The following is a 72,089-nucleotide window of genomic DNA, read 5'->3' as shown; positions in this document are numbered from 1 at the left end:
CGGAGTTTCTAACTGTTGCATTTTTGAGCTTCACAAATGATTAGGGATTACTAGGCAAAGTGGAAGTGTGCACAAGCTAAACCTACAGATGAGGATGCTGCATTTATTAAAGAATGGTGGTTTGGATTAAAATAAGATAATTGAATAAACACAGATACCCACAAACTGTTGAAGGACTTTCTGATATATCCACAATAAAAGCATTGGTTTCAATTTGGACAATGACTCATTGCCTGTAAACTCTGGTTAGTTGAGGCTGATGTCCTTGGGTCTCACATCACTTTGCAGATGAGTCTGTGCAGCTTCAAAATACAAAGCCAGAGTTTGAGACACAGCAGACACTCTCCCCAGCTCCTCCTGTCTGCCCTGTTGTGAAGTTGAAAAGCTTCTGCTTTTTATGACATTATTCCTGTTCTCATTCAGTCCTTCAGTTTATTTCAGAGCAGTATTCAACTATTTCAATAGAAGTGTTTGTGTATTTTTGTTTTATTTCTTTTGCTTATCTCTGACTCCTCAACCAGTTAGAGAGATATTTATTTCCTGGAAGAGATTACAGAGTCCAAGTTCACTGACACTGCTTAGCAAAGACAAGCTGCCCTCAAGGAGATAATACCCTAACAATTGTAAAACAGAAGCTGTTTCTTTTGCCTGGTTATGCAACACTATCTTATGTTTCAAACAGAAGAACCTTGGATGCCCTTGATTAGTACATGATTAGTTAGTTTATCTTCAGTACTGTTAAAGCAGTTGCTTATTACCTGGGCAACAGAAACTGTAAAGACTTACTCCACGTATTTAATCTTATATCACAGCGCATGTCACCTCTTTGTCAGAGAGACTGAAAATGAAATGCTATGAGAAATTGTTATGGATTAACTTGTGTCCCCCTAAAATGCATAGATTGAAGTCCTAACTTCCAATGTAAGTATGTTTGGAGATAGGCCTTTTAAAGAGGTAGTTAAGATTAAATGAGCTCATCAGATGTTACTCTAATCCACTATGCCTGGTGTCCTGCTAGGAAGGAAAAAATAGAGGAAAGGCCATCTGAGAACCTAAGAGAGAGGCCACAGAAAAAAAACAAACATGGAGACACATTGATCTTGGACTTCTAGCCACTAGAACTGTGTGAAAATAAATTTCTGTTGTTTAAGCCACCCAATATGTGAGATTTTGGTATGGCAGTCTTAGCCAATTAATACAAAAACTTAATAATTTTAGAGCACGAGTTAAATAAAATGTACTGCTGTTATAGTCTTTGAGTATCCTTGATGTGCCTTTTAGGAAAAATGAAACTGACAGTTCCATACCATGCTGTGGTCTGCACACATGTGCACTGTTTTGATATTGCTCTTCCTCTACAAATGAATAAGAAGCCTACCTGAAATCATGCTGCTTTGTCTTTAATACTAGACTGGATTTTTGTGGAGATTCCCAATTACTTTTCTGATGTTGATAAGATTAAATGCCACAATGTTTATCTGTATATCCAGAGAGACTAAGAACTGAAGCTATGAGTGTAGCCAGTCAACAGTACATAATTATTGAAAGCCTAAGTCTTCTTAGCCTTATTCATGATCAGTGAAGCAAAGAAGGAGAAAGTGGATATTATTGGCCTAACTTTAGAATACGCTTCTGGTGGAGAAACAAAGACTCTTCTAACAAAAGAAGTACATATTGATGCAGGAAGTACAAAGCAGTTCAACCAAAAGGGTTTTTTTTTGGGGGGGGGACGGTGTTTATTTTTGGTACCTATCACCTTCTCTAGGGATTTCCACTGTGGCTCCATTTATCTTGCTGCTGTGTTCTAGCTTTATTGAGAGATTTCTTCACACCATTTCATTATACTCCAATGTCACTCATGACCTCAGATTGCTCAGCTTGAGATTTTCCTTTCCTTAATTCTCCTTGACACCTAGTAATATTGCTTAATGGTTTTGGAAGTCTCATCTTGCCCTATGGAGCAACCAGTTATGTCTGTCAGAACTGAAAGTACCCACATAGCATTTTGCCTGTTAGTTCATCCTACAGAGAAGTGAGACAGGAGTAATGGCCAACAAAAGAAGTGACATCTCAATATCATCTTAATGGACTTAAGGAGGATTGACTAAGCTTCAAATATTAGCTAAAGCCGCTTTTTATTGGACCTCTGATCCATGGAACCTATTTTATTGGCTGTTTCTTTGATACTTATTGAAACATCAGACAGATATTTTTGCTTTTAATTCTTATACTATTTTTGGCATAAAATACATTCAGAAATATCTGCATCTTCTGGAGAAATAGATTTAAGTGGTATGTGTTATTTGATGGATTATATGAATTTGTTTTAATACATAGCAATAAAATTATGTAAGTATTCAAACAATATTTTCTGATAAGCTATAATTAAGTATTCTAGAAATATAATTAAACTTAACGTTTGTAAGAATTGATTTGACAGCTATTTTTTTTCCTTCTGATCTATGTTCCATTCTTCACTCTCAATTTTGGGAGGATAATCATTGAGGAATCCATCAGCAGGCTCCTTTGACCATCAGTATTTAGTTGGATTACTCAATAGGGATTTCCAGTAAATCATAGGGAGTGCAGTGAACGAGGTTAAGATATTTATTCCCTTGGATTCCTCCTCAAAATGTCATCTTGAGCTACACTCAAAGAGGCCTCCTCAACATAACTCTTACCTTGCATTAACTGTTCCCATCTCTACACCTTTGGACCTAGAGGTAATAACAGTTTTAATGATTATAAGCCTGGGTAATTGTGCTTCTCCTAAACCAACTCAAACTTTTGTAAATGGTCCATTTACTAATAAACCCCCTGAAACTTGCAAAAGTTGAGATACCATCTTTCCCTATTTGAAACTTGACTAGTATAATTGGAAAGGCTATTCTACTTACATTTACTCTGACTTCTGACATATATTTGTTTTATTTCCACTAATATATCCTCTCATTTTCATTGACTATTTTTTGTCCTTCTTCTTTCTTGCCCTGTTGTTTTATAAGTTGAATTCTCATCCTTTTTCGCATTCTATTTATCCTTTTTAATTTTTTGAGGAAGTTAAATACTCTTAACTCAGTCTTCTCTTTATAACCCTAGCGATTTTAACATAAGTATTTAAACAAAAAATAATCAGCATTTTCTCTAGCTTTTTGGATAACAAATGTAACTGAACAATTTAATTCTGTCTCTCCTTCAAAACTTTTATGGCATTGTAGGTCAGCATTCTGTTCCATTATTGTCCCCCACCCATGGAAAACTTGGTATTATTATAATGGTTTCCTATTACCATTCCTTGGGTAGTTCTATCAATACAGTTGCCATTATCAATTTGTTCACTATTTCTATTCACATATAAGATCTCCCATGTAGAATCATTTTTCTTGTGCCCAAAGTATACAATTTTAGACTTTGCTTTAGCAGCATAAACTGTTTTGTTTATGATTGTAAATAGTTATTTCCTTTTTCATCCACAAAACATAGTTTAGCTGTTTACTGAAATTTAGATTGACAAATTCTTTTCCCTCAGTCTGCTAGAAATGTTCTTTTTCTTTATTCTGACCACCATTATTGCAGTTGAGAGATTATTCCCCAGACCTTTTTGTGAATAATCTGCATTTTCTTTATTGCAACTTTTAAAAATCTTTCTTATATTTCTGGTCTTCTGTAGTTCAGCTAAAATATGTATAGCTTTGTTTATTGGTTGGTTGGTTGGTTGATTGGTTGGCTGGATTTCCTATCCTACTTGCTATTTATTGGATTTCCGGGATCTGGCTCTTGGAAGAGAAGGACATTAGCAGAAAAACTTGTGAAATTTGAATAAGTTCTATGCTTTGTTTTGTTTTGTTTGAGATGGGATCTCACTCTGTTGACTAACTTGGAGTACAGTGGCGCGATCTCGGCTCACTGAAACCTCCGCCTCCGGAGTTCAAGTGAATCTTCTGCCTCAGCCTCCGGAGTAGCTGAGACTACAGGCACGTGCCACCATGAACGGCTAATTTTTGTATCATTATTATTATTATTATTATTTTTAGTAGAAACAGAGTTTTACCATATTGGCCAGGCTGGTCTCAAACTCCTGACCTCTTGATCCACCCCCCTCGGCCTCCCAAAGTGCTGGCATTACAGGAGTGAGCCACCGTGCTTGGCCAGTTCTATGCTTTTTAAAATAGTACCATCTCAAAGTTCATTAATTTTGGTAAATGTTCCATACTTTATAAGATGTTAACGTAAGAGAAAGCCAGGTGAAATATATAACTGTACTATTTACACTTCTGTAGAAAGAAAATTATCCCAAAATTAATATAAAAAATATTCTCTTGGAGTTGCCCAAATATAACATATAACAATTATATATCCTATCTATGAAACCATTTATAAACCAAAGTTGTGACAAATGATTAAAAGTGAAATGAATGACATTAATATATGACATAAATGAAACTAAGTAAATGAGAAATTACAATGCCAAAACACAAATATTCAATTTAAAAACAAAATAAATAAATAGGGAAAAATCATTGCATGTGATTATATAAGTAATTTAAGATGAAAAATATCATACATGAGCATAATACGCAAAATGAAATGCTATCATAGATTATTTTTAAATTACAATATATAGAAGGATCTGACAGAAACTACGCAGTAGTAGATGGGGGTAAACAGCATCTCTTTCTCAGTTCTGATAAGTTAGAAAAGATAAAAATTATATAAAGAGAAAATCTAAAACAATCTTCGTGATAATGTTGAATATCTATCTCTATTTGTATTTCATTTATGGTTCAGTCAAATAAAAACACTCCTTGCATTTCCAGTAGAAGAAATTAAAAGACGGAACTGATTGCATAAGTGATAAATGAATTTAGAAGCCAAGCAGTGATTATGACACAACTCAGATTAGAAATAAGAGGCAACTACCACCTGAAGGGTATAAAGGGTCTCAGAGAAAGGTAAAATTGTCTCATTGCTAGTGCTGTGGGATCTGGAGCCACAGAGAGAACGATTGTTTTGTTGAACACTGGAGCCCAGAAGAAGATGACCCATGTTTTGAAAGCTTCATCTAATAGAGAACACGAGAACAGAATAGACCTTAATCTCCTGTTGACTCTTCTAGTTTCTCACCAGTAGTGCTATTTGGGATATTCTGGTCAGAAGAAAGTTGAAAAAAAGAGTATAGCAAATCAATTTTGCAATTAAAAGGTGATAACTGGATTTGAAAGCAAACCTACAATAACACCCATGTTATGTCCACATAAGGGGAAGAAACATTTATGTACTGATATTCTACAGACCAGAAATAGCAGACGTTATGTTTTTAAACACTTATGTATTTTAAACAAAAATAGAGAACACAGGAGAATGAATATAATTGAATTTCTGCTCATATATAGGGAGACTCTTTTCTATTTACAAGGGCAAATGAAGAAAGTGTAAACGATATTTGATATTTTAGGTTTTTATTTTTGCAATTTCAACTTTTGTTTTAGATATGGGGATACATGTGTAGGTTTGTTACATGGGAATACTGCCTGATGCTGAGGTTTGTAGTATGGATCTTGACACCCTGGTACTAAGCATAGTACCCAATAAACAGTTTTTCAACGCATGCCCTCCTCCCTCCATCCCCCCTCTAGTAGTCAGTAGTGTCAGTTGTTCCCATGTTTATATCCATGTGTACTCAGTGTTTAGCTCTCACTTATAAGTGAAAACATGCAGTATTTTGATTTTCTGTTCTGGAACTAATTTGTTTAGGATTATGGCCTCCATGTTGTTGCAAAAGACATGATTTCATTTTTATATGGCTGTGTAGTATTCCATGGTGCATATGTAACAAGTTGTCTTTATTCGACCCACCACTGATGGGCGGCTTAGTTGATTATACGTCTTTGCTATTGTGAATAGCACAGTGATGGACATGACAGTGCATCTGTCTTTTTGGTAAAATAATTCATTTTCCTTTGGATATATACCCAGTAATGCAATTGCTGGGTTGAATGCTAACTCTGTTTTAAGTTCTTTGATAAATGTCCCGACTGTTTTCTACAGTGGCTGGACTAATTTACATTTCCACCATAGTGTACAAGGGTTCCTATTTTTGTGTAGCTTCACCAGTATCTGTTGATGTTTTTACTTTTTCATAATAGTCATTCTGACTAATGTGAGATGGTATCTCATCATGGTTTTGATTTGCATTTCTTTGATGATTAATGAAGCTAATCATTTTTTTCATATTGGGTAAAGGACTCCTATTCATTATGTGCTGCTATGATAACTGGCTGGCCAATATGGAAGACTGAAGCTGGATCCCTGCCTTTCAATATGTACAAGAATTAACTCAAAATGTATCAAAGATTTAAATGTAAGACCCCAAACTATACAAACCCTAGAAGACAACCTAGAAAATACTCTTCTTGACATCGGCCTTGGCAAAGAATTTTTGGCTAAGTTTCCAAAAGCAATTGCAACAACAGCAACAACAAAAATAGAAAATTGGGACCTAATTAAACTAAACAGCATCTACATAGCAAAATAAACTATCAAAAGAGTAAACAGGCAGCCTATGAAATGGGAGAAGATTGCAAACTGTGCATCTGACAAAGGCCTACTAGTTATTATTTATTTATTAAGTACTCTATAGAGAACTAAAATCCACAAGCAAAAACCAAATAATCCCATTAAAAGGAGAGAAAAACATAAGCAGTCAATTCTACAAAGAAGATTTTGGGTTTTCTAATCATGAATAATTGCTGTAGTTTGAAAGTGATAGAATTAAAAGACACACAAACGCTTTGCCTTTTTGAGGAATTTTATATAATTCTTTAAGGGGAACTAGCTAATCTAAAAGTGAACACTGTGGGTGTTCTGATCTCCATGATCATTTTTGGTATTATTGTGTACCCCCTCTGAATTTCTGAAATTTTTTCCTTTAAAGCTTATACTTTCTATTCTCCTTGCAGAGATGTCACAGCACTATGGGATCTGCTTAAATGATACAACTGGAGTTTATGTTCCCCTCTGCCTTCAAAGGCTTTTAGCCCATGATCAGTACGTTGGAGCATCAGAACTCCGTAGTCCTGCCCCAGGTTTCAACAAAGCTGAGGTGTAATTTACTCTTGAGCGTGTCCTTGAACATCAGAGCATAGCTTCCCTCCATTAGACTGTGTATGACTTTGCACATTTGCTTGCCTTCTTCCCCTTCATGTTTTACTCTTTCACCTCACTGGCATCTCCTGAAAGTACTACCTTTGTAAGTCACTTGCACATGAAATCTCGTGATATTTCTCCCTCACCCTTTCCTTTGGCCTCTATTCTCCACATCTGGTCGTCTCATGAATTCTTCAGACTTTGCATGTGGAGAATGCAATCTTAAGGAAGAGAGTATGGTTGGTTTGAAGGTAGAATTGGTGGGGAGGACAGAAACTTTATTATTAATAGGTAGATCTTGCTACCAGCCTTCCCTCAAATGTTTAAAGGGAGAGATAAGTGGAGAAGTTCACTGTTTTAGATATTGTTCAGAGGATGGTGAAAAGTATTGGAGAATCTAAGCAGAGTGGCTTAGCAGAATAGCTTTGGAGTAACAGTTTAGAACTTTTTCTTTTTCCTTTTTTTTCTTGTCAGAAAAGATGATCTAAGTATAACTTAGTGAATGCATGAATGGATGGAAAAAGATAAGGCTAGATTCAAGGATACCATGTATATTAGTCAGAGTTCTCTAGAGGGACAGGACTAATAGGATGGTTGTATATATGAAAGGGAGTTTATTAAGGAGTATTGACTCACAAGATTACAAGGTGAAGTCCCACAATAGGCCATCTGCAAGCTGCGGAGCAAGGAAGCCAGTCCGAGTCCCAAAACTTCAAAAACAGGGAAGCCAACAGTGCAGCCTTCAGTCTGTGGCCGAAGGCTCAAGATCCCTTGGAAAACTACTGGCGTAAGTCCAAGAGTACAAGAGCTGAAGACCTTGTTCAAGAGTCCAGTGTTTGAGGACAGGAAGCATCCAGCACAGGAGAAAGATGAAGGCCAGAAGACAGCCAGTCTCATGGGCCTGCTTTCTTCTAGCCACACTGGCCACTGATTATATGGTAACCATGCAGAGCAGATTGAGGATGGGTCTGCCTCTTCTAGGCCACTAACTCAAATGTTAATGTCCTTTGACAACACCCTCACAGATGCACCCCAAGAAAAACACTTTGCAACCTTCAATCCAATTAAGTTTATCCTCAGTATCAACCATCACACTATGTAAGAGGTTGTTGCTGATATTAAAATGAGAGAAGATAGCAAGCTAATAGGATTAGATATATGGTATATGTAAGAAGGGAACATTTTAAAAAACTGATCCTGAAGATTGTAGTTAGCCAGTTGGACCAATAATTTTATAGAGAGTTAGAAATAGACTCCTTCAGCCGGGCGCGGTGGCTCACGCCTGTAATCCCAGCACTTTGGGAGGCCGAGGCGGGCGGATCACGAGGTCAGGAGATCGAGACCATCCTGGCTAAGACGGTGAAACCCCGTCTCTACTAAAAATACAAAAAATTAGCCGGGCGTGGTAGCGGGCGCCTGTAGTCCCAACTACTCGGGAGGCTGAGGCAGGAGAATGGCGTGAACCCGGGAGGCGGAGCTTGCAGTGAACCGAGATCGCGCCACTGCACTCCAGCCTGGGCGACAGAGCGAGACTCCGTCTCAAAAAAAAAAGAAAAGAAAAAAAGAAATAGACTCCTTCAACAGTTTAAACATGATATTTCTCCCTCACCCTTTCCTTTGGCCTCTATTCTCCACGTCTGGTCATCCTTTTATAAAACCTGTCAAGCTAAAACCTGGAGATAAGCCGAAAGCAAGTTGATCTGATTAGTTACTAGGAAAATAAAATGATGTGTAAGTTAGAAAATTCTCCCTGATGCAAGAATCACACAATAACTATCATCCTATAAAATTTATAATATTGGTATTCAAGTAAACTTCTTATACAAGGAAAGAATATGCTGTTGACATTTTAGGGAATGTATATTAGTGTGTACCTGTAGATGATGGCAAATATTATGATTTAGCAAACTAACTTACATTTTACCGTTGGTAACGAAGACTAAAATGCTTGAAAATTTAGTCATAAAATTGAGGCTAACAGGGGAATGTCATTTTATCTACAGTAGTCTCCCTAACAAGTAATTGCTTTGTGTTGACCAAACAACATTTTTCTCACAGTGCTCCCGCTGTAGTGTCTGTCAAAATCCCATCATAATTCTCTATAATAAACTCTATTTCCTAGAAGCCTATGCATTGGTCAGACAAATAAACAGTGCATGACATTTTTCTTGCAGAATGTTGTCTTGTTCTGAAAGCAATTTTCCTTGTATAATTTCTATTTGAAAATCCATTCATTTGTGACAGCAGTGTAAAGAGAACATTAATTTTAGTACTCTGGGGATTGTTTTCCTTCGTGGCCAGTGCAACATTGCCAATGACAGTGGGGAAATTGTGAACTTGACAGCATACTGGCAGTCTCTCAGGAATAGGGCTATCAGGGAGCCTCAGAAATGGGCTTCATGGGCCGGGCCCAGTGGCTCACGCCTGTAATCCTACCACTTTGGGAGGCCAAGGCGGGAGGATCACCTGAGGTCAGGAGTTTGAGACCAGCCTGACCAACATGGTGAAAGCCTGTCTCTACTAAAAATACAAAAATTTGCTGGGCTTGGTGGTGCATGCTTGTAATCCCAGCTACCCAGGAGGCTGAGATAGGAGAATCGCTGGAACCCAGGAGGCAGTGGCTGCAGTGAGCTGAGATCACGCCACTGCACTCCAGACTGGGTGACAGAGTGAGACTCTGTATTTAAAAAAAAAAGAAAGAAAGAAAAGAAAGAAAGAAGGAAGGAACGAAGGAAAGAAGGAAGGGAAAGAAAGAAAGAAAAGAAAGAGAAAGAAAGAAAGTAAGAAAGAAAGAAAGGACAAGACAAGACAGAAAGGCTTCATGCAACTTTGATGTGCCTAGTTTGAGATCCCATGTATCAAAAACTAAGTGTGTTTTAGAAGGCATACTCCCCTTCAACAGTGAGGATGGCCACTTTTGTAAAGTGAAGTGCCGTCTCTCTGGAGTTATTATTATTTTTTTTTAATTAGAGAGGTGTCCAGTTGGAATTTGGGAACTTATAAAGACTTAAAATGGCAGACACATGTGGAAGTTGCAAATGTCCTAATACTATAAATTGCTCTTCAGCTAGAGGCAATCACTTGAGATATATTTCTGTAGACGTGCATTTTCTAGGAATAAATGATATTGTACTGTGTAATGCAAGATATCTCAAGCTGGCTATGAGTAATACTCACCAGATGTGATTTTAAAGTACTGACTGCTAGGTCCCAAATGGAAGTTTTCCTCTAAGGGATGAAGTTTTTTTTTTTTTTTTTTTTTTGAGACAGAGTCTCACTCTGTCCCCCAGGCTGGAGTGCAGTGACACGATGTCAGCTCACTGCAACCTCCGCCTCCTGGAATCAAGCAATTCTCCTGCCTCGGCTTCCCTAGTAGCTGGGATTACAGGCACCCGCCGCCACGCCAGGCTAATTTTTGCATTTTTAGTAAAGACGGCGTTTCAAGATGTTGGCCATGCTGACCTCAAACTCCTGACCTCAAATGATCCGCCCACCTTGGCCTCTCAAAGTGCTGGGATTAGAGGCATGGGCCACCACGCCCAGCCAAAATCTATTTTTAAATGGAATTTTTGTTACTTATAATAAGATGACTTAGGGGAAATACCAGGGTTGTGTTTAAAAATATGGATTTTGATAGAAACATTGATAGTTGTGACAATGAATGTCATTTCTGCACCTGACTTCTCAATGATATCAAGAAAATATTTAATCTTTCTTAATATTAATTTATTTGTTAAATACATAATTTTTTATTATATTATCATTTCAAGGATACTTGTTTTATGTAAGTTTTCAAAATACTTTATCCTCAAAAGTGAAGAATCAAAAAGATCCTTAGATCCTTAATTACTTGGAAACCTAGATAGTCCATAAAATGCACTTGAGAACTCTCCTGTGTACTGAAAATGAAGGAGTTGTGAAGGGAAAACTGAAGTCACAAACTTGCTCCCCTCTACTCACAGCAAAAAATGCCATGTCTTTATTTGTTTTTGTATAACAAATTACATCTAAATTGAAGCCAGAGCTGCCAAAGTTGTAAACAATTCATTTTTTTGAAGCATGTCCTACTTCCATGATCATTTTCCTAACCCAGGGATTAAGTGAACCAAGAGAAAATGGGATGCTCCCTGATACACCGTCCTTAGTGTAAAGAGTTTTTTTTGTTGCAGCATTTTCTCCAACACCATCTGCCCATTGTAATATGAGGATAGTCCCCCTGCTCTTAAAATATTGATGTTCTACTCCCTAGGACCTGTGAATATGCTCTGTTACATGTCGGTAGGAAATTCTGACCTTAAAGTACATTATCATGGATTTCCCAGGTGGGTACAATGTAAGAGTAAGAGCTTTCGAATGTTCAGTAAGGAGACAGAAAAGTTAGTATCACAATCAGAGAGAGAGCGGAAGATGCTATACTGCTGTCTTTAAAGATGGAGGAAGGAGCCAGAGGGGAAGGAGTGCAGGCAGTGTTGAGAAGTTGGACAATGCAGGGGAACAGATTCTCTGCTGGAGCCTCCAGGAGAAACAGGCCTGCAGACTGTTTTGTGCCCAGTGAGACATCGATTTCATACCTGGGAACTCCAGAACTGTAACATCATTAGCTTTTATTTTAAGCCATGGAATTTGTGATTATTCGTTACAGCAGCAATTGGAAAAGATCAGTGAGGCAATTTAGATGGATTTAACCCATCCACCATGAGCCAATTTCATTAGTAATTTTGTCCCCTCCATAGCGTCTGCTTACGTTTCTAAGTCTCTGGCATTTAGCACTCACGTATCAACACATAATCAATCTATGGCTTCCTCCCTCCTTCTAGTTTGTGGATGTTCTTCTTCCTCCAGGGTCAAAGAGGTTCTTTCTTCCATTCAAATTGCCAGCCTTCACTCATGCTGTACTGGAAAATCAGATTAATTACGTTGACAGGGCTCCAACTTTGAAGCTCAGAAGTCTTTTGGGCTAATCTCTACGGTAACAGATCCAGGTTATAAAGTGAGTTGTTCTAACAGAAATCCTTACCTCTCATGATGTCTAGAGGAGGCCCCAATGTTTAAAAACAATGTTTTCATCTCTGCTTGCTGAAGGGGTCATGAAGGGGCAATGGGAGAAAGATGGTAAACACATGGCAACAGAATAAGACAAGACAAGAAGTCCTCTTTTATTACTCGCCATTGTATTGTTAAAAGAAATGCTTTTTTTTTTTTTTTGCTTTGTTTTTTAAGACGGAGTCTCACTCTGTTACCCGAGGCTGGAGTGCAGTGTAATGATCTCGGCTCACTGCAGCCTCTGCCTCCTGGGTTCCAGTGATTCTCCTGCCTCAGCCTCCTAAGTAGCTGGGATTACAGGCCCACCACCATGCCCTTCTAACTTTTGTATTTTTAGTAGAGACGGGGTTTCAACATGTTGGCCAGGCTGGTCTCAAACTCCTGACCTCAAGCGATCCGCCCACCTGGGCCACTGAAAGTGCTGGGATTACAGGCATGAACCATCGCGCCAGGCCTGTGTTTTGTTTTGTTTTTTTAATTAAATGTTTTTTTGCTATATAATTTCTACCAGAGTCAGACTGTAGTTTGTAGAAGGAAACTAAAGTGAAAAAAGCAAAAAAAATTCAATTGATTAAATTAAACCTCAGAAATATTTGTTTAGCAATAGTACTGTTTTTAACATGAAATTGATTTTATGTTGTGGTTAAAATATTTTAAATTATATGTCACGAGCCCATATTTTAATTTCAGCCTAAATACAATAGATCAGTGAGCCACTGCTTATTAAAGGCGTGTTGTGTTTTATCACTAAGTGCTTCATGTGCGATGTTGCATTGTTTTATCTTCACAACCACCCAATGAGATAGGTTATATTTTTATTTTTAGATTACGAAATTAAGCTCCATAGAAATTAAATATACTGGTCACACACTTTCTCAATATAAAACTTTGACTAATGGTCAGCAGCTAGCTCACAGAGATTTGAATAGACTTAGACTCCCAAAGCAATCTGAAAGGTAGTATTAAGAAATTTTCCCCTCTATAACCTTGCTATCTACACTATAAAATAAGCTATTCCAGTGACCTCATAAAGTAGTGAGTATTGAAAAAGATCGAGATAAATTAAAAGTGTCTGGAACATAACAGTTACTACTGTTACTTAAAACTATTATTATTCCTTGTATTTGCTGCCATTGTAGCATAAAATACTTAAACCTATCAGAGATTAACTCAAGCTTACATGTTTTAAGAAAACATAGAAAGTGGATTCTGAAAATACTAAAGATACCTAAGGTTTATGTGTATGTAAAGCTCACACTTATTAATTAAACTTAACATCAAAATATTGGTACAGTGTTTGTCCTATTTGGCCCCAAGATTAGGAAAAGGAATGTATGCCATGTTATATAAACTGATTGCATAATTTGTCTTTCTATAAAACAATTAGCTCATACCAAATTGATATGTCAAGAACAGATGACATTATAATATTGAAGTTACATTGGTTCTTGGATGATGTCCTACAAGGTAAAGTTATAAGCAATTGAGTAACAACAAATGAGCACAAAGTAAAGTACAAAGCTGAACCCAGAAGATCTTGGAGAGTTATGAATACTATATATGTATATATAGTATTATATAAAATATGTAGAGTAGGATATGTATACATTATATATGTATATATTTACAGACACATATACACATATGCACACACATATATGGTATATATATGCCATATACATATACACATACGTATATACATATACAAACATATATACATATACACACACATACATATATGGTATAAATAATTCCTTCTTCTTGTTTAAGTGTGGTCCTGTAATATGTGTTAGAACTGTTTATGTTATACCTCTCCTTTTGTTAATAAGGTAAACACAGAACCATTTCTAACTTCATTATACTTTGTAAAAATCCTGCAATTGCTTCCCCACCAGCAGCTTCTGTTGATGACATCCTCCAACTTTCATTTCTCTAACCAAGTGCCTCAATTTTTTACTTTGTCTGCTTTTCCTCATACCCCGTTTAAACTACCTTCACAATTTAAAGGTCAATGCTTATGTTTATTGCCCTATTTATGTATTTGAGTTGAACATGTATTTTAAGCAATGTTTGTGTGTGGTTGTGCTATTTTTCACCCAGAAATACTGATGACATCACACATTTTTATTCTGGTAACACACAAGAAATAATGATATTGCAAAGACATTTTTTGTGATTATAAAGCTATTGCCGAATGCATCCGCCAGTTGCATCAGATCTGCTGGAACATTATTTCATCCATTTCCAATTGAGTGAGGCAACACTGAATAACAGGTACACTTTCATGTTATGAAGAGCCCGGGCTCAAGAGTTTGGAAGTATTTTATGATCTCCAGTAAACACTTCATGTGAAAGGCTGTAATTAAAATTGTTATAGATTTTTATAGACTGTATATAGACTCTTCGTTGCCTTAGCTATAAAGACATATATGCAAAAAAAATTCTTTATTTGTCTGCACTCCAGAGTGAGGACCATCTTTGATGTTTACATGAAGCCACTACCCTGCTTTATTCTTTATATTTGTGCTGAGAATATTGTTCAAAAACATGATGCTGCTGCTCATTGATCTGCCCTACCCAGAATCACTTGAAGGCCTCCACATTCGAAAGCGGTTCTCAAAGAACTATCTGTGCAGGTACATGGGTTCTGGTGAAGCGCCCCACAAGACATGATATGCAGAAATGAGGAAATACACATAGACTCAGACTTCTGCAGCAACCAGTATATGTATTTATACCTACATGTTTGAAAAGTCTCCTGTATTGAATTTCAATTATGAATGAAGAAAAGAAGAAAGCAACTGACTTAAGTCTTCAAATTAAAATTAGCCTTATGCTACATTACCCTCAAATTGGTCTGAAATTCATATTTAGGTGAATTTAGTTGAAATATTTATATGCTATAAAATGTTCAGATAACCCCCACTATATTTATGATAATGAAATTAGCTTGCATTTTCTTTTATTAATGTTTTTATAGATACTGTGTAGATACTGAAAATTTTCTTCAATTTTCTTCTTTCTAACCCAATTATCAAAAGGAAAATTACAACGAAATACACTGCCTTTTTATTTTTCCAGCTTTATTGAGTTATGGTTGACAAACAGAAATTGTATACAGTATATTTAAAATGTATAGGCTGATGTTTGCCTATGTATATACATTGTGAAGCAATTACCACAATTAAGCTAAATAACATAATGATCACCTCAATTGATCTGCCCTACCCAGAATCACTTGAAGGCCTCCACATTCGAAAGCGGTTCTCAAACAACTATCTGTGCAGGTACATGGGTTCTGGTGAAGCGCCCCACAAGACATGATATGCAGAAATGAGGAAATACACATAGACTCAGACTTCTGCAGCAACCAGTATATGTATTTATACCTACATGTTTGAAAAGTCTCCTGTATTGAATTTCAATGATCACCTCAATAGTTTCAATTTTCTGTGTGTGCTGAGACGCAAGCTCAACTCTTAGCAAATTTCAAGTATAAAACACAGTATTATTTAATTATAGACACTATGCTGTTATGTTAGATCTCCAGAACTTATTCATCTAATAACTGAATCTCTGTATTCTGACCAATATCCCTCTAATTTCCCAACCCTTAGCCCATGAGCCCTTAGGAACCATCATTCTACTCTTTCCTTGTGTTAAGTTTGACTTTTATAGAGTCCACATGTTAAGTGAGATCAGTCAGTATTTGTCTTTCTCTGTTTAGCTTATTTCACTTAGCATAATGTCCTACAGCTTCATCCATGTTATCCTAAATTACTGGAATTTTTTAGGGCTAAATAATGTTTATGTTTATATATTATATATAATAAATAAAATTCATATGTATGTATATTCATATATACATCACATTTTTACATTGTTTAAATCCAGTCATCCATTGATGAACACTTAAGTTCTTTCTGTGTCTTGGCTATTGTGAATAATGGTGCCATGAACATGGAAGTGCAGATATCTCGTTGGCATACTGACTTCACTTATTTTGAGTATACATGGAAAAGTGGGATCGTTGGATTATAGGGTAGTTCTATTTCTAACTTTTTCAGGAACCCCTATACTGTTTTCCACTTACAGCTGTAACAATGTACATTTCTAACAACACTATAGAAGGGTTCCCTTTCCTGGACATTCTCACCAACACTTATTCTTTTTGTCTTTTGGTAATAGCCATTCTACTAGGTATGAAGTGGTATCTCATTGTGGTTTAGACTTGCACTTCCCTGATGATTAGTGAAGTTAGTTACCCTTCCATAATCTGTTGGCTCCTCTCTTGTCTTCTCTGTAGAAATGTCTATTGAGTTTATTTCCATATTTTCATCATGCATTTGTATTTTTTGCTATTGAGCTGACTGAGTTCCTTATATATTTTGGAAATCAATGCCTTATCAGATATATGGTTTTCAAATATTTTTCTTATTTTATGGGTTGCCTTTTCAATTTGTTGATTGCTTCTTTTGTTGTGCACAATTATTTTTATTCTGAGGCAATTCTATTTGTCTATTTTTGCTTTTGTTTCCTGTGCCTTTAATATCATATCCAAAATATCACTGCCTGGAGCAAAGTCAAGAAGCTTTTCCCCTATGTTTCCTTTTAGGAGGTTTATGGTTTCAGATCATATTTTTAAAGTCTTTAATCCATTTGAGTTGATTTTTGTTTATTGTGTGAGATAAGGTTCCAATTTCATTCTTATGCATGTGGATATCCTCAATAGCCCACTCTTTATAATGGATAGATCATCCAGACAGAAAATCAATCAGAAAATAGCAGAACTTAACAACACTATAAGTGAAATAGACCTAACAGACATATACAAAACTTTTCTTTCAACAGCAGAAGAATATACATTCTTCTCAGGGGCACATGGGACATTCTCTATGATACACCACATTAGGCCATAAAACAACTTTCAACAAATTCAAGATGGCGCTACCTCTTTGGAAACCTAGAAGCCAAGTAGTCTGACATCTTATTGTTCTCCTGTTTTCTTCAAACTTTTCCAGTAATGTTTTTGGAGCATCTACTGAATTCTGTTCTATATTATATAATATATATGTATATATATTATATATGCATTATACATAATATATGTAATATATATAATATACATATGTATTATATACACATATATAATATGTATATATGTACTAAGTGCTCTTAGTAGTTAGCAATAATATACATTATATATTATATATACATATATGTGTGTATATAATATACATAATGTATATTATTTGTATATATAATATATAATGTATATTATTGCTAACTACTAAGAGCACTTTTCAACTGCCTGCAATCCCAATATGTATATTTTGAAGGCAAAAAACCTATCTGGAGTGAACTTTAGGCTTTGGAGGGAGATTGGCATCGTTCTGAAAGAGCCTCAGTCCTGGGATTAACAATGGGATGTTAGAGATTATCTGAATGGGTATACAGTGGAGGTACCCAGGCTAAAGATCAGCTATAATAACAAGTCAGTCACAATAAAAAATACTCTAGTAATAAGGCAATAGTACATTTAATACAACTGAAAAAAATCTTAATTATATTAGTAGTTATAGTAGCTTGATATTGATTACAGAGTTCTATAATTTTTCCCCTTGACTCTGAAAAGTGGGGCAAGGCCAGATTTTGCAAACAGAGTTCCAATGAGAGAAATGAAAAGTGGTCTGGTCATGACAGCATTCCTCTATGTATGGTTTTTTGTCAACTAGAAACATTCTTCTACCAAAGTAATTAGTAAATTTAGTATACTAATTTCAAATCATCAAGTCCACCATTAAAGAAAAACAACATGCAGCTAAGGAAGCCAGTGGAAAAAAAACATAGCTGAGAATGGCATACATTTTGGTCACTTCAGATGTGCTATCTTTACAGAAGAGGTTTTCTTTTCCTTCCCTCCCTCCCTCCCTCCCTTCCTTCCCCTCCTCTTTCCTTTTCTTCCTTTTTTTTTCCACATTACAAATCCAAAATGTATATACTACTTGCTGACTGCAAAGTACATGTAAGCAATACCTCAAAACTGGAAATACAACTACAATGGTGAGAATGTCCTAAAGGTTTCAAAACATTTGAGATCTGTTGCACACTTTTTGAACATGTTACCAATACCTGAGTGGGTATTTGTAGACATTTTCAACAGTTCTTACTTTTTTCAAGATGCCATGTAAAATGACAAAACAAGCTTCTTACCAATGAGGTCATTCACACTGAAGATATAACTTTAAAGAAAAAAGAGAAGTCAATTTAAGTGGGCAATGGGGGAGAATAATCACACGAAACTAAAGAGCTAGCTAGCTGATGATAAGCTGAAGAGAGGTGCTTGAAATTGCTGTAGACAAAAGTGACACTCAGAGAGCATGTAGAAGCCCAATTTCAAGCAAAGTATTAACTTTCTGAAAGGACTGCAGCCAACATGCCATCCCGATATAAAGCCTTCAGAAATGAGGATTCTATTTATCAACAATGTCATGTTGCAGCCCACAAGGTGAAGAAGTGAAGAATTGGAGCTGCCAACAGTGACAAGAGATAACATATCTAACTTTTAATCTAACTTATATACATGGATAGTTGCACTGTCAAGAAAGCGATTTTTCTCAGTGTCCTTCCCAGAAGGCTGAGATTTTTGTTTACCACTACATGGAGCCCACTTTCAATTGAAACAAATCAATGTTTTAGGATTAATCATTATTATCACCTGTCTTGGTCATTAAATTATAATACTACTGGCATCAAAAATACCTGAAGTGCCTGAAGTCAATAAATATCAAGAAAATGTTTGTGTATAACTATAATATAGAACTGTAAGACCAGTAACTCAACACTATTAATAGACAATTTATAACAAACATGAGATTTAAGAATATTGGAAAAGAACCTTTTTAAAGTTGTTAACAAGATCTTTAATATGACTGTAAAAAGACTCCCTTCTGGAAAAGGAGGGTATATACAATCTTTCTTACTTACCGGCTAAGACTTTTACTTGAATTTAATTAATTAGATGATAATAATAATAACAACAGCCCACATTTCTTGAGTATTTTACATGTATTAACTCTGTATATTAACTCATGCATTAATTTTATGTGTTAATGCACTTATTATTTATCTAGATAAAAGGAGGTTGCTATAGTTATTTATTCCCTTTATTTGCAAGTACACAAAGAGATTAAATAACTTTTCAAAGCCACACGAGTGACAAACGGCAGAAACTGCCTATAAATCCAGGAACTCTGATTTAAGTATTGGCAATGTAGCTAATCCATTACCCTAAATATACTCTATGTTGGACCAGTTGCAAAAATTCTTGGAAAACAAGCAAGTAATAAATGTAATACTTTATCTTTTCAGATACTTTTCTACAACTAATGAGCATTTGGAAATGGGTAGGCCATATGCACCCTATTTTATAATGCTTTGTTGGATGTTATTTTTAAAAACTGAGTTGAAATTACATCCAATAAAGCATTATAAAATAGAGTGCATATTTTTTAATTGACTTAAAATAACAAAAAAGAAAAATTTTAGGTGGATGCTATAATTTATAAAATCATTTAAGAATATCTCATTTTGACCACAGAAAATGAGGGATTGAGACAATTTTCAGGGAAGAGAAAAAAGTATGAAAAGTTACCAGAAACTCAGTTATTTTTCCTATGATGATCCATTTTATCCCCATTTCTAAGATGTTTTCTTGGCTTCTCAGACCACACAGTATGCAGAAAATTACTTGTCCAGAGCCCCTAAACTAGTATATCTTTTGCCCATTTCTCAATCCTGGGAGCAAAGATGTTGCTGTCCCCAAATGAATCTAGTCCTGTCCAGACAAATTGTCCAAAGAATGGTCACATAGAAAAGATAAACAATTCCGGGTTCATTTTCAGAGAACAGAAAACAGCTCATTTTCTCTCTATAACAAGATCAAAATATTTCTAAGATAAAGGTAGGCATGAGACAACATTTGTAGTAAGAAAGTAAAAAAATAATTTTAAGATGTCTATCTTAAGTAGACATTTTCTTATAGAATCAAATTTTATTCAATAATTATAATCTCAGAGCACCTTACAAAATCTCAACATATACAGAGATGGTAATATAATGAAGATGATGGTTGTCCATAGTGATGTGATACTACAGAATGATATTGCTAAACCTAAGAATTTTGTCTTTTTAAAAAATTCTCGTGATTTCTACTTTTTAATCTGGTAACATTGTTTCCTCTCTTAAATCAATACCCTGTGACTTTCATTTTGGTATGATGATGTTAATCCTTCTTTAGGAACCTGAAAATGATTTTCACCTCTTTATGCAGAGCCATAGATGGCATAAACTCACCTGATTCATTAGATAATGGGTAAAAGGAACAAAGCGGTTCAAAGAAGACAGGCACAGTAGTACTGTTTTATTAACCTGCTCAATTCTATTTGAACTTACTCTACATTATTTTTTTTGCCTCCTACCTACCCTCTCCATTTCTGTGGTTTGGGTGCTTACATAACATTTAAAGCATTTTGGTCTCAATTTGCTTTTCAAAAAACACATGGTTTTTAGGAATCATACCTGGATGCCTGACAATCCAGTTTGGAAAATAGAAGCTTTTCGGGAGTGACATGGATGAACTTCTTAAGCGGAAGCACATAGATTTAGAAGGAGCTTAATATTAATCTTTTTCTTTCTCAAGTCAAAGTCTCATTCCCAACAATCTTGTTTCTGTTCCCAATAATTGGGAGCAAGAAACTCTACTTAAGAGTGGGATGCTTTGGAGAAGAGAGCACACCAAGAATGAAGAAAGGTATTAGTTCAACTGTCAGAGTGAATCAGAGGGTGGGTTTGAGGGAAAAGGGATTCTCTTGGAAATGACACATGAAATATGTTATTGATACTCTTAAAGATTCTATTGTCATCCAGGTGTGGTGGCATATGCCTGTAATCACAGCAACTTAGGAAGTCGAGGAAGGACAATTTTTTCAGACCAGGAGTTCGAGACCAGCCCAGGCAACATAGTGAGCCCTAAGATCCCGTCTCTAGAGAAAAAAAAAAAAAAAATCTGGGCTTGGTGATGTGTGCTTATAGTCATAGCTACACAAATGGCTGAGGTGGGATGATTGCTTGAGCCCAGTTCGAGGCTGTACAGTGAGCTATGATTGCACCACTGTCCTGCAGCCTGGGTGAAAGAGTGAGATCCCATTTTTTTTAAAAAAGAAACAAATAACAAAAGTAGCTTTTTTAGTGAAAAAGCAAAGAATTTCAAGCTCTCTTTAAAAAAAAAAAAAGAAACTTTTTCATTTCTACAGGTTTTGGGGGAACAGGAAGTATTTGGCTACATGAGTAAGTTCTTTAGTGGTGATTTGTGAGATTTTGGTGTACGCATCACCCGAGCAGTATACACTGAAACCAATTTGTAGTCTTTTATCCCTCATCCCCCTCCCACCCTTTCCCCCGAGTCCCCAAAGTCCATTGTATCATTCTTATGCCTTTGTGTCTTCATAGTTTAGCTCCCACTCATGAGTGAGAACATATGATGTTTGGTTTTCCATTCCTGAGTTACTTCACTTAGAATAATAGCCTCCAGTTCCACCCAGGTTGCTGCAAATGCCATTAATTTATTTATTTTTCTGGCTAAGTAGTATTCCATCCCACAATTTATTTATCCACTTGTTGATTGGTGGGCATTTGAGGTGGTTCCTTGTTTTTGCAATTGTGAATTATGCTGCTATAAATATGAGTACACCAGCCCTAATTGTGGGGTAAAAGTTCAGGTTTCATGAAGTACTTGTGTGTCAAAGTGAACCAAGTTTAGTAGGAAGTGACTATCTGGGGAAAAAAATGAAAACAGAACTATAGATGTAAAGTGGTGCTTGTTTGATACTCTAATAACCAATAAATCAGAGATAAAGTTACTTCCTTAAGGAGAGAAATGAATTCAATCATGACTAATTGAATAAAATCCTAAATGAAGCAATGTATACTTTACAGCAAGGGGCTCTTAAAACCATCAGAGACTAGCTGATTGCTCTAATTTTCATCTTCTATTCTTTGCTTCAGGAATTTAAGTAAAAATATGAAGACCTAAATATCAGTTAACAAAATAAAACTGAATAGCAAATGAATTATGAAATTTTAGGTTACTCATATGTACAATACAAAGTTGAGGATATTGAAGAGTTATAGTAATTCAACAGACATAATTGACATAGTAAAAAAAATACATTGTGGCAGAAAGCTAGAAGCTATTTTTTTCAGTAAACTGGTGTGTGTATGTGTACATGCTCATTTATGTGTAAAAAATACACATTGTTCAATTAAATAAGAAGAAGGTGATAAATTAATGAATAGAGTTTTGAAAATAAGTTTTCACCCAAATCATAATTGCCAAAGCATCCCCAACTTCTTAGTTTAGTTCTTCAGGTCAGCTATCATGCATTGACTCTTGTCTGGTGAGAATGATAGTAGGTGGTAAATAGTTCCAATGACATAGGTGGTACAATAAAAAACATTATCATCTCTAACCTCAAAGAGTTTAAAAATCACTGTGCATGTAAGTGGTGCTGGTAAAGAGATGAGATATAGAAAAGCACAAGTATATGTAGGCCGAGCACAGCGGTGTCTCATGCCTGTAATCTCAACACTTGGGGAAGCCAATGTGGGAAGATGGCTTGAGTTCAGGAGTTCGAGGCCAGCCTGGGCAACTCAGTGAGACCTTGTCTCTTCAAAGAAAGAAAAAAGAGAGAATAAAATGTAATTAGCTAAAATAGAAGATAGGATTGCATAATAAAAATCCAAATAAAATTATTATTTAAATGGACAGAATTTTATAGTGGGAAGTATTATAGATAACTTCTGATTTCACCTTCGCCATTTCAATTCAGTTTTCAACAGGTTGATTTTATTACCAGCATGCAATTATTAATGTAATTCATTTCAGTTTATAAATCTTCTGAATGTAAGATGCATTAATAACTCAAAGGAAGGAAGATTATATCTCAAATTGGGAAACTTAGTGATGATCTCATAAAATAGGTAATATTAAACAATGACTTTGAAGTAAGGTTATTTCAGACATAACTTTAAAGCAACCTAAAAACAAACATTGAAAAGATAAAATTAATTTGCGAATAACTTAAATTAATGCCAGGAACAACAGAAACACTTTTAAACATACAAAAAAATTCAACACTCAGTAGTGTAAAACTGACGATGAAAAATAGGAAAATGTGATCCATAAGAAGCACAAATATGAGAAAATAGAAACAAACTCAGGTATGATAGAGATAAGGGGGTTACTAGACAATGCTATTGGAATAGCTAATACAAACATATGCCACAGGCCCAAGGAAAATATAAATAAAAATATAAACATTGTGAGAAGAGAAATTAGAATTATAAAAATCCCTACATGGTACTTCTAGAGATATAATAGTTGAAAAAGAAATGAGCTTTTAAAAATTAATAGATTAGGTGCTTCAAAAGAAAATATTAGAGAACTTTAAGATCTGTCAGTAAAACTTATAGAAAATTAATCATAGAAAAGAATGAATTGAAGAAAAAAATAAAAAAAATCAAAGGTTGATAAAAAAAATTTGAATGCCATTGGAGCCCAAAACAAGAGTAGGGGTAAGGGGAGACAAATAAATATGTAAGAAAATATGTTAGTCAAAAAATATTTCCAATTTGAAAAACAATATTTATATAAACTAACAGGTCAAAGAAGCCTTGACATACACAAAGCAAAAAGAGAAAGGGAGAGGAGGAAGAAGATGGGAAGGGAAAGAGGAAGAGCAGAAGAGAGGAAAAAGGGAGAAAAGGAGAAGATGACCATGACTATACAAGACTCAATGAACACAACTTGCGAAAAAGATATGATAGACAATAAAAGCTTTAGAGGAGACACAGTTCAAAATATATATTTAATAATGAAAAAAATTAAGATTGATAGCAGTGTTCTCATTTGAAACTATGCAAGTCTGAAGGCAATGGATTGAGATATTTATAGTACCAAAAGATAAAATCTGTCAACCATAATTTTTTTTTTTTGAGATGAAGTCTCGCTCTGTCACCAGGCTGGAGTGCAGTGGTGTGATCTTGGCTCACCACAGCCTCCACCTCCCAGGTTTAAGTGATTCTCCTGCCTCAGCCTCCCAAGTAGCTGGAACTACAGGTGTGTGCCACCACACTCAGCTAATTTTTGTATTTTTAGTAGAGATGGGGTTTCACCATGTTGGCCAGGATGGTCTCGATCTCTTGACCTAATGATCCTCCTGCCTCGGCCTCCCAAAGTGCTGGGATTACAGACATGAGCTACCGCACCTGGCCAACCATAAATTTTTATGCTCAAATGCAAACGCCTGTCAAAAATAAAGACAGAATAAAGTCTTTCTTAGACAATCAAAAGCTAACAGAATTTATAATCATAAGACATGCACTACAAAAATAAATGTAAAGGAATTTCTTCAGGCAAAAGGAAAGGGACATTATATGAATATCTTTACCTACACAAAATATATAATGTATGACAAAGAAATTTAATATGTAGATTATTATAAAAGGTATTTTTTCTTTTAAATTAATTAAAAAGTTAATTGTTGAATGTGTCAGAATTCTCCTGAGGAACAGAGCAATAGAATGTACAAATATAAATATATATATATATATATATAAAAAATTGTATTTTTCTGATAAATTATTTATTTTTAGGAATTGGCACATGTGATTGTGTATTCTGGCAAATCCAAAATGTGCATTGTTAACAGGCAGGCTGGAGACCCAGGAAAGAGCTGATGTTGCAATTTAGTCTGAAGATGCTTTGGAGGCAGAATTTCCCTCTTCTTTCAAGTACCTCATTCTGTTTTCTTTCAAGTCTATCAAGTGATTGGATGAGGCCCACCCACATTATGAAGAATAACTTTCTTTCCTTAAAGTCTGTTGATTTCAATGTTAATCTCATCTCAAAAATTATCTTCACAGAAACACTCAAGCTGGTGTTTGACCAATACATCTTGGTACTGTGGCCTAGCCAAGCTGACATATAAAATTAACCATCATAACTCTTTAAAAAATAATAATACACTCAGATATTTCTAACAAATATACTAGCAAAAGTATGATAATAGCAAATGAAGGCATGAGTTCAGAAACAGAATATCATTTGGTACTTACAATGTACATGAAGTGGTATACTGTTATTAGAACACAGACTTCGATGATTTACTGAAGTTTATTGTAGACCCAAAAGCAACCACCAAAAATATGAAAACATGAAGGTTTATCTAAAAATAACAAAATCTAGAAAAAAACAAATCACAAATAAGGGCAGGTAAAGATGAAATAAAGGAGCAGACAACCGACGGGAATAGTAGAAAACAAATAGCAATGTAGTATATTTTGAATCCAAACAGTATTGTTAATTGTATTAAACGTAGGTTACCTAAACAGAGTAATGACTAAACTACAGATTATAAAAGTGGATCAAAAATCAACACTATAATGTATGCAGTTTGCAAAACACACTTTAATTATAAAATACACTTTAATTAGAAAATACACTTTAATTAGAAAAAACACTTTAATTATTAAAATATTCAAAGACTAAAAGTTAAAGATATAAAAAAGGCTGTGAAAGCAATTTTCAAAAATGGGCTGGAATGGTTATATCAATATCAAGTAGACCTCAAAATATGGAATATAGCAACAAAAAATATGAGGCACTTCCTACCGATAAAAAGGGCATTTCTTAAAGAATATATAAAAATAATATACTTCACAGCTTTGAAAAATGTGAATAAAATACCCATGAAACTAGAAGTAAAATATATGCAAGTTTATAATTCTTGAGGATTTTAACTCTGCTCACTCAATAATTGATAGAACCAGTAGTTAGTAGAGACACAGAAGAGTTGAATAACACCATCAACCAACTAGACCTCATTTATATGTATGATATAGTTGAATGCACATTTTAAAAATGCAAATGGAATATTTACCAAGAAAAATTATAATCTGGATCATAAACCCAGTCTCATGTTTTAAAATATTGAAATTATATAAAGTTTGTTTTCTAACCACAGTGGAATTAAACGAGAGTTTAATAATAAAAAAAATTGAGAAAAGGTCCAAGTATTTGGAAATTAAAACTTTCTAAGTAAACCAAATATTAGATAAGAAATCAGAAGAAATATTAGAAATTGTTTTGAACAGAATGAAAAAATATCTATATATCAAAATTTGTAGGGTGCAGTGAAAGTGCTTGTAAGCTTGTATGTAATTTGAGATTACCTACTGGGCCACTGGAACAAAGAGGATTAGGCATGTTCTCACCTATTTGTAGGAGTTAAAAAATAAAACAACTGAACTCATGGAGATGGAGAGTAGAATGGTATTTGCCACTGGCTGGAAACCATAGTGGGGGGCTGGGGGGACAGGGGATGGTTCCTGAGTACAAAAAAAATAGAAACAATGAACAAGAGTCAGTATTTGATAGGACAACAGGGTGACTATAGTCAATAATAATTTATTCATACTTTTAAAAATAGCCAAAAGAGTATAACTGAATTGTTTGTAACACAAAGGATAAATGCTTGAGGTTATGGGTACTTCATTTACCATAATGTAATTATGACACATTGCACACCTGTATCAAAATATCCCATATATCCCATAAAAATATACACCTACTATGTACAGTACCCACAATAATTAAAAATTACAAACAAATAAACAGGCATACAACAAAGACCTCCAAAAAAACTATTAGGTTGGTGTGAAAGTAATTGTGGTTTTTGCCATTGAAAGTAATGACAACAACTGCACACAATCTGGATCTTGGCATTTTTAAGCCTATTCCCATTTCCTACTCTTCTCCACATTCTCCTCTACCATGCCATGCCCATTAGTAGTTGTATGAGTTCATTTTCATGCTGCTGATAAAGACATACCTGAAAGCAGGGACAAAAAGAGGTTTAATTGGACTTAAATAGTTCCACTTGGCTGAAGAGGCCTCAGATTCATGGCGTTAGGCAAAAGGCACTTCTTTTTTTTTTTTTAATTATTATTATACTTTAAGTTTTAGGGTACATGTGCACAATGTGCAGGTTAGTTACATATGTATACATGTGCCATGCTGGTGCACTGCACCCACTAACTCGTCATCTAGCCTTAGGTATATCTCCCAATGCTATCCCTCCCCCCTCCCCCCACCCCACAACAGGCCCCAGAGTGTGATGTTCCCCTTCCTGTGTCCATGTGTTCTCATTGTTCAATTCCCACCTATGAGTGAGAATATGCAGTGTTTGGTTTTTTGTTCTGGCGATAGTTTACAGTTAGAATGGCAATCATTAAAAAGTCAGGAAACAACAGGTGCTGGAGAGGCTGTGGAGAAATAGGAACACTTTTACACTGTTGGTGGGACTGTAAACTAGTTCAACCATTGTGGAAGTCAGTGTGGCGATTCCTCAGGGATCTAGAACTAGAAATACCATTTGACCCAGCCATCCCATTACTGGCTATATACCCAAAGGACTATAAATCATGCTGCTATAAAGACATATGCACACGTATGTTTATTGCGGCATTATTCACAATAGCAAAGACTTGGAACCAACCCAAATGTCCAACAATGATAGACTGGATTAAGAAAATGTGGCACATATACACCATGGAATACTATGCAGCCATAAAAAATGATGAGTTCATGTCCTTTGTAGGGACATGGAAAAGGCACTTCTTACACAGCGATGGCAAGAGAAAGTGAGGGAGAAGCAAAAGCGGAAACCCCTGATAAACCCATCAGATCTCGTGAGATTTATTCACTATCACGAGAATAGCATGGGAAAGACTAGCCTCCATGATTCTATTACCCCCTCCCTCCCACGCGCCTCCAGGTCCCTTCCACAACATGTGGGAATTCTGGGAGATATAGTTTGAGATTTGGATGGGAACACAGCCAAACTGTATCAGTAGTCATCTGGAAATTTTTGATGCCAAATGCCATTCAGTTCTGTCTTGCCAGAGCCCCTTGAGATTGGCTTTATAAGTATCTCAAATCTGAGAAAATGTCCGGTGGGAAAAGTTGAAATTCTTGCCAGGATCAATCTATTTGAAATGGAATGATATCTACTGAATGATGTGTGGTAATTTACACAGTATTAATTAGAACGAATTATTCTTCCGCAAAGAAGCAGACTTAAGGGTAATGGAGAAAAGAGCAAGATTGGAGGTAATAGTCACCAATCATGTGTTCAGCACTGGATTAGGAATTTCTACATTTATGTCTCCTTTAATTCTCACGTTAAGCATATGTGATAGAAGGCATTCGTGTGTAGATGACAGGAAGTTTGGATTTTGAGAGGACACTCCAGCAGTTTACATGATCAGCAAAATAGCTATGGCGGTCCATGACACCCTTGGCCAGCTGTGTAGTAAGGTAAAAAAGCTTCTGAATACACATGAGAGAGACCCTTATCCTTTCCAAATGAATCTCAGAGAAAACATACTGTTAAGAGAAACGGAAAACACATTTGTTGTGTGTAGTTACTTGAAAGCCACCTGAATGTTTCTTGATTACCAGATATAGCAGAATTTATGCTTAGCTTATTCTTCTGCAGAAGGAGACACGGAGGAAGATGAGTAGATCAGTATTTTAACATATATATATATATATATATTTTTTTTTTTTTAAAGAAGCTTCATGCCATGCAGAAGCAGAAAGTTACTAAATAAAATATCAGGCTCATGTTTCAGGGCTGGTGCCAACAAAAACGGTGGTATCAGAAAATCGACTTCACCTTTTCCACACCATCTCTTTGTGAACATTTTACTGAATAAAGTTTTTTTTTAGACCCTTTCCCTCAGTCTTCCTTTTTTTTTTTCTTTTTTTTTTTGAGACAGGGTCTCGCTCTGTCGCCAGGCTGGAGTGCAATGGCACCATCTTGGCTCACTGCAACCTCCGCCTCCCGGGTTCAAGCGATTCTCTTGCCTCAGCCTCTTGAGTAGTTGGGATTACAGGTGCGTGCCACCACACCCAGCTAGTTTTTGTATTTTTAGTAGAGACAAGGTTTCATCATGTTGGCCAGGGTGATCTTGATCTCTTGACCTTGTGATCGGCCTGCCTCAGGCTCCCAAAGTCCTGGGATTACAGGTGTGAGCCACCGAGCCCTTCTTCAGTTGTACTTTGTCAAGTACTTTTCCAAAGTAATTATTGCAGTAAAGTCACTAGTATTAGTCACTCATATTGGGTTTGTATTTTCACCAAAATATTTTATTACTTGATTTAAGATTAATATTAAGTAAAAGAATGAAAAGTTTTGCCTCACTTCAAGAAATATAAAATTAGAGCAAGCAAGTGAATGATATTTTTTTTCATAATGGCCCTAAAATATCTGCTTTTTGGTGTCAATGATGCTACTTTTGTGATGTCTATGCATAACTAAAATATTTTATGTTTCAATTCTCTACTTAACCCAATGTTCTGCATCACCCTTGAAGATTGAAAATCTCAGATGTTAAATAGAGCAATATATTCATTTATATATTTGTTTATTAACCACTACCCCCACTAATTGTTATTTAAAGTGAATTAACATAATATTAAGGTTAGCTTGGCTCTAAGATAATAAACATATATCCATATTTTTGCTCTTTATGTTGCTCACTTTGAACTCAGTAAGGAAAATAAAGTAGGAAAAATTCATTTTAAATAAAATAGCAAACCAAGTACATTGTTTTGTATCGATTATTTCATCTATCGTCACTCTCTCTAATAGCATACATAGATCAAAAAGCCAACAGTTTTCACACATAGAAAACAGCTTCTTACTCGACCAAAAAGACAGCTGAGCTACTTATTCCTACAACTGGCCATTGACCTTAAAGGGTTTCTCAAAGCTTGTCTTGAAAAACAACTATGTTATTTAAAAAGGACAAGATATCTGAATTTGAGCAACTTTTCTACTATGTATATTTGCTATAGAACATCATGAAATCTAAAAAAAAAAGAAATTGAGCAACTTTTCTACTATGTATATTTGCTATAGAACATCATGAAATCTAAAAAAAAAGAAATTGAGAGCTGGGCACGATGGCTCGTGTCTGTAATCCCAGCACTTTGGGAGGCTGAGGCGGGAGGATCACGAGGTTAGGGGATCGAGACCATCCTGGCTAACAAGGTGAAACCCCGTCTCTACAAAAGAAAAAAAAAATTGACTCACTACTTTATGCTAAATGTAGAGTTTTATAATCATATGATTTCCAAAATCAAATCACTCTAGCCATGTCAAGAAAATCTTCAAGGTACGTTTAAATCGAAGCTCCACCAAAATGTGGATGGAATTAAATAAAAATGAGAGGTAAACTAAAACTTTAGATCCTCCTTTTAAAGTACCATTGTATCTTTTAGCCATCAATCTTTCATGAATTCATGGTTACTGAAAACAGAGTGTGCATGAAGGAAGACCAAGAATTGTGCAAAATTCTCAAAGGCATTTGGCAGATTGTGAATGAATAGAAAGAGCTTCCCCACCTGTACTGTATTATTACTAGTTCTAATTTAATTTGTGAAATAATTGAGTTTACATAATCTCTAAAAATATATACCTAAGGATGGAGCAAAGTAATGTTCCATTATTATTGTAAATAATTTTTTTTCATATAATTAATGATTATTTTTATCATATTTCACGTTTTATTTTTAAATTATTATTTACAGTTAAAATATCCTACCATGAAATTACAAAAATTACATTAATTTAAAAATTACACATATGCAATTTATTTTTACTAATGAGAGTGCAGCAACAAAGGATATAAAATTTTATAGTAAGAAGTAAGGTGATATTTCAGGAAAGGACAATTATGACCAGAGAGACTCAAGGAATAAATCTGCTAATTTCAGCTAAATGGGAGTTAAGCTAATGACCTTGACAGAAGAAAATTATTTTATAGCTATTATAATACCTGTGGACCTAAAGCCTAATATATGGCTTAAAAGATAGCAGATAAGATACTCTACTAGAGCAATTCCATTTCAACCAGAGCAATCCTTATGTGATTCTGGACATGGCTGGAACATATTGTAAAATACTGGTTTGGCAAATAGCCACTTAAAGACATAATTACCCTTGAGGGAGCAGAGCACAGTGTTTTAGAATCAATGATATTATTTGAAAGAAAAGTTTGAGGAAATTGGGCTTATTCATTTTGATAAAAGGGCATTAACCTTTTTAGACCTTATTGAAGTTACAGAATTCTGAAAACAATAGATAAAATTGATTCTAATAAACTCTTCTCTCCAATCTAAAAGTCAATAAGAGGATAAAATGATCCCAAAATTGGGAAACGGGGGGGTTAGAAATGAAATTTAGGTATAGGCATTTTATTTACAGCATGAGACAAATTGTAACTGAGGCTGTGGGGGGTGTGTCTGTGTGTGCGTGCTGAAAAATGAAGAAGCAACAGAATTTTGGAGGAATAATATGTAATAACACATGGTGGACTGAACCTACATAAAACCACACCAATTAGTAGATACCATTTTAAATATGTATATGAACGTCTGGATTTGGTCAAACTAATAAAGCAAAAGGACTTTCATTGTTATAGTAACCTCCTGGGCACTCCCTAGAGCAAATTTTTTTCCCAAAAGTTTTCTCTGTACAATGATGCTGGATTCACCTTAAAACACCCCTTTAATCATTTCATTCCCTTTCGGTGTCACTTTACACTTATGTAATTAAATTCAAAAATTTTATCTTGTCATTCAAACATCGTAGAATTTTATCTCAAAAAGTCTTTCAGAATCACTTTTTTAGCTTCCCTTTAGTAATGTGTAGCAAAGCTTGTATATGAAAATGCTTGTCTCTTGAGAGACTCAAGGAAATAAAAAAGAATAAAAAACCAAATTTGGAAATTGCTGCAGAGTAAATCATCAAGATGAAAGTACTATGGGCCGGGCGCGGTGGCTCCTGCCTGTAATCCCAGCACTTTGGGAGGCCGAGGCAGGCGGATCAAGAGGTCAGGAGTTCGAGACCAGCCTGACCAACATAGTGAAACCCTGTCTCTACTAAAAATACAAAAATTAGCCGGGAGTGGTGGCGGGCGCCTATAGTCCCAGATACTCGGGAGGCTGAGGTAGGGAGGCGTGAACCCAGGAGGCGGAGGTCGCAGTGTGCCAAGTTGCGCCACTGCACTCCAGTCTGGGCGACAGAGCGAGACTCTGTCTCAAAAGAAAAAAAAAAAGAAAGTACTATGGATAGTGTCCCAAATTTATTTGACAAGACCTTTTTTTAAAATTTATTTTTTTCAGCAGACCTGAATAGGAACATATCCATAGACTAGTATTCTATAGAACACATTTTTGTAAATGATAAGTTTGGAAACAAGCCCAGATCAATGCTATGTTAATAACCTATTTCAGTGTCATAGAGCCAAAATTAAATTGTAGTGGGGAAAGAAAGCTCTAAACCTTTCCCCATTCTTCTAAATGCACTTCCCTTTTTACACAGTGTAGGTAAACTTGTAGACCCTCTAACAACTGTCAGCTTTAAAATTCTTATTTTTTATATTTTGAGCGCTTAAAAATAGAAAACACACACTACTGACTATGTGCTAATGCCACATTTTGATTTAAAATTGAATGTCAACTTTGAGCAAATAAAATGTAAGTTCTTTATAATTTAAATTTTTCAAGATAAGCACTGAATAATTGTTATTTTAATAAGAATTTCAATTGTATATGAAATATCAACAGAAAACATATTTTATATTATGATAAAAAATAAAATTGTACTTCTGAATCCTTTGGCAACTTCTACCCAAAGATTGCCAGAATGTTTCAATTGGAAGATTTTTAATTCAATGTGAATGCCTATAGTAGAATGTGTTACATTCTTACCAAATATTCTGCCAGTCTTCAAGTTGTATGTGTCTTAACTGCATTCTTTACTGAATTAATAATTACGTAAATATATAGATTCTCTAAAATCATACTTTTTATACCAAAGTAAATGTTGATTTTTGAAAACCAGGAGCCATTAACTTTCTTTTAAGAAAGAAGGATTTGACAGCTTGAGCTTTTATTGATTTAGAAATTGTTTCTTTTGGAATTCATCCTCTTGATAGTTTTTAGATATTGTTATTGCTCCAGAAATAATCAATGTTGGTAAGTCTGTTTGCTAAATCTGTTTACGACTTTCATCAATATTTCACTGACAGTAGATAAAAATCAAATTTACACATAGGTCTTCAGATGTCCTTAGTGTAATAAAAATATGGTGTTCGTCAATATAACTGAGAAGTATCTTGGGATATATAATTTCTTTTAATTCTTTATATATTTGTTCATTCCTATATAAGAACAGAATAAGTATCTTTTATAGTTTGTAGGTACTTTCCATTGTTTATGAACTATTTTAAAGCTTATGAATACTATATAAAATAAAAAATATGTAAACAGAGACACATATATATGCTTTTTGTTCATTCTACCAATATGATATATATATGATAATAGATTATATGTACATATCTATGCATGTAAATATATACACAAAAACATATTCGAAAAAATATACATTGGTATTAATATTACACAGTCCTATAAATATATTTGTGGGTATACACATATATATGCACACACACACTATATATAAAATGAAAGAACTTTTTTTGAAATTCTGTGATGATGAAACTAAAAAATCATACACTACCATGGAATATTTTACTTCCTAAAGCAAAATAAAACTGCAAATCTTTTCCCTATGGGTCACCGTAATCTGCATGGATGCTTTCCAATTTCATCATGAAAAAGTGGCACAGATCTTAATGCAGTTTATATAGGACAGTATAGAGTACCTGTAGGAATTAGGTTTCCTTTTGCCTCTGTGAGCCAGGATCCAAAAGCAGTAAAAACTTTCCTTGAATTGGGCAGTTACTTCAAGACAGCCCCATCTTCACTCTAGGTTTTTAAAGTTTGATAGGCAGAGAAAGCCATCTATTGCGCTATCATAATAGGGCATGGTAAGTGTAAAGTCCAAGCAGAAACATACTTAATATTTATTAGAAGCAATCAAGGCGGAAGTCTGGAGTCAACAGGCATAAGATCCACTGATTAGAGGCCACTGTCATATAAAGCAATCTTTTAAAAATAATTATCAGCTCAGCATGGTGGCTCACAACTATAATGCTAGCACTGTGGGGTGCCGAGGTGGTAGGATTGCTTGAGCCCAGGAGTTTGAGACCAGACTGGGCAACATAGTGAGACCTTGTCTCTAAAAAGGTAATTTAAAAATTAGCTGGCCATGGTGGTGCACACCTATAATCCCAGCTACCCAGAAGGCTTAAGTTGAGCCAGGGAGGGCAAGGCTGCAGTGATCCATGACCATGCGTCTGCACTCCAGTCTGGCAACAGAGCAATACCCTGTCTCAAACACAAAATAAAATAATAAAATAAAATAAAAATAATGAATCTCTAATGAGCTCACGAAGTAAATCTATCCACAAAATGATTTTTGGTCTCAACATATTACAGGAAGCTACCCTTCTTGTTTCCGTAGGACTTGGCAAGATTTCAGTATGCTATTAATTTTCTATATTCTTTCTCACCCTGTAGTTAGGAGAGCCAGTTTCTGTGTATTTCTGAATTTATCTGTCTTCCTATACTCATATCTTGACCAATTCAAACTTCACTGATTTTTACTTTGTCTTTTTAATAAAACAGAAACTTATTAAATATTTCATATTCTAATACCACATTTTATTAGCTTGAAATAATTTAAATTTAGGTGCAAAAAACAGCTATATTTTTATGGTAAAAAAGGTATTATGAGAGTGCAGAAGCTTCAGTTTTATCATCATAACATTTTTAAATATGTTATTAATTAATTTAATATTTTGATCTGATTCCCAAATGAAACTATAAGCTTCTTTATAATGGAACTGTCCTGTTTTGTTTTGTTTTGCTTTGTTTTGTTTTGTTACATGATGAATCCCTATGGCTGGATCAGTGCTTGGTACAATAACTATGAATATTAGGTCAAATAAATAGATTATTGGGAAATCCTTTGCTTAACCCATCTGGAGTCTGGAAAGTATTTCATATAAACTTAGGAATAAAAAAATTAACAGAACTTTCAGATGTAATCAATTTTTAAAGTCTACTTTGTAGACAATTTTATACATATAACTTCATTTTTATCTTCACAATGTGAATGGTACATAAAATAAGACCATTGTTGCAGAGGAGAAAACCAAGGCTTTAATTCTGCCCAATTTAAAAGTAGAATAATAATCAAAACATGTTTCAAATCTCACATTGTGTTAGTCTGTGTTACGTTGCTATAAAGGAATACCTGACGCTGGGTAATTTATAAAGAATAGAGGTTTATTTGGCTCATGGTTGTACACACTGTACAAAAAAACACAGCATTGGCACCTTCTTCTGGTGAGGCCTCAGAAAACTTATAATCATGGTGGAAGGTGAAGCAGGTGGGAGCAGGTGTGTCACATGGTGAGATAGGGAGCAAGAGAGAGAAGGGGAAGTTAACACACTCTTTTGAACAACTAGATCTCACATGAACTCATTGCCACAAATTACTGTGGGATGGACACCAAGCCTTTCATGAGGGATCTACTCTCATGATCCAACACCTCCCACTAGGTCTCACCTCCAACACTGAAGGTCACTTTTCAACATGAGATTTGAAGTGTACGCACTTCCAAACCATATCACATATACTTTTCACTTTATCATGGTGATCTATTGTAAATCCAGATGTGAAATCAAAATTATTTAACAATTTCTGGTACAGAATGGGCAACCATCAGACAGAATGGACACTGGCCTATGTAGTGGAGCTGAGGATGTCTGCTGCATAAGACATTCATCCTTCAATTGATAAATCATGGGAAACTCTACGAAAAGGCCAAAGCTATGGCAAAAAGACACTGTGGAGCTCTCAGGGTAGTGGCTATTTATAAATCTGCATGGGAGTATTCCAATATTTTATAAACTGGAAATTAATACAAAATGGTTGCATATCACTCATGTAAATGACTGCATACATGTCACAAATCACTATACTCTTTCTACTTAACATTTCTGTTGAATAAGATAGCACTATCATAAGAAAAAGGATTATCTTACATTTTATTTTGTTGAAATAATGACAATAATACTCATGGCATTTATTAAGTGCTTTGATTATACTAGGCATTTAAAAAGTATTTTATATATGCTAAATAATGTCTTGGTAACATCTTATTTTTAACATTTTCTAAAATTTTATTTTATACTAGATTTTTTTTTAAATTCTAAAAATAGAATATCTAAGCTCATAATTTATTCATTCCAGGGTGTGGAACTAACATATAACTGTTCAAGTTTTGTTCAGCTGGTTTTCATAAAAAATCTTTTCACATCGGCAAAGTAAGCTTTGGTATTTAAGGAAATAACCATACCATTTTACCAGGAAAATCTTTAAACTACTGGGGGATGCAACCTTCTCCACTTGTCTTTATGAGGGCAACTTACGTATTTGAATAGAGTAAAATCAGGTCAAGTGATATCTTTGTCATTGTTCTATCAATGAAACATCTTTAGCAGTTGAAAAATAAAAGAAAAAAATGCTTTCAAATCAGATTGGCATTCTGGGAAATTGGAAACATGAGAAGAAAATATCAGTTTTTTTTGGAAGATAATTTATTTATTAAAATATCAAATAAATATCAAACATACATCCAAAGTTGACCTTGTTTCATCAAACAAATAGTTTAATTTCAGCTACAATAATTATGCCACTAATTGGAACAAGTATGTTTGTAATACCTAATGAGGAAGAAAAAGGAAGAGTATTGATTGCTCCTACCTGTGATGTTTCTCTTATTTATTATGCAGACAATTTTGAATATCTACTTGCTGCAGACCACTTAAGAAGATACAGATCAGAGAACAGGCAGATCAAATTGTTCTCTCAAGAAATTAGAAGACTGTGTGTGTGTGTTTGCGTGTGTGTGTGTGTGCGCGCATGCGCGTATGTGGTCGTGGTGATTTCTATTCACCATTTCTTTGGTTCACCATGTATTTTCCCAGCTCAAATCCTGTATTTTTTTTTTCCTAGTTAAGGATGTATTTCCCTGCTCCTCTGGTGAACACTTATCTGTCTTTCAAAACCCACATAAAGGATCACCCCTGTGTGAAAGTTTCCTGGGAGCTTTTTGTTTGTGAAAATATCGGTTCTATGCCAAAACTGATTTAGTTTTAAAACTGTTTTTAATATCTAAACAGAAGGTGCAGTCACCTGTGTTTTTCTATATTGATTGTCCCCACACCTAAAAAGTAGCTTTAATGTGCAAAACTCTACTGATTTAATATATTTACAATATCTATGATAATTTTTATTTGCCAACAGCATATAAATTTGTGTTTTCTTTATTGTTTCATATAATACAAATCCATGACCCATAGTAATATGCCAGTTGAGATTTATAAACATCAAGTAGAAACAATTTTCTTCTGCCTCTTTTATAATTACAAAACACATTAATATTTAAATGGCAGGAAATAAGTTCAAAACAGCAAAAATAAAATTAAGTATTTTCAACTGTCTATTTTGAGCATTATTCATTGTCTTTCTTAACAACTTTCATAGAACATTATTTTCTTGTTTATATATCTTCTTGAACTAGTCTATACCTTACTGATGTGTCCCCACCCAAATCTCATCTTGAGTTGGAGCTCCCATAATTCCCATGTGTCATGGGAGGAACCTAGTGAGGGGTAATTGAATCCCCCACTGTTCTCATGATAGTGAATGAGTCTCACAAGATATGATGGTTTTATAAAGAGGTGTTCCTGGCTGGACACAGTGGCTCATGCCTGTAATCCCAGCACTTTCGGAGACCGAGGTGGGTGGATCACCTGAAGTTGGGAGTTGAAGATCAGCCTGACCAACATGGAGAAAAATGACTAAATTTTTCTCTACTAAAAATACAAAATTAGCCAGGCATGGTGGCATATGCCTGTAATCCCTGCTACTCAGGAGGTTGAGGCAGGAGAATCTCTTGAACCCCAGAGGTAGAGGTTGCAGTGAGCAGAGATCACCATTGCACTCCAGCCTGGGCAACAGGAGCAAAACTCCATCTAAAAAAAAAAAAAAAAAAAAAAAGACGAGTTCCCCTGCACACGCTCTCTTGTCTGTTGCCATGTAGGACGTGACTTTACCCTTCTTTCACCTTCCTCTCTGACTGTGAGGCCTGCCCAGCCACGTGGAACTGTGAGTCCATTAAACCTCTTTTTCTTTATAAATTACCCAGTCTCAGGTACGTCTTTATTAGCAGTGTGAGAACAGACTAATAAACTTACTGAATGAAAGGAATGTGATTTATTTACTTTCACTTCCTAGTAGCAAAAATATTAAGCACAAAAGTATTTTTTGAACTGAACCACTTTAATTAAATTTATAAGTAAAACCACTAGCTATAGACAATTCACCAAGGAAATAATTTAATTATCCCAAAAAAATAACATTGCACTGAGCCTCAACTCAGATAATTAAACAATGAATTCTCTTAAAATTTGGCATTATATTCCATTTATATTTAGTTATGAAATTATGAAATTAGTTATGAAATTATGAGATTAGCTTTTAAACTATGGAATACTTATTTACATTTAGTTATGGAATGATGGGACTTTAAAATTTGTGATATAATAAAGTAATAAAATAAAATTCAAGACTATTCTAATATAAACAAGGTCTGCAAAAATATGTTTTATTTATTATTCATTTGAATGCAGAGAAATTTTTTAAGTTTTACAGAGAACAAAAAATCATATTAGAGTGAGTATTGATAAATGCTAGATGCCCTCATCAATTATCTTGACACTCATCATGTGGCAGGGATAGTTTGCCCTCAAGTTCAAATCAATCTGTTTTTGTTGTAAGGTACAACACAAAGTAGTTAAGTGTTGCTTTCAAAACTCTAGAAACGTATTAGTTTACAATAATACACCTAGGTCTGCAATATAAAAACAGGCATTATTCCCTAGGAATAACATGTATCTACTAGATAACAGAAACTCAAGCACAAAAAGCTATGGAGGAAATATTGGTGGAATTACTCAGTAGGAACTTACAACTTTGATTTGATATATGAGTTTAGAAAGTACATTCAAGTAATGTCTAAAATAATAGCAGAAGGCACTGTGGAACATTTGTATTTATCAGTAGGCTGTTGACAGCCCCAAGTTTAATGTCAAACAATTTTATGCAAGTCAGTTCTCGTTTTTCACAAAGCAAAGTGATAGCAGCATGATTTGGGGGTATGGAGGAGAGGTTATAACATTTAGCATCCTTTTAAATAGCTTTCCATTGGTCTGCACAAGGCCAGTTTTTATTCTGACAGTACTTGTTACTGGCAAATGATATTTAATCAATTCATTTTGTCAATGAATAGATTCTTTGTTTCTACCTGGCCTGAATGGTATGTTCTCTTTTTAACAAATGATGTAGGAAAGAAAAAAGATTACTTTAAATTTTAAACTGAGTGATTCCTTTTTTTGTGCATTGCTATGAAGGAATAGTTCATTAATTTTAGCATGGGTTGGATCCCATTATTTCAAAGTATCAAAAAAAGATACATGGATTTGGGGCACTTTATTTTTTCTTTAATCCAGTTTCCCTCCAATAAAATCTTTAATATCCATAAGTTTAAGCATGCCAAAAATATGTGTGTAAGATTAGTATCTATTTTATAGTTTTCTATTTAATGCTTTAGTATTCTTAAACATTTAAAGGGTTTTAAAATAAATCAGCAAGAGAAAAAATGTACCAATAGAAAATTAAATTCAACTTAAAAACAAGTAATTGAGAGTAATATTTGAAATATTCAAAATCAAGCAGGGCATGAGGAATGCATGCCTGTAGTACCAATTGCTGGGGAGGCTGAGACAAGAGACTCACTTGAGCCCAGTAGTTAAAGGCATCCTGGGCAAGATCCTGCCTCTAAATACATATATATTTATATAATACAAATATGTATATTTATATATAACATAAATATAATAATATACCTTGGTTCTAAATATATATTATATATTATATACATAGCTCATTCTAATTAGCTCCCTAGATTATTTTAAATATACATATTTTATATATACATATATGTATATATAGTATACATATATTTACACATATATTATCCATTAATACATATTATATAGACCAGGCACAGTGGCTCACTCCTGTAATCCCAGCATTTTGGGAGGCTGAGGCAGGTGGATCATTTGAAGTCAGGAGTTCGAGACCAGTGTGACCAACATAGTGAAACCCCATCTCTACTAAAAATACAAAAATAAGCCGGGCATGGTGACAGGTGCCTGTAATCGCAGGTACATGGGAGACTGAGGCAGGAGAATTGCTTGAACCCAGGAGGTGGAGTTTGTAGTGAGCCGAGATTGTGCCACTGCACTCCAGCCTGGGCAACAAGAGCAAAACTCTGTCTCAAAATGTATATATATTATATATATACGCGTATATACATATAAATATACACATATACATATACATATATATACACACACACATATTTAGAGGCAAGGTATATTGTGTGTATATATATATATATGATACATGTATATTTAAAATCTTCCAAGAAGCTGTCTAGTTAGAATGAGCAACTGAGGAATGAAAACAGATCTAAGCCAAAGCACTTTACTAGAATAAAAAATACTAATTACACTAAGAAACCACATTACTCATGTGATCCATAAACAGGATTTGAAGCATAATGTCCTGAATTAGCATGTCTACAGGAAAACTGATAGTGATGCATCCCTACTGAAAATGCAAATATATTTAGTTTGTGTTGCAAACAAGTCCATATGTATGAAAATATTTTAAAAATATTTCACCAAGCTTTCTACCCTCATGAATTTATTCTAAAAAAACATCATTGTTGTAGTTATTGTATTTATTTTTTAGCTAATTATTGATTAAAAATTTAGAAAACCACCTAAATGTGCAATGATAGGGAATATTAAATACACTATTAATCAACCATGCAAAGGTATGTAGCTAGCTTAAACATGGCCAGCTAAAATGATAAGGTGAAACATCAATTTTTATGGTAAAAATTGAGAAAATGGACCATAATTATGACTTTTCAGGTTAAATGAATATATAAAACAATAAGATTCACAGAAAATAGCTAGAACTTATCAAATATATGAAGTAGTTCAATAAAGTTTCTAAATTTAGAATGAAAATAAAACTCATATAGTTTTATAAATGTTATACAAATTCTTTATTGAGGAATTTTAAAAATATTATAAAGACCAAAAATAAATAAGGAGATATATATTAAGTAAGTGCATAAATAGATTTCATTTGTTAAAATTCCAATTCTTTCCTAAGTAATTAAAAAACAAATTTGGAGAACTTGATTCTCTAATTTATATTGAAGACACAATACAATATAAAATAAACAAAAACATTCTGATAGGAAATAGCATGGGTAGACACAAGGGACTTCAACGGCATACTTGAATTTAATATTTTAGAGAAAAATAAGTAAAAAGGAAAAAAGAAAACAAGGAAGGAAAGAATCAAGAAAGAAAAGGAGAGAAAGAGGGAGAGAGAAAGAGGGAGGAGGAAGGATTGGAGGAAGGATGGAGGGAAGGAGGGAGGGAGGGAAGGAAGGAAGGAAGGAAGGAAGGAAGGGCAAGAAGGAGGGAGGGAGGGAGGGGGAGGAATATGTACATTTCTGAACTTTGGCGTTTCCTAGATACAGTGCTATGTAATTCCTTGATATTTTCTTTTTGTTATATGATTTCCATAAATATATTTCCTTCATGTTTTCCATGCAGTGCTGTAAATCTTCTGAAATTTTTATGGCAGAACATTTTGTAATTTCATACATAGAAAGATCTATTAAGTTACATAGTATGTGTTTTGAGATGACTCAGCTTCTGGAAATCTGATGGTAGTCCATGGTACTTTAAGGAGTTTTCTAACTATAAAAATTGTTTACTTCACCTTTAGATTTTTTTTTATTTTAAAATCTGCATTTCTGTCTCGTAAGTTGTCTGTAAATAGTAAATGATTTTTTTCAAAAGTGTTTGTAAATAAAAAGCAACAAGTAACATGTTATTTTTCCTGTCATTTTTGTATTTATATGCTATAAAGGATAGAGAAACAATTACATGTTCTTGTTTACTGTTCAAAAAGAGAGAAAAATATGCAATGGTCACTTTAAAGTAGATTTTTGTAGCTTTGTTAGAGTAAATTTTCTGAATGTACAGTAAAATGAACATGTTTAAGCTTTACGATTGGGTGAGGGTTGACATATGCATACACATACGTAACCAATGTCGCAGTCAAGTTTCTCTCTTAAACAAGTTATAACAGTCTCCATTTATTATTTTTTATGTGGGAAGCATTATACATACATTTCTAAAACACTCAAGTCCTCCACAAAATCGTTATTAGTTTCACCATTTTACATGACAAGAAATCTTGGCTGAGAAAAATAGATGGCTTACTCCTGGTTTTAAAATAATAATAATAAAGTAATACAATTTAAAAGAGAGAGAGAGTAAGAAGAAAAAAATATTTTAAAAACAAGCTTTCAGTGTTGGAGCTGTTTTGCCTACCTACTTCTGTTTTACCCTAAATCCCTTGCTCTACCAATTACATCAAAAATCTCACCCAAGTTAATATGCAGTTTGTCCAGATATACAAGTCATGATGCAAATCTATTATTTAAAAACATTAATTAACTGTTTTCTTATTTGCTTTCAGTTAAATTAAGGAAAGAGGTATTTTAATTAGATATTATGTAGTTCTTGTTTTCTGGGTCTAGCCTCTGATGTGGTAGCATTGTGTGACTGTTATGCACCATTTGCATTTTAAAATATTGTTGTTAGAAATTAAGTCCAAATGTAATTTAGTTCTTTTTTTAAAAAGACAAATTTATTTATAAATTGATAAGAATCAGCCATAATTGCTGTATGGTGCTTGTGGCTTTTTATCTATTTTGTTGTGGCTTTCTATAGACTCATTTACATAAAAGTTGTTAAATACAAAGGTTTAAAGTGAAACATAATTTTAAGGGTGCAATTATTGACATGTCCCAGCTTTATGTTGTAATCAATTGCACAATGAAATAAATAGTCACCATGAAGTGTCTAAGAACTTTGGTGTAGCTTTTTCTTTATCTCTCCGGGCTTCTAAGGATGTTCTATGAGTTCAGTCAATGCTGAAAGAGACAAGGCAATCTTGCTTCTCTCACTCCACTCCTAAGTTCTGCTCTTCTTTCCTAGTATTTTGACCTTTGAGTCAAGTACTCTCAAGTAACAAGTTAATGAAACTACAAGGCTAAGCAGCCTTCTTGACTTTTTGTTAGTCCTCTGTCTTTGGTACATCATTGTGTCTGCTAGGACAGCTGAGTGTTTTATAATGTTTTAAATAACAACACTCTGCATTGCTGACTCATAAGCAATTCATTGCTCACCGTGAGCATCACATAACAGATAAGTGAATCACAGCAGAGAGCTCTAAAGAGCTATGCTGGGAAAACAGTCTGCCAAAGCAGTGGCATGCAAAATGCATATTCCTCTAAGACACTCAACTCTTGGCTAATACCATATATACAATTAATTTCATTTTTTAAAAGTATTTTCAACATTCAGGACTTCTTTGTGTCCAATCATCCTACTAAAGGCTGGCAAGCATATTCATGTATAACTGTCCAGCTAGATACCGGAGAGACAGAGGAGGTTTCATTGACACAAACCAAATGACAAGCTGCCCAGGAATCTCTTAATTTAGGCTTACTTCTCAATTTAGTTTTTAATTATGCTTATATTGTACCAAAGCTTTCTTGAACTGAATTAGGGTATATAAGACTCTTTAGGTAAGTGTATTTTATATCCAAAACAAGATTAATAGAAACATAAAACAATAATACAAATGACAACTTATTTTAATTCTTTTAAGTGTAATATAAGTACACTATTATAGTACATGTATTTTTGTAGCATTTCTTATAATACCGTAATACAGAGAACTTATTATGTAATTAAATTTTATTATTTTTATAATGTTCAGTCATTGAGAACTTAATATTTACCACTAACTGTAGCAAATACTTTATCTCCACAAACGTATAAAATTGGTTCAGTTATTGATATTTTATAACTGGAAATTTTCATTTCAACAGGTAAAGTAACTTTTATTTAGTCAGGATTTAAGCTGAATCCTTCCTGAAAATAAAGACTATGATCTTACTGCTAAGCTAGTACATTTTTCAAATATGATAATATTTAAATTTAATTATTATGCTTTACTTCTCTTAAGATCTACTTTATTTGCTTTGCATTAATATGAAAATGAAATAATACAGTAATACTAAAAAACTGCATTAGATTATAATAAGAACTTTGTATTTCTACTCTGTATTTTATTTCCAGGATACTACCATATTAGCTGCAGTAATATCACATTTCAGTTTGACCAATTTTGACTTTTCTAATTAATTTTGGTTTTGAAGAATCTAGTATTGAACTGTATACATCTTTACAATAACAGTGTATTTAAAATGCCCAAATTCTTCCTTGGAAGTGTATAAGATATTTATTGACATAGCTTCATATGTCAATGTTATTATTAATCACAACATTAGCTATACCTAGGAGATATTTTGTAATTTATCTATAGATTACCTAACAAATTGATAATTTTATTTAATTATAAAGTTATTTAATTAACATCTGAGTTTCATATTGACAAACGGTCATTAACATTGTTATCACCTACGTTTTACAAATATTTCCTATTTTAGCTAGGCTAGTGTTATACCTGAAAAGTACCCATTTTAATTCACTCTAAGAAAGAAATTATTTTACAAAGCATACTAGACGTCAGAAATATCCTTCAAATTAAAAGAATGAGTAAATGTTTGTGATCAGCAAAAAAAAAGCTCAGTAAAACAACAATATATTTAATAAAAATAACTAGAATACATGACTTGAAATGATACCAACACATAGAAATGATAAATACTCAAGGTGATGGATACCCAAATACCCTGACTTGATCATTACACATTCTATGCATTCTGTTCTTTAGCAATTGTTGTCTCAGAGCTCCCTATTAGACTGGCCAAAGCTCACTCAGAGCTGCACTACTATCTGGGGATCGATTCTCCTTTCTCTCAGACCTGTATTGTCTGCACATGTTTCCCATCTACTCCTGCTCCTCTCCGTTTTATCTTTCATAGATATTGTGAACAAGATTTTCTTGTACCTTTAATTTTGTCTCGATGTCTGCTTCCAGGAGGATGCAAGTGACTCAAAGGGGTTCATAAGAGTAAGTGATAGAAGGGTCTAAGTGTGATCTTCTGACACTTTACAGAGCTAATTTTAATACCTTTCTTGTATAATGGACTCAGGAAAGTAATCCAAGGAGACCATCTATAAGCAGTAGAACTTACACTAAACATAAAAACAGCAAGCTAAGAGGGGATGCCGTCAGAGATAAAGCAGATGCCACTGGACCATCTCCTGTTTCTTTCTCATCATCTGCTTCCAATGGTGCTTCTTCAGGACCTAACCATTATCAGAACTACTGAAACTACTGTCACAAAAATCACAATCAGTTTGGAGGATGTTCCATACTAATTCCTGGGAGAAACAATGGTGTTCTGAGGGAGGAGGCTGTTTTTCTTTTCTTTTTTTTATTGTTTGATATTAGCATGCTTACTAGGATGTAAGCTCCACAGGACAATCATTTCTGTTTGTTTTTTTTTCATTCCTGTTTGTTTTTTTGTCATTCCTGTATTATATGTGCCTACAATAATGCGTCATGTATAGAAAGTGCTCAGTGGATATTAGTTAAATGAATAGCTTTTGGTATGTGATTCTAGGAAGTGCAATTGAATTTGATTACTTAATACTCTAAATGAGGTACATTTTGAGTCTTAATCCACACAGCTTTGTCCAGGAGACATGAGGGAATGGCACAATAAAATATACATTGGTAGACAAAGGGAAGAAATCTGGAACAGGTGAGGTTGAGACTAAGTTCTTTCCTTGGGTATGAGACTGATAAAGTGAGAGACAGCCAGAAATCAACATGAGGTTGTACATTAAAACACAGTGCATTTGTTTTTAATTTGATTTTGGAGCTGTTTTCAAGAAATTTCCTATACAAAAACTTGGAAAGATTTTTATCATGACATACACGATATTCCAGGATTTGATTCCTACCTTTCTATACGGTTATATCCCCCACCTTCTTCTTTGAACTTCACATTTAAATAATACAAACTATAATTATCTTCCCACAACTAGCTTATTTATGTCTATAGGCTTTTTAATTGCGCTTTTTGTTTTAAAGGCATTGTAAATATTATGTCAGTCCAGTTAATAGAAATAATGAAATAAATCCAACTTACATACACGCAAACTTATATACATAATCCAATTACTATTTTATGTTAGCTCTTTGGAAATTTTGATATATTTTCTCATATAAACTGTGTTATTTATGATTTAATTGTGTTAAATAGCAAAATTGTCAAGGTGTTAGTCTTCACATTCTCCAGCTTTACTCCATGTCAATTATATTCAGTTTGTATCAGTCCCAGAACCTATTCTATAAAATATGGGAGTATACAAACAAATCCTATGTCACAAATGGGGGATAAGAGATGTATGTATCAGAAAGTGGTGGGAAAATGGAAATCTAGTCCTTACATTAAGGGATAAAAGGAATGGAAGGCAAATGGGCTAAACATTAGGTATTCTTGGAATTACTAAACCTTTCTCCCATATTTTACCTTATTCTTCAGACTGTAAAATTAGTATTTTAATTCCATATTAGATTTAAACTCTCAGATCACTTTTCTAAAGATTCTACTTATCTGCATAATTATTGTCAGTCTTCTTCAGCTGTGGTCTTGATATTGCCTTTAATCACGTTTTAGTGATGCGTCAAAGTACATCTAGTGCCCTGAAGCCAAAATACACACATTGGGTATACTGTCCGTAGACAATAGGTTCTACGTCATACCACTTCAAATACAGGAAATTGAGGCCCTGCTATGTAATAGAATTCTGAAGTTCAATAAATCCTATCTGCACTTAAAGATCTTATAGAATAATTGGCGTAAAGATATAGATCGATTCAATCCTATTTATTCTCCAATTTTATATCCTTTATTTCAAATTTGTCTCCTTGTTAAGATTTATTCGCAATCCCCAAATCAATGGTCAAGGTGCGTTTATGGTAATTTGTAGGCAAGCACATAACTGAGGTTGAACAACCCTCTTAATACTGTAAACAGCAATCTCATATTGGAAACAACAGCTATTATACTGTCAACACAACTGTACTTTTTGCAGTCTATTTCATGACACTTTTATTTCATGTTTGTGCCTTTGATTGGTGATCTCATTATTTAAAATGACCTCAAATATAATGTTGAAGTGCTGTCTAGTATTCTTAGCACGAGAAGGTTGTGATATACCTTACAGAGAAAATATGTGTATTAAATACCCTTTGTTCAGGCATGAGTTACTGTGCCATTGCTGTGAACTCAATGTTAATGAGTCAATAATATGGTACATACAGAAAAAGGAAAAATTTGCCAATCCGTACATGAGGCTGCACCAGAAAGCCCTATGTAAAAGATGGGAAAGTGGCAAAATTTGTGGAATCATGAAATGAAAACTGATTTTAAAAAAAACAAAAAAGCATAGCGAACATTGTTGTGAGGCTGAAGACCAAAGTATATGGTCATTTTGCCCAGGGTCAAGAAAATGTTAAACCCCTCTTGGTTAGTGCTGACTGGCTCATATGTCTCAAAAGCCAATGCAGTGTGAAAAGTGTTGAGTTTGCAGGCAAGGTAGATTCTGTTATGCAGGAAATAGGAAAGGTGGAAGAGCAGGTTTTCAACATGGATGAGCCTGGCTTGTTTGACAATGCTATGTTTTTTTAAAAGAAACTATGTAATACAAATGGAGAGTTGGTTGATGAAATGTGTGACCACAGGCTTGCATGAATCTCACTGTATTTCTCCTTGGAGCAGTGGGTTCAGTACTTGTTTCAGTGTTCATGGCTATTTTATGAAACACAACTACTGTGAATAAAGTGAATTGGCTGTATACATTCCTTATACACACACACGTATATACCCACACATTTATATACATATAGTAAGTATAGAATATAGGAATAAGGCAAGTGGAAATACATAGAGGGGCGTATATATTATTTGGAGCAAATGAAAGGGAAATTTAGCTTCTTTTATTAATTATTTTCAAACAATTAAACTAGCACTTAGTATGACCTACTGGCCTCATACAATTTACTTGGTAATGTAGGGAGAAACACAATCATCTAATAAGCAAATAAAAACAAGGTGTTAACCAATAGCTATGTCTTTCAATGAAAGAACTAAAACAGTGTGATAATGACTAGAGCTGTGTTATATATAACAGATATTACCAAAGGACTCTTGTAGGAGGGCATATTCCAGCCAAGATATAAAAATTTAGAAGCCAGCCATGTGAAAACTTATCATAAAAAACAATTTTTCCTACATGAGATTTGCATTTAATTTTGTGTAAATGCATATTGCCAATTTGGAAATGAATGTTTGAAGATAGAGTCAGTACATATTGAAATATGAACTGGTTTCTAAATATTTCAGCAAATACCAATATAAAGACACATTTATCATATCAACTAAATTGTGTCAATAAGATTAATTAAACAATCACATGATACAGAAAAGGAAATATATTTATTAAAATGTCTTTCCTGATACTGAAAAACTAGATATTAATTCTTTTAGAAACTTGTACATTTTCGGTTTATAGTTGGGTAGAATCATTATAGAAACAGCTTTTCTAACACTGCTAGTGGTTCTGCTTCTAATTCAAGCCAGAAACAGGAAATAAAAAGGCGTACAAAGAGGAAAGTAATGAATAAAGTTAACCAAACTTCGAAGCTTTCACATTTGATTTAGGTCAGTCATGAATTTTAGATGAAAACTTGAATCACAATTCATCTAATTAGGTCATCCATCCCTGGTGACATATGTATTTCAGAAATCAGCATTGACTTTCAAGTAACTGAAAATATTTCTTTGAAACTTTGGAAGAGTTTCAAATAATTAAATATCTAAGTTTTATTTTAGATAAGAATTGGCCGGGCGCTGTGGCTCACCCCGGTAATCCCAGTACTTTGGGAGGCCGAGGCGGGCAGGTCACGAGGTCAGGAGATCCAGACCATCCTGGCTAACACAGTGAAACCCCCGTCTCTACTAAAATACAAAAAATTAGCCGGGCTTGGTGGTGTGCACCTGTAGTCCCAGCTACTCAGGAGGCTGAGGCAGGAGAATGGCGTGAACCCGGGAGGCGGAGCTTGCAGTGAGCAGAGATCGCACCACCTTACTCCAGCCTGGGCGACAGAGTGAGACTCCGTCTCAAAAAAAAAAAAAAAAAAAAAAAAAAATTAAAAAGGAAAAAAATTATAAAATTGTAATCTATAATTTAAAACAATCTGAATATATTCAGAAGTGTAATATCTTCATTGATTACAACATTAATTACTAGCATTCTAACATTTACTTTTATTACATATATCATATCATATCATCATATAATATCATAGTTATTAGTACCTTATTTTAGAGCAGGCTAAGGTATAAAGTAACCCAAAATTCTTCTTTGTCCATTCTTTAAACATGGTCAAACTATGCTGATAATACATTATAAAGACACTTAAACAAGTGTACTCGTTTGGTAATAATCATGTTTCTATCCATGAGAGCCCCTCCTAACTTTTCGCCCACCCTCACTAACTCTGGCCCAGGAGAGGAAAGATCATTTTCTTACTTGGTTAGATTTAGGAGATAAAACTGAGGCTAGCACCCCTTCCTTGCCTCACTGGTGAGGTCAAGTTCAGCTCTACACTATGAGCTAGGTTTAGTAATGAGGTGCTGTTCTGTGAAGAGGCCTACAGTTGTCCAGTTCTGTCTCTGATTGGGTGTGAGAGCCTCTCCACTTCAAAGATGAAGTACCAAGAAGCCTATTTTACTTTATAAATACAACGATATCTCCCAAAACTAACATCTTGATCTTCATTTTTCTACTTCCTATGCCTTATTTCTCAAATAGTTCTGAAATCAGGATGGAAAGAGCAGATATTATCTACTAACTTTTAAAATCCCCCAAAATATAAAATAATTTTAGAAAGAGAGAAATGTGATAGAGAGGAGAAGGCATAGCATTTGGAGTCAGAGAGCCTCGAATTCAAATCTCAGCTGTGCTACCTCTTGGGTAGCAATGCAGAAGTTACTTATCTTTTTAAAATCTCAGTTTTCCAAGTACAAAATGGAAATACTACTGGTTAACTTCAGAGGCTTTCGTAAGATTGAAAAATACTGAAGATACATTTTACAAGACAAGACAGGTTCTAAAGGAATGCTCATGATCAATATTAATATATTAATTTTATATTGATACTTTAAAAACACAGACTTAATTTAAAATGATGATATAGCTAAATATTTTTTAGTTGAGATGATTGTAATTGGTTTTCTCCACTGTTACAATCATAATTAATTAATTCTTATTAATGTCTAAAGAAAAGCATCACTATTACATTAAGAAACATATAAATTAATAAAGTCCACTTCAGTTTGTGAAATCGTTACAAAATCCAATTCATGTTAGATAGATTAAAATACTATGCATCAACTCAATCACTAAAAAACAAATAGTATCTTTCTAAATTTCTTGATACAAATTTTGACATTAAATTTTTTTTTACCTCTCATCCTTTCTTCCATCCCCTATTCTTCTACCAGCACAACCAAATTACTAATATGTACAGTTATTTCTAATGATACCATTAGAAATGAGACAAACTGACCATAGGTCTTGAACAACAAAAACAACAAAAGATGTAGGAGGCTACAAAATACCTTCTCAAAGTAAATTCAGGATTTCAGAATTATTTTTCCCAACGGTTTCCCACCTTGCTACAAAACCATGCATTTGACTACTCAGGAAGTAGTAAATAGTAAAAGAGGTTTTTCCTTCCTCTCTTGACTAGCAAATCAAAGCGTTTGAGATAAGGAGACTCAGGTGTTCATACCCAAACAAAATGAGATAGTACATTAAAAAAAAAAAAGGCTCAAAAATCATTGCTCTAATCTAAAACTATACCAATAAAACAGGTGGCTTAATAATGAAGTTTGTGGTGTGTGTGTCTGCAAACATCATAAAATCCTATGTTAGATTTATATTTCACGAGTGCCTCCCAAACATTTTAACACTTGTGGTATCATAAATTTAATTCAAAAGAGTGCTCATTCTCTGACTGGTCTTTAGCCTCTTTTAATATTTCCCCAAATGTCCTGCTACCCCCAGAGGTGATTGATTTATTTTAAGTAGTAACTGTCTTTAAAAAGAAAACAAACAAACAAAAAAAAAACCAAGAAAAACTGTCTCCAGCTGCTTTTAGAAGTTCCTCATTTTCTTATGTGCCAAGGTAGGAAAAGAACCACTTTACATTTCTGAGTTGTAAGGAAACTTGAATGGGCATGCGCAAATGACAAGCTTCATCCCTCATGCTTTTGGTTTTGCCTTTTCACTTAAGCACTCTTCTAGTTTTTATTTAGTTCTTTATCTCTCTAGGATCTTTCCTTAACACTTACAATCTAAATTTTTTCAAGCTTCCCTTTCGAATTCCAGGTAGTTTCTCTATTCTTACCTTTTAATAATAATCCTCAGACAATAAGCAACTGTAACATAAACCATCTACTTTAAAAATTGCAAGATCACTAGGTTTAAATGAAGATGAGATTGTGTGCATATTATTGTAATATCTTTTCCCTGACATCACATGTGTGGCTTTTTCCAATATGAAATGCATGTCCTTTTCCCAACAATTCTCCAACGCCAACTGGGTGTCCAACAATTCAATTCTGATGCTTTGTGAAGTTAGTCCAGGCCTCACAGTTTAAGGGTTCACCCATAAAGTCAGTCCCCACTTTACAGGCCAGCCAAAAATGGGATATGATGCTACCCACACTTCTGATTGGCTGACTCACATAACTCAGGAACATGTTTTGCTTACTCTTTCAGTTTATTATAAAGGATACAATGGAGAAACAGACAAATGGATGATACGCATAAGGCAAGGTATGTGGTAGGGCAGAGCTTCCTGGCCCTCTCCAGGTACACCACCGCCACTGTCCTTGCACCTTGATGTGTTCACAGACCCTGTCATTTAGGGTTTTATATATGGCCTCATTATATAGGCATACTTGATTCAATCATTGGCCACGGGTGATTTTAGTCAGTCTCCAGCCTCTGTCACCTCCTAAAAATCAAGAAGTGGGGCTGGGAGATCCATTCTCTAATTACATTGTAGGTTCCTCAGTGACCAGCCCCCATGCTAAAGCTATCTAGGGTTTGCCAAGAATCACTTTATTAGCATAAACTCAAGCTGTGGTTGAAATCATCTAATTAATAATAATGAATGATGCTCCTATCATTCTAATCTCTCAGGAAATCTTAAGGGTTTTAGGAGCTCTGTGTCAGGAACCAAACAGGGGAAAAGGACCAATTTGGTTAATATAATAATATACATAATAATAATAATAATAATAATAATAATATACATATTATACCACAATGATAAAGGCTAGCATTTATGCACTTTTTCCCTCCAAGTTCTCCTTCCTTAACTATTAGTGAGAACAATTTTAGCTGACACTCTAATATTGAAGACAGATTAGATAACTGAAGAGTTACTTAGCTCCCCATTATCTTCTTCTTTTTAAGTTGTGGTAATGATAGTTTGGCCTGTCTCCCAGATATTGAGAAAGAATAACGTTTTAAATTTGTTGACTTTGCTCTTTTCTTAGTAGCTGTCTATGTAAGGTCAATAAACAATTATAATTACAGTCAGCTTTCCATATATGTGGGCTCTGCATCCTTAAATGCAACCAACTGGGGATTGAAAATATTGGGAGAAAAAAACTGTATCTGTACTGAGGATGCACAAAGCTTTCTTTCTTGTTATTATTCCCTAAAAAATACAGCATAACAAATATTTACAGCATTTACAAAGCATTAGGTATTATAAATAATCTAAAGAAGATTTAACATATACAAGAGGATGTGCATAGGTTATATGCAAATACTATACCACTTTATTTCAGGAATTAGAGCATATATAGATTTTGGTATGGGGACAGCGGTCCCTGAAACCAGTCCCACAATGAATATCGAGAAACAAGTGGACTAGGAAAAATAAAGTTGGGAAATTATTTGTATATTACCTGTGTATCCAGTTTGACAAACTATATTAGATTACCATACTACTTCTGTTTTCTGAATGTATGAGCGCTTTTCTTTTTTTCTTTTTATTTTTTGCAACCATACTCAAAGCAATTTTAGCAAAAAGCTATCTTTGGCTTTTGTTATATTCCACAAAGCAGTAAAAATGGACTTTAATATAGTAAATGTTTCAAAAAATGTATATTGTATACATTTACTATCATCTACTTGCATGGCATTCCACATAATTTAGAAGGGAAGTTTTTGTGAATTTATACTTGAGTAATGAATTAACTAATAAAAATAGGAAAGAAAAAAGGGTATGTGAAGACACATAAGCACTTTTCTAGTGGTTATTTAAAAATAGATTATTTAAATACATTGATTCTTCTACGCAGAAAAGGTGGACTAGGGAGGAGGTTAAGAGCCACAATATAAAATTATGATTTTATTCCCAGTCTCACTAATATCTAGCTCTAAATCATATGGCAAGATGCATTTTGAGCTTCCTTATGAGGAAGAAATATGCGTGATAAAAGATTATTTTTTTCGGTGCAAATGATAAACCTTCACATGGATTTGCTACACATTATTAATCTCTCTCCTTAGGAAGCAAACAAATGAATAAACAATAGAAGATTAATATGTAATACCACTGCAAGTAATTTTGTGTGATTGTGATTATGTAATGATGAAAATAAATTATATGAACACAAAATTTTTCATAAAAAATTGTTGTTTTTGCTTAATAAAAACATTTATTTTCTTGATTTCTTACTGTGGTAGCCAGCCTCCAAGCTGGCCACTGATGATCTCTGTTTCTATGTATTGATGACTTTCAGTAATGACCTCCCATATTGTCTCAAACCTGACTGTGTGGTCAATATTTTGAAAGTGATGGCATGTGGCTTTCACAGAACAGTCATTAAAGGTATTGCAACTTTCACCCTGCTCTCTTAGATTGCTCATTCTGGAGGAAGCCCATAGCCATGCCATGAGAACACTTAGGTAGCCCCATAGAAACGCACGTACATGGAGAGCTGCAGAAGTTTCCCACCGGCACTCAGCAATAATTTGCTAGTGATGTGAGAGAGTCACCTTGAAAAAAGATATTCTGGTCTCCGGAAGGACATTGAATGACTGCAGCTCCAGCTTATCTCTCAATGCAACCTCATTAAGACCCTGAGTTAGAAGCACCAGACAACCTGCTCCTAAGTTTATAACCAACAGACACTGTAAAAACAATAAATAATAATTACTGTTTTAAGTCACTAAGACTTGAGGTAATGTCTTATGTAGCAATAAAAAGTAATACATTCATTAATTTAAAATTTTCTTATTTTGACAATAAAAATCTTAAGATAAATTTACTTTTGTTATTTTTTAAATCTTTACTTTCTATAAGAGTTTGACACCATAAAGATACCAAACTTAAAGATAATTCATTTCCATGATTCACATTTTCAAAGACAGTAAACATGATCACTACATAAATAAATACGACCTTTGTACATACATATTTGGACACATTCAACAGCACACAATACTACTATCTCTACTATGCATTCTATTCAACTGAATATTAAGACTCTCTATAATCACCAAATACCTCCATTTGCACCTGACTCTTTAAATTAGTATAAAAACTCACTTATAATCACCTGTTTCTCCTATGTCTAAAGTTGACTTGAAAAACATTTGGTTTGGCTTAATTAGAATAGTATGGTCATATAAACTGTCTGATATTTTTATTTAATTATGTAACAAAAATATAATTGCATATAAATTTTTATTTCTATTAATTATTCTCATAGTATTAATTATGTATGTACTAGTAAATATTTATTTATCTATCAACACTTTAACATTTATTGATTGATTGCTTTTTATGTAGTAGGACTATGATAAATACAGTCAATAAAATGTTGAGAAAAATACATTCTGTCCTTTTCTTAATAAAGCTTATATTTTACCAGAGTTATATAATGAAAAAACAATTACATAAATAAATACATAACCTCATAGAGACAAAAATATAATTCTCTTTTCAGCAAAGCAGAAGAATCAAAGGATTGCTTTCTACAGACGTTAACTAAGAATGAACGAGGCAAATGAGTAAAGGAAGCAGGTGAGTATTACAGTGTCCTTAGGACTAGAAGAGCAGGCAACAAGATACTAAAGGTAAAATGGTAGAGACTTGGTTATTAGTTTCAGATTGGTCTAATATTTAAAAGATATGAGTGATACTATCAATAATAAATTGACTAAATTAAGTACAATAAAGTATTTTATCAAAAACAATAAAACAGAATGGTGTCAGACAAGGCATAAAGAGACAAATTTTTCTTTCATTACCCAAATGTCCAACAATGATAGACTGGATTAAGAAAATGTGGCACATATACACCATGGAATACTATGCAGCCATAAAAAAGGATGAGTTCATGTCCTTTGTAGGGACATGGATGAAATTGGAAATCATCATTCTCAGTAAACTATCGCAAGAACAAAAAACCAAACACCGCATATTCTCACTCATAGGTGGGAATTGAACAATGAGATCACATGGACACAGGAAGGGGAATATCACACTCTGGGGACTGTTGTGGGGTGGGGGGAGGGGGGAGGGATAGCATTGGGAGATATACCTAATGCTAGATGACAAGTTAGTGGGTGCAGCGCACCAGCATGGCACATGTATACATATGTAACTAACCTGCACAATGTGCACATGTACCCTAAAACTTAAAGTATAATAAAAAAAAAAGAGGAAAAATAAAAGGAAAAAATATTACCAAAATATAATTAAAATAACTCTTGGAAAATTATAAAGTGGTAAAATATGATAAATTTGTATATTATTTAGAATTCTTAGTTGGAAACAAAAGAATCAATTTTCACTTGTTTAAGCAGAAGAAGAATTTTTAAGGGCTATTAGGTAGATTGTATAAACTCCAGGAAGGTCAAAGTTATTATACCAGACCAAGAACAATGTAACCAGAACCATAACCAAATCACCAATCAGTAAGCCAACACACAAATTCATCCCACCTCATCTAGGCACAGGCATCAAAGCTCATGTCATAGAACCCTGAGGGCTAGATTTCAGTGGTAAAACATTTTCCATTGATACCTCTGGGACATTGATAACTCTCAACCAGGCCTCACTTTGAGTACCAGAAACACAGTCCAAAAAATAGCTACTTCACATCAATGCTCTCTTTCTCATTAGGCTCATAAAGGTATCTCTGATTGTCAGAACCTAGGTCACATGCTTGTATTATAGGTACAAAGAGAGCTAAAACTTTGAATTTTATTTCCAACCATGTGGGATCCATATGGGAATGTCTTCAGATAAAAGGAGAGTATGTAAAATATGCTACAACATATTAAAAATGCCCACTACAAACAGGTTAGAGGCAGAAAACAGATTTATATGAAGAAGCAAATATTTAAATTGGTTCTTGAAAAATTGAGGATATTGAAATACATAGATACAGAAGGAGAAATAACTCTGGGTAGATACCAGTTTCACCACACATTATATATGAATTCAACTTTATTTTAGTTTGTCCTTTTATTTATTTATTTATTTATTTATTTATTTATTTATTTATGTCTTGATTCCTAACAGTACTCCAGACATTGTTGTAGGGGAAATAAATAAAACAGTAAACATCAACCATAAGGGAGCTGGGAATTATAAAATTAGCAAACAAATATGTGATAAAAACAGAAGATAAGTTCTATGAAAAAAATTGAGCTCTAAAATGGAAAGAGAGAGAGAAGTGGGAATGTCCACATTGTCATTAATGGTGGACAAAATTTTTGAAAGAACTCTCCTTTTGCAGAATAAATAGACCCTGGACAGCATTCACAGTTTGACATAACAGTCTCACAAGATGTAAGGAAAGTCGACATATAATTTCACACAATGAAAAAAAAGATTCATATGTTGGGATTGGAATAGTGGATCCTGGGAAATGGATATCTAAATGATCAATGATCATGTCCATATAGCAGTTGCCAGCAGCGGTATTACAATCCAGATCCTGAAACTTGGTCTGTTTTGTATGTACGCCATGTTCATTAAACCCAGGAGTCTCAATTGAGCCAGGATCCTCAAGGAGGACTAATGTGATTCCTACCTCCGTGGGGCCCTTAGCTACTGCAAGAAGTAGATGCAAATATTCTCTGGAAGAAGGTTTTCCCATTTAGGTCTGCAAGTCTCCCAAAGGAAGGATAAAGTGGTCAATCCACGTTCAAAGTACATTAAAAATCCTTTCACATTCAAAGTATATTTAAAGCAGATGAGAAAAACAAATTAATGTAAGGGACAATCATCAAGAAATTACCCCAACAAATTTAAACCTGAAAATATTAGAATAATTAGACAAGGGATATCAAATAACTATGAATGAAATATATGAAAAATATTTAGGACACATGGAAAAATGTTTAAGCTTCAAAAGACTATCATACATGAGCAGGTAAATTAAAAAAAACTTTTTAAAAATAAAAAATGTATTATGACTTTTAATTAATCAAAAGGAAATACAACATATTAGATACAACCAACAAAAGTAATTAAATGGAAGTTACTCCCAAATAATTAACCTATAATGAAGCACAGTAAAACATGAAGATGAAAATATAAGAATGTTATTGAAAGGTATTGAGGATAGATTGAATTAGATTGCCATCCAATTGGAGTTTCAGATGAAAAGACAATATTTTAAAAAGCAATAGCTACACATTTGGCAAAATTTATGACAAACGTGAATCTATAAAATAAAAAAGCAAAATGTGTCAAAAAGGATAGCAATAAATAAACACATGGCTGGATTAATTATAGCAAAACTGTAGAATACTAGAGACAAAGATAAGAGCTTAAAAGAAGCTAAAAAAGTTTTCTTTAAATGTCACATACAAAGAAATGGCTTTTAACTTGACAGCAGAGTTTTTGGTAGTAACAGTGGAAGACACATGCAGTGGAATAATATCCTCAAGGTTTGAGAGAAAATAATTCACAGCCCAGAGTTATGTATACAACAAATCACAAAAGAAGGTGAAGTAAACAAAAAATATATTGATGAAAAAATACTTTAGTGGTAATATAGCTTACCGCCAAGATAACTGGACTTAAAAAAATTATAAAATGTGAACCGAGAAAGAAAGACATTGAACACAAACAAATAGTATAAGGTACAAAAGGAATGGTAAGGAAAATAAAAAGTATTAATTAAATGCAAATGGCCACCGACAGCAGCAATAACAATTATTATTATCTAACTTATGAATTTAAAAAAAAAGAACTAAAAATATTGGAAAAAATAACACATATGTTGAAAAGAAAGAATCATAATCTAAGTGTTTTGGGAAACCTCACAGTGTTCATAGGAATAGTTAAAATGTTATTTGAATTGTTAATGTAAATGTATATGATGAACTTTTGAAAGTAACTTCCTGTAAAGATTGGCAAACATTTTCAGTAAATGTTTAGACTTTGACAGTCAGATCTCTTTCTTAGCTACTCAACTATGCCGTTGTTACTTGAAAGCAGACAGACACAATATATAAGCAAACAGATATGGTTATGCTTTAATAAAACTTGACTTACAAAAATATGTATTAAGCCACATTTGCCTCCCTAGGAAATAGATTTTATATCTCTCCTCTAGAAAATAAAATAGACAAACCAATAAAGAGAGAATAAACAAGAAAGCATGAAATAAGAAAATTAAAATTATAATAGTAATAAGAGCTCCATCAATGCAACAGAAGGCACGAGCATTAAAAAACACAAGCACAGAAATGTAAGACTAATGGACATTATAAAGTAAGTTGGTGAAAGTAAGCCAATGTATTAATAAATGAAATTAAAACTTCTTAGTTAAAATACAGATAACAAAAAATAGGACGCAGAAAAACAACTATTTCCAGGAAGCATTTCTAAAGGAACATACTAGGAAATGTTGAAATTAGATTAATGGCATGAGGTTTCAGGGATGGGGGTGATTAGCTTGGTGCTTGCTGTTTTATATAAGGTTTTGGGAATTTTGAGTTAATGCTGGAATGAGTTAAGACTTGTGAGATTCTTACAAAGGCATGATTGTACTTTGAAATGTGAGAAGGACATGAGATTTGGGTAGCCAGAAGCAGAATGATATAGTTTGGATGTTTTTCCTTTCCAAATCTCATGTTGAAATGTGATTCCCAATGTTGGAGGTGGGGCCTGGTGTGAGGTAATTTGATCATGGGGGTAGATCCTTCATGAATGCTTTAACACTATTCCCTTGGGAATAAATGAGTTCTCCTTCAGTTAGTTCATGCAAGATTTGGTTATTTAAAAGAGTCTGGGACTTCTCTCTTCTGTTTCTCTTGCTCCTGCTCTTACCTTGTGACCTGCTGGCTCCCTGTTGCCTTCTGCCATGACTGTAAGCTTCCTGAGGTCTCACCAGAAGTAGCTGCCAGAGTCATGCTTTCTGTAAAGCCTGTAGAACCATGAGCCAATTAAATCTTTTTCTTTCTCTCTCTCTCTTTTTTTTTTTTTTTATAAATTGCTCAGCTTCGGATATTTCTTTATAGCAATGCAAGAATGGCCTAATACACTAAGGCTGAGTAGGCACCACTTCATAGGCTTGTAGCTGGTCACTCTTTCCTTGGAGTCTGCCCAGAAGCACCAGCAACACCACCACTACCTTTGAGGAGCATCTTAATGATGCCCAGATCTAAGGTGTCCTTCATTGACATCTTGCCATCATCAAGCTGCTTAACTTATGCCATGGTGAGTCCCTTGGTGTCAAGAAGCTTAATGCTTGGGATTGACATACAGAGGATACTGAAAGAGAGTTTCTCCTGCCACTTGGTCACCATCTCCTTAATGATAATGGTGAGGATCTTGATAATCTTCTCCATGGGGGCTTGCTCACCTGTGACTTCCAGGACAGTCCCTAATTGTACTTCTCCATGAAGTACAAACTGTTGTTATGCTCCAACACCATGACTCTAATACCCTGGAAGCTGCCAATGGGCACCTCATCTGTGGCTTTGGAAGGACTCATATGGTTAGATGTTGATGTAGAGATCCTTCTTTTGGGCCCAGATATTCTTCTCTGAGAGTGGCAGCAGGCTCAGCCCTGCCAGCTTTTCAGCTTGTCAGCTTACAATGTCAGTATCACTGCTGAAGCCAGCTGTGCATGACCTGCTCCTGTGTAGGAGTCATAGCACACATTGGCATTGTCCCTGGATACCAATTAACAGGTCTTGTTTTTTCATCCAAGTACCCCTTGGCACAAGTGATGTCCAGCGGCAAGGGATGGCTCTTTTTGGAGATACATGATGCCACCTGTGAATAGTTGTGTAGCCAGCAGTTTCAAGGCCTGGAGATGAGGCCCTTCTTGAGAGCCTGGAATGGCAAGACTTTCTGTCCAGAGTAGGGAACTCTGTAACCTATCACAGACTCCTCTGCTGAGAGTAGGTCTCATATATCTATGAATCTCTCAATCTGTTCTTCACTGCCTCATCTATGGTTATCCAAAAAATCATGGTTGTTATGTCTGGTGCCACCTGCACCTCCAGTGAATCCATGGATACCTCCAGCAGGTTTTTCTTTGGTCATGACAGATGCTAATTTATTGCCCTGTTGCCATCAGTCACACATTTTTGACCACAGCATGATGCATAACTGCATGAGCTATTCCTCACATAGAGGGCTAGTCCCACTATAGCTGCAGTAGATATCATCTTCATTGACCCTGGCAATGATTTCAAGCAGCTCAGTCACTGGCACAAAGGCATGCAGGCTCCCAAAACCAATTATGCTCACGCTCTTTGATTGTAATGATGACATACATAATAGCTTTCAAACCAAGGGCCTATCTCACATCATGTTTCCATTGTGGTTGGCAATTTAGTAGTTGTAAAAAGGGAGAAGTAAAATAAATGGCAAAACGAAACAAACAAATATATTATTTTCCTCTTCTAGAAAGAGGCAAATACATATATTCTTTTAATCTCTTAGTCTGTAATGGTTAATTTTTATATGCCAACTTCATTGGGCTAAGAGATATCCAAATTGCTTATAAAACTATTTCTGAATGCATCTGTGAAGGCGTTTTCATAAGCAATTACCATTTAAATAAGTATACTGTGTACAGCGTGTTATTGAGTATGCTCTCAATAATATGGATGGGCATCATCCAATTCACTGAGGGCACAGATAGAATGAAAAAGGCAGAGGGGGGATGAATTAGCCCTCTCTGCCTGAGCTGGCCAGTCTGCTTCTCCTGCCCTTGGCCACTGGAGCTTCTGGTTCTTGGGTCTTTGGACTGGGATTTAGGCCATTGGCACCCCGGGTCCTCAGGGCTTTACGTTTGGATTGGAATTGTACCACAAGCTTTCCTGGGCCTCCAGCTTGCATACATCAGATTGTGGGATTTTTCAGCCTATATAATCAAATATTCTAATTCTTCATAATGAATCTCTTTCTATATATCTATATGTATGTATGTATCTTTCTAGCTATCTAATCTAACCTATTGAAGACACATTCAAATAAGGTCTTTCAGTTTCTGAACTAATTATCTTCGATAAAGGCAAGGTATTGAAACAAAATAAAACAACAAAAGAATTCTCTTATTAGAATTAGAAATACTTTCTATTGTTTTTTCAAGACATTGTGTTTGTTCTAGCACGGGACCAAACATACTTTGAATTTGACGTCTGTATGAAAAGACCTGACAAAGATATAAAGAAGACAAAACAACCACAAAAAGACATATTTCAGTGATATAACATTTTTTATTAAAGTTTTACCAAAGTAATGAATTTCCCACAATCTCAAAAGACACTGAAAGGTTAGTTTTATTTTTTAACTGCATTTTCTTCACGACAAGAGTATTTATAATTTATAGCACTGATTTAATTTCGAAAATGGAAACTGACTTATGTGGAGTTTTATGCAACAAAGGGAGGTGGATTTTTAAGCTGAAAAATACATATTACAAAGATGAGAAAAATAAAACGTTCTACACTTTTAAAGTTTTACAGAAAAGCAGAATCAATTATATTCTCTTCTAATCTAAGTAATATTTTTGTTGTGGAATCCCAAAAAATAATCTCCACAACTCAGTAAATGAAGGAGAGCAGCTCTCACATTCTTATATAAATGGAAACATTTAGGATGATAAAGGATACATAAATTGGATTACTAAAATCTGTGGCTTATTAACAAGTTCCTAAAGAAGTTCATGGCTTAGTCATCTGAAGAGCTCTTTTTATGTGAACCAAAATACTTCGTTTTTGAGAGACAGAATTTTTCTTTATATTTATATAACCAAATAAGGAAAACTATTATTTCATGTAAGTGAACGTTCTAGGAATAGATTTGTTATTCTATACAGGGCTGGTTCTAGCTGCATAAACGATTTCATGGAGATTAAGTGTTTCTCTGTGTGGATGTCTCTCTCTCTCTCTCTCTCTCTCTCTCTCATCTCTCTTCTCTCTTCTCTCTCTCTCTTTTCTCTTCTCTTCTCTTCCTCTCTCTCTCTTTCTCTCTCTCTCTCTCTCTCTCTCCCTGTCTGCCCTGACCCCCCCACTTCTGGATTCATTAAATTGGCTTGATTTTCAAGCATTCTCTCACTCTTTGGTGTGACAATGACTGGCAATGTCCACCTCCAACTAGCTTAATAAATCTGTAATTCAAAGAGTTCTAGTGAATATCTTGGGTTGTGTCTTTGGACCAACCAGGATCACTTGTCCAGTCCTGAGTTAACTGGATAGGACATGAAACACAAATTGTGATGGGTGGCATCTTGCATCATCCCTTAGAACCACAAGTGTGGCGTCAGTCCATCTTAAAACACACAAAGCTAGAATCTGGGGAGCTGTTCCCCAAACAAAAAATTTGTATGATGTTGCCAAGTATCAAGGAATGAATACTTGGAGAGAAAACAAAAAACAAAAAACATAAACAACTCTCTTGCTAACTGAACTTCCACTGTCTCTAGGGTAAATATTACATATTGGAAAATATTTCTTAGTTTTTACACAAAATAAGTGCACTGATTGTAATCTAGCCTTTCTTTAGCAATGTATGTGTATGAATGTGTGTGTGTGTGTGTGTGTGTGTGTGTCATCCTAGACCTTTCTGGAGACATTCGTTAATTGAAAAAGTTATTAAATGATGGAACTTTAAGGGTTAATAAAACGGTCCACTGGAAAAAACGAGTGGGAATAAATGAAATCCTATCTCTATTTATCCTCACCTTGGCCTGCTTATGTTTGAGATCATTGTCATGATCACGACACCATTAGAGTGATTCGAGTTCTAGATAGCCTGTCTAAACCAGTAGCCCAGCGAAGTACTTTGTAAGGAATTTGAAACATAAAAAGCTCAAGAAGGGAGCAACGTAATACAAAGCAATCTGAAAGCAACGCTTAGCAATTAATATATGGTAATTCCTCTCTATAATTTTTTTTGGTATTTTCTTTGAAAATTATATTTTTCAAAATAGTTTATTTCAAAAGATGCCCTCACAATACTTCACACACATTCAAATGGTGTTCTCATTTGTCTGCTTTCCTTAAGGGTAGTAGTAGATGTGTGGATAATGTTGCAAATAGAGAACAGAAACAGGAAACAGTAAAGATATATGTTTTTATCTACCAAAAAAGCATTGATATTCTTAGCATCCTCTGACTTTCTGTCCAAAATTAATCTCCCTTTCACACCTCAAAATGTCAGCACTGTCTGTTTTAAGAGCTGATGCTACACTTTAAAAAATATTTATTTTATCGTTGTTTTTTAGCTCTTTCAGGCACTATAGGAAAGAGAATGTATTTAGGTCTTTCAGAAGAAAACATTATTTTGATACATGCTTCCTGTCTTTTTATGTCTGGCATTTGATATGTAATATAAAATAAAAATTGTCTAAGTTTAAATTTATTTTATTGATTAATTTGTATTCTTTTTTTAAACAACACAGAAAGCATCTGTTTTTACTCAGATTGGCTACATTCCCCTAAGTCTTCAAATGCCTCCTATAGACTTAAATAAGATCAGACAATGGGGAAAATAAAGAGATATCCACAATGAAACCTAAAGACTAGCTAGAGTGAGACTGACCTATGAAATATTCAGCAAAGTAAAACTCTGTTCCAAGTCTACCTGCTTAGAAATCATCTCTTCAAACTGTCAGAAGTCTTCAGAAGAACTTTACTGTACATAACTACTGGTAAAATAAAAACTTCTGAAGAATTAAATTTAACAGAGTTTAATGGAGCAAAGAACAATTCGCAAATCAAATAGCACCCAGAACTGGGATAAGTTCAGAGCAACCCCAGATCCCATGGCTGCCAAATGGTCAGAAAATATTTACGGACAGTAAAAGAAAAGTGATGGAAGGAAAATGGAAGCGAGGTACTGAAACAGCTGAATTCATTACTGCTCAGTGTTTGAGTTATTTGAACATATTTTAAACAGTTGCCGACCTGTGATTGTCCAAAACTCTGTGATTGGTACAAGAGTAGTGTACAGTCTGTTTCCACATCCAGTTAGGTAACAGTTCATTATGTATGCAGAAACACTTAGGCAAAATTAAAGTATGTAAGAAGGCAGCTTTGGGCTAAACTTAATTACACATTATGAAAAGTCAATATAAAAATGATATACTCAAGACTTTCAGTGTTTATTACATAATATGTATAAAAAACAGAACACAAAACATTAGTGATGTCATATGTAATACGACTTACTTCAACAATAGTTTGTTGGGAACAGTGTCATGTATTTCTATACAAGTTAGAGCTAAGTACCAACCTAGGGAATGTTAGCTAAGATTTGAAGTACTCAAATAAGGAATTCATATTCTAAGCGTGTTTCATTTGTATTTGAAAGATTAATCAGGAATTTATACTCCATAGGTTATAGAAAAAGGCCTATATAACTTCATCGAACTCTGCATAGAGGAATCAGTACTTAGTATGAGTAATGTTAAACATAATTTTTTGTGGGCAAAGTAAATTCAGCAAAGTAGTTGCTTAGAATATCTGCATGAATCCTGATATTCTTACAAAAAGTATATAAGAATTCAGCAGATCCTGCAGTTTGGAATGTATGGAATTAATCTCTAGGTCAAGATTCCTGGTTGGTCTTGTGTCTACCACTCTCTAGGCATTAGTGTAGGATTCTGTTGTCTGATCCCAACAGATATTTGCCTAACCTGCCATCATATTGTGGTTCTGCCTGACTCAAACTGACCCATTCCTTATAAGATACTTGTCAAGATGTCTGATGACAGAGGAGGGCAGTTTAGGAAAACAGGTTATGTGATGGATTTGTGCTTCTTTTCTAGGCTCTGTACTTCTTTGTTAGACTTTGTGTGTCTTTGCTTCTTTCATATATGTATTGGTATCAATTTGAGCTTACTTCCACTTAAGCCTATCACCTGGTTAAGAGCAGACATAATCCCATTTATATCTAATTGTAGGAAGTGACAATATTTAACCATAGAACCAGACACTTGTTTGAAGCACCACTTTTTTTTAGATATTCACAATAATATTATGTGTAGGTTTGAGTATTTGAAAGTTACCTATATTGAAAGTATCAGGCAAGTACTTTGTTTATAGCATCTCACGTAATCTTTATGACAGATAAAATTCAGTAACAAGTATTATCTTGTGAAAGACAAGATGCACTAGAAAATGGAGATAATTAAATCCAGGCAACTATGATAAGAAGAATATTTATTATTGAGGGGAAAATAGTATGGTTTTATAGAGACAGGTAAACAAAGGAGGAATCCTGAATTCTTATGGACTTCATTAGGAAGAAAGGAGAAGCATCTTCTTTGAGTCTTTGAGGAAAGGTGGAAGTGGGTTTTATCTCAGAGTAGGCAAGTTGACCACAACAGCTTCATAGTCCCCCAAGAATAACAAAAATTTAAACAGATTTCTCACTGAACATAGGCTACTGACCTTCCTTTTCTTAGGGTATTTATTTTAGAAAACTTTTAGTTGTGGATTCTTTTTCTGTGTCTTTGACATGTAAGTCTTCTTACAGCTTCTTACCAATTTACAATGCAGGCATGTCTTTCTCAAGGACTTGGAAGCCAACCCTTTGAACTGTAATTAGCAAGAAAGGTAGAGTCCCCATCTGTATCAATTAGGAAACAAAAGTGTCCTGATCACACTGATCATCCTTCCCTCTAATGTTCTCTAATACTTTTTCACAAGCTCACCCTGGCACTTAAAATCTCTCCTCTTTTGTTTCACTGAAGTCAAGTTCAATCTCTCTCCTCTATTGTAATAGTCTTTAATAAAGTCTTCCTTTACTGATTAACTTGCTATGGTATTATTTTTCTTTGACTAGGGCAGAGATGCTCCTTTAGAAAATAAATGGTGAATGGGATATTTTAAGTGTCCAATTTGTTGCTTTCATGGAACCACATGATTCAGGTAAAATTCAGCTTTATCTGCCAAACTTTACAGAGAAGTATGAAATAAAAAACAATCCAGGCTTATGAAAGGAGAGATTTACTTGAAAGAATTATATTAATAAAGGGAAAGATACTATTGTAATAGGGAGAAAATATATGCAGTACAATCTGAAAGTTAGACAGAAAAGAACTTTTGTTTTATAGAGAAGAGTAATAAGGCTAGAAAGAATTGGATATAAGAAAGGAGAATGAACAGGATGAATTGGTGAGTAAACCCTGAGGTCAGCCTATTCTAGCAAGGGGCCATTAAGGAGGGATTGTATTCTCGCATAGGCTTAGGATGGGCCAAAGTTCAGAGCCTGGTGGAAGGAAAGAATCTTATCCAAAGACTGATTAACAAAGCATTTCAATTTGATTGATCAATGAGAATAAAACAGTTCAGCTAATAAATATAAGCCTCTGTGTCTGGCCTTGTTATAGGTAAACAGGTGGAACATCTAAGTCACATGGAAAATGTTAGTGGTTTTTTTTTATTATTATTATTATACTTTAAGTTTTAGGGTACATGTGCACAATGTGCAGGTTAGTTACATATGTATGCATGTACCATGCTGGTGTGCTGCACCCATTAACTTGTCATTTAGCATTAGGTATATCTCCTAATGCTATCCCTTCCCCCTCCCCCCACCCCACAACAGTCCCCAGAGTGTGATGTTCCCCTTCCTGTGTCCATGTGTTCTCATTGTTCAATTCCCATCTATGAGGGAGAACATGCGGTGTTTGGTTTTTTGTCCTTGCAATAGTTTACTGAGAATGATGATTTCCAATTTCATCCATGTCCCTACAAAGGACATGAACTCATCCTTTTTTTATGGCTGCATAGTATTCCATGGTGTGTATGTGCCACATTTTCTTAATCCAGTCTATCATTGTTGGACATTTGGGTTGGTTCCAAGTCTTTGCTATTGTGAATAGTGCCGCAATAAATATACGTGTGCATGTGTCTTTATAGCAGCATGATTTATAATCCTTTGGGTATATACCCAGTAATGGGATGGTTGGGTCAAATGGTATTTCTAGTTCTAGATCCCTGAGGAATCGCCACACTGACTTCCACAATGGTTGAACTAGTTTACAGTCCCACCAACAGTGTAAAAGTGTTCCTATTTCTCCACATCCTCTCCAGCACCTGTTGTTTCCTGACTTTTTAATGAGCACCATTCCAACTGGTGTGAGATGGTATGTCACTGTGGTTTTGATTTGCATGTCTCTGACGTCCAGTGATGATGAAAATTTTTTCATGTGTCTTTTGGCCACATAAATGTCTTCTTTTGAGAAGTGTATCTTCATATCCTTCACCCACTTGTTGATGGGGTTGTTTTTTTCTTGTAAATTTGTTTTGAGTTCATTATAGAGTCTGGATATTAGCCCTTTGTCAATGAGTAGATTGCAAGCCTCATGGAAATCTACCTATATATTTTGGAAGAGAGTATACTTTCATTAATTTAAAATCCCTAGCATATCTTTATCCCTCAGCACTTATCAAAGTTTGCTACCTGTAATACTTTAATGTGCTTATTTTCTAAACTATTCTTTGAGTTGCTAAAGGAGAGAGACCATATCTTTTAAGACGAATGTTTGTCAATGCAAAGCACTTACTACATTCAAAACTTCAGGCTGGGTGTGGTGACTCATGCCTGTAATCCCAGCACTTTGGGAGGCCGAGGTGGGCAGATCACGAGGTCAGGAGATCTAGACCATCCTGGCTAACATGGTGAAATCCCGTCTCTACTAAAAATACAAAAATTAGCCGGGCGTGGTGGCAGACGCCTGTAGTTCCAGTTACTAGGGAGGCTGAGACAGGAGAATGGCGTGAACCTGGGAGGCGGAGCTTGGTGAGCTGAGTTCACACCACTGCACTCCAGCCTGGGAGACAGTGCAAAACTCTGTTTCAAAAAAAAAAAAAAAACCCAATTCAACAGACTTCAGCAGTTAATTTTAATTTTTGTCTGAAGTCAGAAATCTTCGTTTTTGCCGCCTAGTAATGATGCAAAATCTTCAAGATTCTAATATGCCTAAACAAATTTTTCTACTTCTTTCTTTGTTAATTACCTTCTCTTTGCTTCATTGAAAACAATGAAGCTATCTGATATCATCTTCTCCAATTTTACATATTTTTCAAATCTTTTAGAAACATCTAATTTACAATTACACTCTATTCTCTTATAAATTTTTACCTTTCTATTATCCTAAAAAGGTAAATAAAAAATAATGAATGCTCTGTTTATCTGTCTCCCACCCATATATAATCAAACCAATCTCACTTTTCATCAATAATTTCTCGAATGTAAGTCAATGAGGAAATAAGGGAGGGAGTATAGAAAGAGAAGAACACTTAGTACCAGAAAACAGCATCATTTAAACCCTAAAAGAGAAGGAAAAGCCAAATAAAATTGTTTGTAAAGTGGATATAATTGCAACAGAAATATTGAGAAATTCAGGTTTAAAAAAATAAGAGCAACAGAGAGAAAGTAAAGATCACAACAATAATGTTTGTCAATCACTAAGCACTCCAAGTCAGGGCATCAGGCAGGCATTATGCTGAATATTTAACATACATTAATTCACACAGGTATCACCTGGACATTAACAATATAATTCACAAACATTGCCACATTTTTTTAACTATGGTTATGGGAAATAGAAAAGTACAATACGCTGTTTTTGCTCTGCAGAGACCATAAAAATTTTAGAGATACACCTAACAGTTCTGAAATACAGAAACAACCATGAACTTCACTCATTCATTGCTGCATTTCATTGAGGCAGATAGCAATTTCTATAGGACATTAGAGAATGAAGTATCCAGCCATTAGTGATTCCAAGAGAAATGAGACAAGAGGTCTTAAAAGTTAGTGTGATTTCAAATGGTTAATTTTAGAGGAAATTCTAAGAAAATGTGAAACTTGAACATGACAAAAGCTGGAATGAGCAGGGTCTACCATATTTGAATTGGGTGTCAGTTCCTGCTAGCTGATGGATCTGGTTGAAAAGTGATAAATATGAATAGCTTGGGTGTGGCCAGACTGAAAATGCTAAAAATACACACAACATTTGCTCTTTTTGGAGGTGAGACAAAACTTAAGACTTGTGAACCTGTGTTTAGTCACACTAGAATTAACTTATCTTAATTAGGAACTGTGCTAAAATATGAGTCATAGATTTTCAATAAAATATGATTAGGAAATAACAAATGGAAAGAATACAGAACATATATATTTTTTTCAATTTATCACCAGAAAAAGGAACATTGAAAATATTTTTTTTTATTTAAGATATCAGAGTTTGATGCCTTTGTTACTTACCAGATGAGCACACTACATTTTTCATAAAATATAATGTAATCATAAATGATTTGAAGTTTTGGAACAAAATAGTAACTGCACACACCAATATGGAATTGCATTACATGTTATATAAAAAAGTATTGTCTTTGATATTCCCAACTTATATGAAATTTTTCAAAACTAGCAACAAAAATTGTTTTCAAACTTCTTTAGTCATATTTACCTACACTTATTTTAAAGGAACATAAAATTATTGGATGATTACTAATAATTTTAACAGTGAAATAATTAATTTTAAAGAACCAAACATAAGCAAGGTATCTAAAAATTTAATGTCAAAAATATGCTTACATTTAAATTATGTATAATTCTTTCAAGTAATTAAAAATTAGTTCTATATACTAATTAACTAAAATTGGACATGGAAAGCTGGAAAACATTAAGAGAATATATTATTGTTTTCTCAAAAATATTGCTTTTAATTAAATGAATTGTGAAACTGACAATGTCAATTTTAGTGCAGTTCACATATATTTTCTATAAATTGAAAGTACTATTTGTTTAAGAGGAAACATCACCGTTTTGGGGTGACAGGGAGAAGATATGGAGTAGGAATGCAGACAAGACTATTTTATGTAAATATTAAGTGCCATTTTGTGTGATAAATTTATAGGTTTAATAATAATATATAGAATTTCGTTACATAAAGCGAGTTACAGGGAAGTTATTTAAATTGACCAATACAATATATCCAGTAGAGGTAAAAACTGTGTAATACCATAATCTCTATGCTACACTGCTTCCTTAATGTAGCATTTTTAAAATAGCCATATTAGCAAATTGCACATTGAAAATTATATAAAATAGATCGTTTTTACAATTTCAGATGGACCATTTCTATATGCTTTAATGCAGAGTGGTTGGAGTCACAAATCAAGACTCTAGAAATCGTACTGAACTATCTCAGTGACTTCAAGATGTCATGAGTTTTTTTTTTTTTATTTTTCATCAATAAAGACAAATACCTTGTATTTCAGTCTTCTTTTTTATCTGGTGTTTCATATTTCCTAGCAGATATCACCTTCAAACACCATGCTATATTCCCTAGACTTGCTTAAATTTACATTAATTCTTTGTCAACCAGCAGTATGGAACTTCACTGAAATCCTGCAACAGAATTAAAAAAATCTGTTACCTTCGAGATTTTTCTTAACCTCAGAGAAAATGTTGATTGTCTTTGTTATTTACAAGAAAAGAGAAAGAGTCGAAAGAGTTAAAGGGATGCTATGAGTTAAGACTTGGCTTCAAATTAAGCCAAGGGATTTTGTGGGTGGATCCATTTGGGAGCCTGGATAATTAGAAATTGGGAGTAAAGATTTTTCTCTGGAAGTTTATAACAGACAAAACCCTGAAATGGCAGTAGTTATTTATCATTGACTGAGTACGCAGGAGAATTTGCACAATGCCTGCAACTACGGTCCACAGAAAACTTTTTTTTTCAACTTCATAGAGCTAAATGTTTACAAACACTTTATAAATAAAAAGGTGAGGTCTATTTTCAGTATGATTTCTCCACTCAGCATTTTTTTTCACATAAGGCCATTCAATCTGACATATGTCAGAGGCAATTAGCAGTCTCTGCTAACAGAATACCTGCCCTACTTAGCAGGCATTTCTTGTTCCTCATTAACCAAATTATGTTCAGGTCATACATCATACCTTTGACAATAATGCCACTTTCAT

The sequence above is a fragment of the Pan paniscus genome, chromosome 3 (genome assembly GCF_029289425.2).
Source record: "Pan paniscus chromosome 3, NHGRI_mPanPan1-v2.0_pri, whole genome shotgun sequence".
Taxonomy (NCBI): domain Eukaryota; kingdom Metazoa; phylum Chordata; class Mammalia; order Primates; family Hominidae; genus Pan; species Pan paniscus.
This window is presented reverse-complemented; position numbering follows the sequence as displayed.